Genomic DNA, 58,225 nt, shown 5'->3' with positions numbered 1-58,225 from the left:
TTGCCAACATTATATTGTATATTTGCTTTAACTTTTAATGATACAGTTTTTGATAAATAAATACGAATTGAACCGACTTACATTCTCCGTTCCGGAACGATCAGTCTTTATCATACCACCTCCTTTCCTGAATGGTCAGCCGTTTATGATAACTTTCCAATCAAGTACGACCGATTGACGAGGAAAAAAGTAAATAATTTTTATCAAAATCGCTCCAGTCATATTTTATTTTGTTTTATATTATTATTCAAACAAAAGCAAATCATAATTCCTGTGTGTACACCCCATATATACACCGCAAAAATGTAAATACGTGTATTTCGGTGTTTATCGTAACCTTTTATCTTTTTTTCCTTGTATCGTTACGTGACAGAAGGGACACACAATAAGCAGCATTCAGTTGTAGTGCGAAGGTCATACTCCAATAAAATGCTTTAACCGTAGGCAGTGAACTATAAGAACATTTCTGTTTAAAGTGTCGTATTACTGCGCTGCGATATCAATATTCCAAACCACGTGATTTTGTTTTGTACAGGAACTATTCACTCGGTTTTATTTACTACCGTGATCTACGAGAGGGCTGACTTTGACACAATTTATCATTGAACTATGGACCGGTCTTCGTGCGGGCAGATAGTTGGTACGTAAAAGATGGAGAGTATCAGGATATGAAGCACTGAGAAGACTTTTAGTAGACGGATAATAATTGTCATTGGAATGTGCGGTTGAGCGTCTTTCAATATAGCAACAAGGAAGTGTTTTTAATTTCTACGTTTGCTTCCACATATACTTTGCTAGTAAATGTCCCGTCACACAAGCAGATTACGCGTGTAATAACCGCCCATGTGTACATGTAACAATGGCAGAAACACGGGAGGTTACATATAGACAGTTGAATTGCCCAATATGTTTGGAAATATTCGAATCACCAAAAGTTCTAACGTGTTTACATACGTTTTTTGAGAAGTGTATCTGCAGACATGCCCGGAGTCTCAAAGAGGCGGGGACACAGTCAGATATAATTACGTGTCCCATCTGCAGAAATCCCACCCCTGCACCAGCTACTGACCAGACAGAGAATGAGTGGGCTGCTAAACTTGCTACCAATTCCATCGTTTTGTCGCTTTTGGCGTCAACTCCGTCCGGCAAGGAAGAATCTGTTTATTGCCAGCCATGTTTAACACTTGGAAAACAGAATATCTCTGTGGCATACTGTGTCACGTGTTTTGAGTATCTGTGTAATATTTGTTACAGTTGTCACAAAAGTTTTAAAATGAGCAAGGATCATTCAATCACCGTACATTCGGTGTCTGCACATCAAAATTGCAATTCATCTCAGGACATGTATCGCTGTTCTGTGCATAGGAAACAATACAAATATTTTTGTTCCAGTCACAATGAACTTTGCTGCAGTGACTGCGCCTTCAAAGATCACAGAAAATGCGACGAAGTGTTACTTGTAAAGGATTTATCTGAAAGAACCAAAGAAAGACAAGATTTCAAAGAAGTAACGGAACAATTAGATGAGGCGAAAAAAATGTTTATAACGTTGCTTGAAAGTACATCCAAAATTATTGATTCCATTGAGCAGCAAAAGATTGCAATAACCAAGTCAGTTCAAGATTGGACTATCACCATTAAAGAACTTATTGACAGACTAGAGATTGCAGCTCTTGAAGAATTGAATCAGACGTGTAAGCAAGAAAAGATAAAAGCTTCAGATCAAATTGTGGAATGTAAGAGTGCAATAGCTGCCATTGAAACTTCTGAAGAAATGCTAATGGGAAGTAGAAAATCAGAGGATGATAACAAAATATTTATCACAATGACCAAAGTGTATCGACAAGTTCTTAAGTACTTGGATAAATACAAGACAATGGAAAATAATACGGAAATTGTTGAATTAGAATTCCATTTTGACAGCACTTGTGAAGGAATCACTCAAACCTTGTCATCCTTCGGTAAACTGACAAGAAGGGCGAGCAAGGTTCCTAACTGACTCGTTATTTGCAACGACAAAAATACCAACAATTCAACCCAATTCAAAAATGGTCACATTTAGTGCCACGATTCCCAATGATAACTACAGGTGCAATATCTCTTCGGGTGTGTTCCTGTTTGATGACCGACTTGTGCTTTGTGATGGGGCAAATAGCAAACTAAAACTGTTTGATAGGTATTTTCAGTTTGTGTCACATCTTAAAATGGAATCTAAACCTTGGTATATATGTCTTGTTGATGAAGGTACTGTGGCTGTATCAGCAGATACAGTTATTAAGCTTGTGTCTGTTACTAATAAACTGACACCACTGAGGAGTATATCCGTCAGAAAATTTTATCGTGGAATAGCTTCCTATCAACATAACATTGTTGTACACGTTGAAGACATTGGTATAGACAGTATTGGATATTCATTGCTTACATATGATACTTCAGGCAAAATCATCAGTGAGATTGACTCATATGACTCATTGGGTTTGCATAATACACATTGTGTAAGTCAGGATGGACAAAGGTTATATTACACTATGAATAATGCAGTGGTAACCATGGATATGAAAGGAAATAAACTAAATACATTTGAAAGCAATGATCTGAAAGGAGCGTCAGGGATCATTATAGACAAACAAGAAATCATTTACTGTTGTGGAACGGAGTCTAAAACTGATAATGTTTACTCCAGGAGGGAGGCAACTCGGTATGCTACTATCATTCGAGCATAGACTTGAGAAACCCCGTTGTATATGTCTGAATGACAAGAACGACACGATTCTTGTGTTTGAAAACAACACGAATGTGGTGAAAGTGTTCCAGATATGTTAATACAAAATGGGGATTTCCCTATTTCGGAAATTTCTGCAAATAGCACCATTCATTATTGCTAAAGTTAAATGCGATATGTAGCAAAGCAATTAGTCCTACATCTAAGACCTGACGCTGATATTTATGTTGTGGGCTTCAAGGTCTTACAGCCTAACTAACGGCACTGTGTAGCGTGTTTTGATGTCGACTAATATGGTTTGAAAGTCAAATTTTCAGGAATATTTCAAACAACTGACAACTAAAATAACGACGCTTTTCTACAAAGTAAAAGTCAATGTTTTATTCAGACTTTACTTACTCTGATGTCTTTTCTCTAATAAATTCAAATTCTCACAAAAGGAATGGACCTATTTTCAAGTTTCGTTGGCCTACATTTCAGCTGGCTGGAAAGCGATGAAAACTGGGAATGCCGAAATCGGGTTAAGTTGAAATATTATTCTTTAACGAAACGAATAAAAATATATTATGTCTATTGGAACTTTTAGCAACGGTTCGTTTCGTTCAAGAAACTTGGCCCCAACATGTATATACTTGAACTTAATTCGGCATACCTCGACTACTGTCCCATTGCAAAAATTTCAAATGTATGTCAACGCAACGTGGAAAGCTTCCATTTGCTAATATCATATTTTCATTCCGCCAGGATAAAGACAGCACAGTAAGTATATTAATTACACATAAATTAGTGGAAGAGAGTCGATATAGGCTGCCAAGTGTGTTTGTTGTTCCTGAAACGTTGATTGCTCATTCCGATCTCAACGATATCGGAACATGCTATTCAAGGCCGTCATGTGGATAGCACCTAAACAAAATCAACATGTGCTATGTCTTACATTTTTCTGATCAATTAGACGATATAACACCATCAACAGACGTGTCAAAACATCATTGAAATAGTCATGCGTTTTTATTTCTTTAATCAATTGTTCTACATATTTTTTTGAGAGTATTCGAAAGGTATTGTTAGAAATGACGTCTTAAGTTTTTTTCACTCTTGTGAAATTAGGAAAGTTCCAATCCTTTTCAGTCCTTGTTTTGTCTCTATTCTTATATTCACACATCTTAATTGATACACATCCGCGAATTGCACAATTAACGACTTGCTATAACAAAAATCTGACAGAAATATAAATACCTGAAATGTTTTGGGAAAGTAGATTTTTCAATTTATTTCCTCTGAGTAGGTAATTGAATTTATTTCCAAATGGGTAAATATTCTCAGATAACAGCTTTTTAGTCTTCTGTTGAAATTCATCCCATGTTTTAAATAATACTAAACAAGGAAATTGAAATACCAAAGAGAAAATATATTTTTTAATCAATGAATTAATGTTGTCACTGAAAATTATACGTATTGGGAAACACAATGCTAGTTTTATCCTTTCTTACATGCTTTAGCCAATGTCATCTGTGGGATAAAGTTCATTTTCGCTAGCTATATAATGAACCCTGTAACTATCCACCGAAATAAAGATTGGATTGTTCACATAGCTTTAGCAATTTTTCAGTCATATCGCTACGAAATCTGCAGTGTGGCAGTTTATAGCGATGTCTAGCACTGGAACATCATGAGTAGTGAAGTGGGGCACTATAGGGACAAGGGGACTTTAATGTTAAAACAGGGTATATCCACTCTGGGGACAATGGGAATTTAGCATGGGGAATTTGAACATGGATGGGTTTGTATAGGGACAAGGGGACTTGCCATTACAAACAGGGTATATCCACTATAGGGACAATGAGAATTGAACATGGGGAATTTGAACATGGGCGGGTTTGTATAGGGACAATGGGAAATTGAACATGGATGGGTTTGTCTAGGGACAAAGGGAATTGAGCATGGGAGATGGAGATAACACAGACAACAGACTAAACACTGATAAAACAAATTAAAAGTTTTTTGTTGAAGGGGTTAGGCAAGAAAGTCAATTTCTTTTCGAGACCTATGAATGACCCTGAAAAGGGCCTTTGGCTTTATGTTAGCCTTATTCCTTGTTAACACACAATGCATGGCATTGGTCTTCTTCTTTTCCTCAAACTTTGTCTCACTTCTGGTCCGTAGATCATCACTCTCTTTAAACAACCTTGCCTTTCCACGTAGATTCTTCTTTTCCAAACGCCTGCATCCGTCCTCCTGACAATGACCCACAATGATCGGACATACATCGGTAAGTCCGTACGGAACAGCATTGACGATACGAGAATAGAGGATTCTACGTCGGTCCACATGTTGGTGACGAGAACAGGTGAAGAAATGCAGCGAACTGCGGTTATTTATAGGGGAAGGGAGGATCGAAACGGATTGAGTTAGTTAACCAGTTCAAACATGCGTTACAAAATTCAGTCACCCCACGTACAATCCGAAGAGAGCAGTCTGTGACATTACATTCCCTATATAGAGTCGCTAGCGTTTGTGCGCAGTCAGTCCATACGACACCGTTTTCAATCATGACGGAAACTCAGAAGACGATGAATGGGGGTCATCGGTCGTCGAGACGAGAAGCGATGGAATAGCAACTACTACCCAAGTGAACACGGACCTACTTCCAGAAAAGGCTACTTTTCATTGGGATATTGTGGATTTTCTTACCTCGCAAGAATTTGTTCCGGTACCAGTACCTTTGCCAGTACCTTCTTCTTCTTTACCACTCGCTGATCATATCAAACAAAGACAAAAAGAAGAATTGGAAAAATTTATACAGCAGCAAAAGGAAGCAGAACAAGCTTTTCTTCTTCAACAACAGCGAGAAGAAGAGAAAAGAAGGAAACGACAGGAAGAAGAAGCAGCGAAGAAACAAGGGTGTGACAGTCAATCAATCACGGTACTTTTAGATATTTTAGCAGAGTTAAGAAGTCTGAAACAAATGTATCAGACTTCTTTATTACGACCGAAGAGAATAAGACCTTCCCGAGCTAAACAGACCAACCATGTGACTACGCCTGTCGTACCACCCAAAGTGATTTTTACCCCAACATCATCGACAGGAGGCAAACCACAAGTATGCCTTGATCGTGGCAAAGGCTTAAGGCAGTTAAAGTTAATTTAAACCCACCAAGACCCAAAGACCCTTTTCAGGGCCAACCCGTATCTCTCGAAAAGAGATAGTATTTCAATGCCAACATCAATTCAAACTCAAAAAGCCTTTTTTACCCCTAGGGCATGTGTGAATGTACGAGTGTGTGTGTGTGTGTGTGTGTGTGTGTGTGTGTGTGTGTGTGTGTAGGTTCTTATTCTAGAACCAAGAGTCAATTACGTTTCATGCCAGGTCTATTCTGATCCAATGAGAGTGAAATGAATAGTGGAAGGGCAAGACCATCCCCCCCCCCTTTATATATGCGCTGGTATGTCGTGGCTATAAAATGACCCATGGTGTTACACATGTAGTCATTTGACGTTTTGCAGTCAAGATGAAACGATCACATTCATTCGTGAAGAAAGGAGAAGAAAGTAAGAGGCAGAAACGTGATCTATCGCCTCGTACCATCTCTGAAGTCTTGGCACAAATTCATGCCAGTGATTTTGAAGATGACATGAGTGAACCAGAATCCAGGCCTACAGAGTCTGCACCTAGCCCAAGTTAACCAGTCAACTCTGAAAAGTACAATCACATTCGAGAGACGGAAAAGTGCTCCTCTAGAAAATTTAGAACCATGGCTTACACCTACACGGTGAAGTTGAAAGATTTGAAGTCTGACGTACCGTTGGAGAAAGCAGAATGGTTCATCACCGAGGTGTGGGATTCTTTGCTCACCACACTAAAGCCACAATGTCAACCCAACGAATACGATTTCTTGAGACTATCCATAGATCACGACAGCTTGAAATCCCCTGTTTGGATCGAGTTTAGCAGCCTCACAGAATTGACCCCTTCCAAAGTCATGGACAAGATTCAACAGGTACAACAACCCAATGACCAGTTTCACATCACCGATGGTAAAGCGACACTGTTCATGATCCACCTCTCGCCTCCTCAATGGACTGGACGCAAAAAGGTCTTATTGATGGACGACCTTCGCAGCATTAAGCGTAGCCTCGTCCGAATTCACAACCCTCAAGACCAGATGTGTTTAGCCAGGGCTATCGTGGTGGGACGAACGTAAGCCGACAAGAACGACACGGTAGAATGGAAAAGAGCCTGGGAGAACGTTCGAAAATCGTACCGAGCCAAACAACGAAGTGAAGCAGAACTCCTGTTGCAACAAGCTGGACTGTCCAAAGACACACCCTGTGGCATTCCTGAAATGCAAAAATTGCAAGATGTCCTAGCTCCATGCTACACCTTGAAAATGCACCCTCAACAAATGCGCGGACCTCTGTTGATTCGAGGCCGAGCTTTTAAAGATGGAAAATACATCCACGTCTATCATCACGATGAACATTTCGATACCATTACCAATATCACCTGATTCCTGGGATACAGAAATTATTTAGAGGAAAGTGACTATGGCTATAAGAATCGAGAGCAACACAAAATTTGTGGATCGAAATGCTCAGGATGTTTGGCGTCTCAACCCTGTCTGGACGAAGGACAAGAACGAATGCAAGGTTCACAGAAGAAATGTGTTTGTCAACTGCTGAGATTGTGTCCTACGTGCGCACGGGACATACGTGCCAATAGTATCAAGACACACGTATGTTCAGGAAAGAAAAAATGTCACATTTGTCACCAAATCGTGGACTTGGAACATCAAGGCTACATGCAAAAATATCAACCCCAACAAGAGGAGGAAGATGACAAGAAGAAGAAGAATGGAAATGTCATCTTTTTCGATTTTGAATGCATGCAAGAGACTGGCATTCACATTCCTAATTTCTTTGTGGATCATTGCGCGTGTGAAAAGTGCATTCAAGAACCTATCTTAAATCATTGCTCTCACTGCATCAAGAGTCCTGGAGGACGTGAAAAAATCTTTCGAGGACCGAACACGCTGGCCAAATTTGCACAATGGGTCTTAGACCCCATCGACGAAACATGGAGCCAAGAGGACATCGAACGTTACGGAGATTTTCATCGCCATGCCACGGTGATGGCCCACAATTTCTCGGCATATGATGGACAGTTTCTTTTGAGGTACTATGCGGAACAAGGCACCGAACGTCCTAAAGTCACTTTGAACGGAGCCAAAATCATTTTCATGCAAGTGGGACAAGTGCAGTTTAAAGATTCGATGAGTTACTTGGCCATGCCTTTGAGCCGAATGCCTAAAACGTTTGGAATGACAGAAAGGGTCAAAGGCTACTTTCCACACTTTTTCAATACGGAAGCCAATCAACATGCCGTTCTACCCCATTTGCCTGAGGCTGACGAATACGAACCCGACAACATGCGCACAGAACAACGAGAAGCTTTCTACGCTTGGTACCAGGCCCATGCCTCGGACCCTTTCAACTTTCAGGAAGAAATGTTAAAGTACTGTCGTTCCGACGTGGACATTTTACGGCGTTGCTGTGGAAAATTTCGAGAACTGTTCAAGGAACACGGAGGGGTCGATCCTTTGAAAGAAACTTGCACCATTGCCAAAGCGTGTTCCTTAGTGTACCGACAATGATTCATGCCTGAAAACACCCTAGCTGTCATCAGCACTCAAACGACCGAATATGTCAAACGTCAATACTCGGTCAAAGCCCTACGCTGGTTACATTACTTGTGCGACAAGGAAGACAAATGGATTCAGCATGCCCGCAACGAAGGGGGGCGAAAAGACCATTGGAAAGTATTCGTTGGATGGCTGGGACTTAGAAAACCACAAGATCGTGTACGAGTTTAACGGTTGTTATTTCACGGAGGTCCTGTCTGTTACCCTGATCGTGGCACTAAAAATCTGTTTTTACAACGAACCATGGAAGACGTGTACCAGGCCACTTGTCAGCGACGCCTAAAGTTAGAACAGCAAGGATACCAAGTAGTTTAAATGTGGGAACACGAGTACGATCGCCGTTTGAAAACCGATCCCGAGTTTAAACGCATCGTAGAAAGTTACCAGTTCATGGGCCCCCTGAACCCCAGGGACCGTTTGTACGGAGGAAGGACCACTGCCACCTGTTCTCTGTACCACGTCGACGAAGAGAAAGGAGAAGAAATCAAATACTTGGACGTGTGTTCCCTGTATCCTTTCGTGTGCAAATATTGTAACTTTCCTGAAGGACACCCGCAATTGCTGACTGAACACATTGACCTAGACCACATTCAACAATACGAAGGTTTCATCAAGTGCAAAATTTTGCCTCCCACTGACTTGTACCATCCCGCGTTACCTCACCATTGTCAAGGCAAACTGATGTTTCTCTTGTGCCGTACTTGTACAGAAGCGTGCAACCAAGATCAGCCTTGACAGCACACCCAGGAAGAACGACCCTTGACGGGGACATGGGTTAGCGTGGAATTGTTGAAAGCCTTGGACATGGGATACCAACTGTTAGAAGTGTACGAAATTTGCCACTTTCCCGAGACACAATAGTACCACAAGGGTGACCTCACTCAGAAAGGCATTTTCGCAGACTACGTGGATGCCTTTTCAAAACTGAAGCAAGCGGCCAGTGGCTATCCTTTCTGGTGTCACACTCACGAAGACGAAAAGGCATTCATAGAGAAATACTGGGAACAAGAAGACATCCCTTTGGACCACATCGAAAAAAACGAAGGCAGGCGATCGTTTGCCAAAGTGATGTTAAATTGCTTGTGGGGTAAAATGGCACAACGACCGTGTTTACCCAATGCGGAATATTTGACAGAACCTTCCCGCTACTTCCAGATGATTCACGACAAAACCTAATTCATGAAACACGTGGACGTCGTTCGTGAGGATTTGATCTTAGTCAGTTACAAAGAAGATCTGGACTTTGTAGAAATGTCATCATTGCAGCTTACGTGACAGCCCATGCTCGCATAAAATTGTACGAAGCTTTAGAACTGTTAGGTGATCGCGTCCTGTACTTTGACACGGACAGTTGTATTAATATCCATCGCCCGGGTCAACATCACCCTGACATCGAAGGAAACCGTTAAGGAGCCTTGACAGACGAACATCCCGACGAGAAGATTCTTAGTTTCGCGAGTGGCGGTCCTAAAAATTACGGCTACGAATACCGGGACAAACAAGGAGAAGTGTACACGAAGTGTAAAGTGAAAGGACTGACTCTGAATTATCGTACCAGTCGAATGGTCAACTTTCGGGTATTGAAAGAATCCATGCAGTCTGGAGAGGATGAAAACTTTAAAGTGACCACTCACCAACCGAATAAGATTGTACGTTTACCCACTCATCACATCGTCAGTCGACCCTTGGAAAAAGTCTATCAAATCGTGTACCAGAAGTGAGTGCGACTTCCGAATCACTTCACTTCGCCGTACGGTCACATCGATATTGGTCAGCGGATAAAAAGGGACCCTATGCAAGACCAATAGTAAATGGTCAAGTGGCAGAAAAACACGTCACCGAGGACAACCATTCCCTTCAGGGCAGGACTGTCGTGGGCATTCCTGAAAGGCCAGTTCGGGAGGACACTTGTATGACATTACCCATGTAGAGTCTGTCAGAACAATTCACATTATTCATAAGACATCTTAATTTCCCAACACATGTTGTACAGAAGCTTGTTTTTTTTCCAGGTTGATCGTTTTCATGTGCATTTTATCGTTGTACATAACTATTTGACTTTGATGTATTTTAATATTTCGTGTTTATTTTTGAAACATCAATAAACGTGTCCTGAAGATGTATATAAACTCTTGTCTTGTTGGTCTTCGTGTCACAAGTGACATTCCTGGTACTATGACTAAGTCTGCTGTCTCTGCTCCCTCTTCCTCCACTTTCAAAGTCATTGACGAACACTAAGATCGTGCCAGTTGGGAGGCTTTGTATCTTCGTGATCCCTTTAACATGCTCATTGCTGGACATAGCGGTTCAGGTAAAACCGAATTTGTCAAACGTTTGATCGAACATAAACATCATTTGATCGATCGTCCACATCAACGCATCGTGTGGTGTTACAAAGAGTGGCAATCGGCGTACAGTCTCTTGCGATAAAGTCAAGGCGATTCCATCGTGTTTGTGGAAGGTATTCCTAATGAAGACGACGGAATCGTGTCTGACCCCGTCAAACCCATCTGGTCATTTTCGACGACATGTTAGGAGAAGACGAAGAAGAAATTAAACTGGTTTACGCGCAAAGGGCATCATCGTAATGCCAGTGTCATTTACATCACTCAAAATTTGTTTCAACAAACTAAAGCCCATCGTACCATCAGTCTCAGTGCTCATTACGTGGTCTTGTTTAAAAGCCCTCGAGATAAATCGCAAGTGCAAGGCTTAACCAAACAGTTAGGAACGCCTTGTCTCACTCAGGCGTACGACGATGCCACTCAAACTCCACACGCCTGTTTACTCGTCGATTTGAAACCTACTACCCCCGATGATTTGCGATTTCGTGCCCATTTGTTTCACCACTGGTGTCAAGACTTAGGGCCTGTGCTGTACACGTCTCCGTCCTCGACTTGACCCCAAAAAATCTATAAAAACCTCTGACACTTTTCGTCTGTCTCATACAGCGTCAACATGACATCCCTTCAGTCTCATCTTCCCGGAAAATTGATTCGTGGTTTGTATGGCATCAGTCGTGAAAAAAATCCACAAATACGGGCTCGTGTCTTAGAAGCCAGTCTCAAAGAAGTCTTACGATGGTTTACGGTGACAGCACGTAAATTACTGCAAGGCATCATTCAATTTCCTCATCAAACCAAATGCTTTTTTGATCGAAACAAAGTAGCTTTGATCCAACTGGCCGATCCCCGCATCGACACTCAAACCACAAAGCAAATCATTTTGAAACCTGGAGGGAGCGGTACTCTTGGAGGTGTCATCATTCGCTTCCTCTTAAGATGGGATCCGAATGCTCCCAAAGTTCTCTGGAAGAAAAAGTTAAACGAAGCCCCAAGAAGAAAAAGAGCAACGTTGTCAAGACCAGGTTACCACCGCGGAAAAAGAAAAGCCCAAGAAAAAGAAACAGAAGTTCTCCGAAAAAGAAAAGTCCACAGAAAACAGCCTCTAGTAGCAAGAGAGGCACTTCAGCCAGGATGCAACCTTACATTCGCAAACCACGACCTGCAACGACGGTGACCGCGTCTCCGGTAGCCTCAGGTTGATCCACTTCTCAGTTGATGACCCCATGGACGCCCGTTTCTCCAAGAACTTCACCAGCGGAGGGACCCTCCTCTTTAGTGGCACTGATAGCTGCTCACAAAGTACCTACTCTAAAAATCAAAGTTCAAGAGAGATCGGGCATGTTACAGAGTTTACTGGATTTGTCCAAGCAAGAATTGGCTCAATTTAGTCCGTTGCGAACCCCTGCACGACGTGTGATGCCTGTCCTCAAGCTGATACGACGTAAAGACAATCAATGGCGACGCGTTGCAGTATAAAAACGGTCTGAGACAAAGCAGGGGTATCAGTGTTTTTGGTGCTCCTGAAGACTCAAAGATGTCACCCTCCAGAAAACATCCCTCATCTAAACCCAAAGGAAAGAAAAGGAAAGGACTGCCTCCTCGTTTAGTCAAACATGGGGACATGTTGTCTGTCCTGTCCAAAGCTTCTCCACCCCTGCGAAAAAAAACTCATTCAAACAGCCTCTAAAGAGGTCATCGATACCGTGTGCGAATATTGCTTGAACGTTTTGAAAGGCACGATCCCTTTGTCGCAACACCTGAAACAATGCTTAGGCAAACATCGTAACGTTCCTCGCCAAATGGTTCAAAAGAAAATCCCCATTCGTCAAAAGAAGAAGATGTTGGTCCAACGTGGAGGAATTTTGCCACTCTTGTTGGGCCCTGTGCTAAAAGGAGACTTGGGAACCATGTTGGGGGGACTGGTGGGAGGAAGATAAAAAGGACCTCTGGAGGCCCAAGATTTTAGACGTGACCCTTGACATCCAATGGAGGGACGAAAACTAGCTTTAGTGCCTTACACATGATGGATGGAATACCATCGTTGGCAAGAACAACGGACCCCGCATCTGCCTCCTAATCCTAATTTGAGCGAGATGTCCCAGTTACAACACGAATTGCAGTCATTGATGGATCGCCATCATTTGTCATAAACAGACAAATCGCAAAAGTACGGTCAACCCTTGCAACGACTGCAACTCTTTCACCAGAAAGCTTTAGACGAAACAGCTCTGCCCAGATTTCAAGACCCTAATAAAAAGTCCATCCCTTACACCACCACCATGACCATCACCATCACCAGCACCGCCACCATCCCCAGGGGTCATGAGAGCCGCCACCCCACGAAAGTTTGAGGAAGAAGAGATAGGAGAAGTCTTTCAAGCACCGTCAGCAGCTCCCATTTCTGGTAAGATTGCAGCGTCCTAATTGACCCCTTCCCCCACACCCCAACGAGAAGAAATTAAAACTTGGGTTAAAAAGATGATGTCCACTCCTCCTTCGACAGAAGTGAAATAGAAAGAAGCGAAACCAGAAGTGAAGCAAGAAAAGAAGACCAAAGCCATTCCATTACCACCTCTGTCACTAGCTTCACTACTTCCGTAGCCCATCGGACACGTAAATCCGTTTCCAAGCCACCCTTTCGTCCCGTCCAAAGTAGCATCAGCGAAGAGTGGGTGACTTATTAACATACATGAAAATGGAGAAGGTGTTAGCCAGCATTTGCTACGATCCATCTCATCCTGCAGGTTACGGAGGAGTTAAGAAATTGTAACGTGCTGCCAAAACTCGACTGAAAAGTCTCCGTTTACCTCAAGTACAACGATGGTTACAAAAACAAACTACCTACACTTTGCACAAACCCATTCGGCGCAAGTTTTCCGGAAGTCGCACCCAAGTGGAAGGCATCGATCATCAATGGCAAACCTATTTAGCCGATGTTTTCATTTGGCCAGCTACAATCGTGGCTACAAATATTTGATTTGTGTCATCGACGTCTTTTCAAATTTGCCTGGGTCGTGCCATTGACTTCCAAATCGTACCACGAGTTAGTGCGAGCCAGCAACAGGTGTTGAAACAAAGTGGTCGTCACCCTCTTCGATGGCAAACGGACAAAGGTACCGAATTTCTGAACCAAGCTTTCCAGAAAGAATTGAAGAAACGTGACATTCATTTTTTCACCACCGAGAATCCTGAAACCAAAGCCAGCATCGTGGAACGTTTTCAACGCACTTTGAAAGAACGTATGTAGAATATTTTACGCATCACCACACTCTGAAGTACATCGACATCTTACCACACCTGGTGCAAGCGTACAACCAATCTTACCATCGAAGCATTGGACGTACCCCACAAGAGGTGAATTTGTAATATAGGAATACCTCAGGAAGAGAGACCTGTGGGAGTTTGTAGGGTTGTGATGAGTGTCCAACACCTGTATGTGGATCCGCAAGGGACTGATACGAGGTATATAGGGACACTGATAACCGAAACTAGACAAGTATGATAATGAGGATGCTATGATAACAAACAACAGCCGATGCTCCATACATGCACCGTAGGAAGTGGATATGAAGTATATATGGACATAATAGCAGAGTATATTTAAGTACTGACACAAATTGGGATTCAAAAGCAAAGTTGTGAATGCATGAAACTTAGCAATGGCCCAAACGTAGTTGAGGGAGCGCTGTGACTATGGAACAGTGTGACTGTAACGAAGGCCCCCAATTTGAAATTAATGTAAGGATATATACAGATAATAATGATTGAAATGCATGAAATAGGTTTGTAACTGCATGATATTCCCTATGTGTATAAACGTAGAAATGTTAGATATACGTATTAGATAGCCAATTAGGAATTCACATGTCCACTAATAGATGATACAGCTGAAAGGACAAGGTAGCATAGGGAGAGCAATGAAGTGTCTATGAAGTGTCAGAAAAAGAAAGTAAAGGAAAAATAATTAAAAAATAAAATTGTAGGATGGTCTCACTTAGTAAAGAAACGAATAGTGCATTGATTAACACAAGCGTGAACCAACTAGTGAGACACACTCTGTGACATCTGTCTCTGTGCAAAGCTAATTCTGTCTGGGTGCACTTGAATATGCATTAGAGGACCATCGACCTAAGGTTAGGATACGATTGTCTGGAATTCCAGCCTTAGCAGCACTGGTAGCTGCCCCTATGCGGAAGGAGTGACCATTATAACGATATGAATCATAACCTAACCCGGACAAAACTGCCTTAATGGTAGCGATAAAGAAAGTTCTGCTTAAAGCGCGACCATTGCCCATGAGAAACAGTGGATCACAAGGGCAAGCTCCAGCTAATATCCGAATACAATGGAATTTTTTCATCACACGGTATGGGCATACAAGGACATCATAGTTCATAGCATAAATACTGATACCCACTCCTTGATGGAAAATATCAGCCTTAGATGCCCTTAGATGCAGAATGAATAGGCACTTATCCGTATGGAATATTATATCCGACAGACACAGATTGTTTGTTGCAGAAAAATGAGCTCCACGAATATCAACTTCTCCACACCACAACAAAGCATAAAAGGTCAGTGCACAAGCAGTTTGCAGTAAGAGTTTAGTGTACTCACTCGGTCCATAGTGTTCCAAACTCGGCCATATGTCACATAATATATCACATGTAATAGAAAGTCGGTTCTGTCTATAATCACATTGCACCTTTCTGATACCCTTCAATATATAATGTAGTCTAAGTAAACAACTGATGTTAGTTAATGGAGTGTGGACACCAAGATGCAAGTATGAATGCCGAATACCGGCTAGATAAAGTTGTATAGTTTGATATGTCAGGTGCAGCATCTGCGTTCAATGCACAACAAAGTAAATCAAGGTGGCCTCATTCGCAATGGGGGGAGGGCAAACTAGATCCTGGAATCCACAATCCTACCATTAACAAGAAAGACTTGAAGATTTGGAAGCCTGTTGAATAAGTACATTTGGTGCCAGTGGTCAAAGATGAATTCCACAAGAAATTTACGTAGGCTGAAGGTGAGCAGTAGTCTTGCTGGAAGACGGCACTCGCATGGTTGTTCCTCTGCTGTAGGCGCCAGCTGCCGGAATAGTGCAATCTGTAAACGAAATAATGCATCAGATATAGTATTTTTCTTCCCTGGTATAAGTTTATCATAAAATATGACAAAGTCAGTCATTAGTAGCAGCTGTCAAAGTCAGGCGGCGCATTAGTTTCATAATGTCAGGATTCTAAAATATGCATTTTTTATTGTTGCATCTGTAGTCTCATTGTCACAGTGGAAGAGTATTTTATATTTTGCTGCCATTCCTGACCTCGCCACACTACTGCCACCACTATAGGATACAATTCACAAAAAGCTATAGACAGTTTATGGGCCACTAAAGGACGTAGCTCCTCTATCTATGAATTTGCAAACCAGCGACCATCCTCATAAACCAAAGAAATCCCATTCCACTGATTGAGAAAACCACTCCACATTTGTAAATCTTTCTTGCATTCTATGGCAATATGTAGGTGATGATGTAGCTTCCTAACGGACGTTAATCCTTGCAATAAATAGGAGACGAATGTCCAGCATGGGACATTTACACGACAGCCAAAGTTAAAGTATCAGAGGAGACTTAAGAGTTCCCGTTTAGTTACTGACTTTGTTTTGAGAAATTGAGTCAGAAGGTTTCTAATTCAATTGTTTCCTCTGGTGATTTTCCTTGCATGGTTAAGATATCCAGAAGTACTCCAAACATGTGGCAGAACCAAGAGTTTATGAGAAGCAGGTGGAATTCCCAAACGAGCAAAAAGCATTGTTCTATCAGCCATGTGGTAAAGGTGGTCAAATGTATGGGAGTCGTCCAACAAGTAGAGCAGATTGTCAATGCGATAATTATTCACTGCAATCCAACTGATAGTTTTTGGCAGTTTGGTGAAAATCTTTGGTGAAGACCGAGAACCAAACACGACGTACATAGAAATAATACTGACTGTTCCATTTAATGCCATAATAGGGCCACAGACTAGGGTGGATGGGGATGAGTTTAAATGCATCACAAATGTAGAATTTACATAACCACGCCACTGTACCCGCCTCGCTAATTGTCTTTATGGCATCATCGACCTTGACATATTTCAAGGAAAAGTCATGCTCGTCAATTAAACTATTAAGACTTGAGTGTTCTTGATTATTATGCGGAGCTGAGAGACCAACAATTCGTTTCTATTTCCTTGATCATCGTGCCTATAGTATTTACCCCGTAAATGGGGTAAGGTGAAGAATCAAAAGGTCCTATCAGAAATCCCTTTTGTTTCTCCTGTTCTATAATATCTTGAACTATGTGTGGCTGGGATCTAGCAGACATTAAATTTTTACATTCAAATGTTGCTGAAGGTTCTCACCGAATACCAGTATGAAAACCCTCATGCAAACCATTTATTAAATCTGTTACAAAATATCAGGATGAGCGCGGAGCTCTTGAAGAAACACGTTAATATTTATAGAGGTAGTGGCAGTTGTAGGCATGGTAGAAACATAATTTTCTTGTATCGTGTCTCATGCCACACCAGGAACAGAAGAGAGTCAGTCCTTCTTATTATTTTCTTTAGCATGACTTAGTTTTAACAGGGTTCTCATTCTTGGCTCTCTGATCACATATGGCATGAGGGTGGTCATTCTTGCACAATTTACATATATGTAATAAACTGCAGAAACCCTGCTACAATTGGTCTCATTGAAATTGTTGCATATTTGTTTCCCATTGAATAGAATTACTGGACGGCCACGCCGATCCATTGGAGAATGACTAGCCCAGTTGGAATTCAAATATTTCTCTTAGATTGTTGACTATTAAAAGGTATTGTGAGGTTAGCTGGACAGAAACTACTTGAGTATTGATTATTGTTGCAATGAATGCAAACCTCAGTCTTTCTACCAGAGAAAATAGCTAGAAACAACTCGGTATCCCGGGAAGACCAATCTACAAAAATATTCTGTTCTATTAAATACTTGCGAGAAAAAGCATCATGATACTCATAAAAAACCAGTTCCAATGCATTTCTGATGCAGTTCATCAATAACGTCAGCATAAGAGTCTAATTCAGGCCTCCTAAACAGATAAACCTCACATAGAACATTTTTGTATTTAGAGAAGGTCTTACGAAATTCAGAAATAATTAGTGTGCCGGCCAAACGTGGGCCATTCCATTTCCATACAATGTGTTTGCCACCCTGGTCGATAACATTAGTCTCTGAGCAAGGGTCCATTCCAGGTATCAGCAGTAGGGCAAGATTACCATTGAGTATATCCTTGTGTATATTGGTGGGCACAGTGTCTACCGGAGGGAGTTTGTCAACAGGCATAGCATAATGCATTGTTTGGAAGAATCTCGTATTGTCATCCCTGCGCCCAGCGAGGGCTGATTGAAGGTTAAAGTCACTTTGCGATTGATATGTATCCTCGGCAGCCGGACTCCATGAAGATTGTAAAGCTGTTGGACCTCGCGGTAATATGGTAATCGTTGTGGAAGACTGTGTCAATACGGCGACAGATGTTTGTAATTCGGCTAACTGTTGCTTGATAGATGCCACGTCCGACATGTTGAGATCATGTGGTGTATCAGCTGTTTCCAGGTCACGTGACGATGCTGTTGACAACACATATGAAACACCCTTCTGGTCACGTGATGATGCTATTGAACACAAAGATGAATCACCTGTCTGGTGCTCATTATCTCTGTACAGTTGAAGAAGATGTTTCTTTCCAATTGAAACTGATACCTTGATGTTCTTTTCAGCTAACTGTTCAACCAATTTGGATGCAGTCCAGTTTCCTAGAATATCCTCCCAAGTTGAATTTTGTCGCAGTGATGACGGATTGGTTATGTTCTGAATTGCGAACTCTGGTCAAACGATCACCAATTCGTCTTGATCTACGAGAAGCCATTGTGGGCTGAATAAACGTATGATCCCCCCAAAGACGGAAAATAACATGTGGTATAATTAAACGGAGGAAGGACTGTATCTTCTTTCCGCAGATAATTTTAAGTTAAATGCAGCGTCGACACTGGAAAGCACACATCTCTACAGGCATCCCAGTTGCTGTATGAATGCCTCAAACAACTGACATAGTTTGATCACATACTCTAGCTCAGTCATCTGATTGGTTCAGCGTGCCAACATAACTAAATTCAGTTACTAGCTTATTAACATATACTGGCTGCAATCACATCATGTCTGGGGAGAAGCTATAGTATACAAAGAGGGGTCTAACAAGGGTTCAGAGAAGAATGCACTGTGTATTACTTAAACTATATTTAATCAATTATATTACGATACATACATACATACATACATCCATACATACATACATACATACATACATACATACATGCATACATACATACATGTATGTGTGTGTGTGACCTGCAAATTTAATGATTTGCTATATTTGAAATTAGACAAATTTGTAAACGTTTTACAATAGAAGTGTAAATATTTTACAATATAAATTTGTTTACAAATGTATACGTATTCTAAAATAGCTGCTAGTTATTTTATGTTGGTATTATTGATACACATGAAGATTAAAATAAGAAATAGTTGGTGATCGTATTGTACTGAAAATGTGTTCTTTGGTCACGATTATACGGAATCCTTTCTTGAATTATAAGCAATTGCCAATTAATAAACTTATGTACATACCATTTATTTACCTTTTGGTTTGTTTCCTTCGATGTGGTTCATATATTTTGTACCTCATGATAATTTATATTTTTCAAGTGATATAATGGATATAATAGGGTTTATTTTGATATAAACCAGAGCAAGAATATATTTTTCATGCTTTTTGAGAGCCGTGTGTGATATCCCAAAAAATACCAAAGCTTCCTCCCCCACCTTAACATTTTAAGTTTTGCCATATGAAATTTAAAAGTAAATGTACTTTAAGACACTGTTGGTATTTATCCTTTCTTTCGTACTATTGTTAAAGTCAGCGGTTCCAAAATAAATGTTTTCAGCCAACTCAGTGGAAATGCCTGTTACATTTGAGAGAGAGAGAGAGAGAGAGAGAGAGAGAGAACGTCCCTTAAAGTAACAAATTTCATACGCTATTTCGAAAACCGTTAATTATATACTTTAAGTATCATTGTAGAGTTACAATTTATTGTTTTTATTAACTACCTTTTATAGGTTATTGTGTGAAATAAAAGTGTAACCGTAACTCGCCTTATTTGGGCCATATTAAGTTATAGAGAGCTGAAGTAATTTCGATTAGTTGAAATAGTAATGGGCAGCCGTAAATCAGAGGATGGTACGAAACTATTTATCACAACGACCAAAGTATCCCAACAAGTTCTTAAGTATGTGAAGAAATACAAGACAATGGAAAATAATTCGGAAATGGTTGGATTAGAATTCCATTTTGATTACACTGATGAAGGAATCATTCAAACATTGTCCCCCATCGGTAAACGGACGAGAAAGGTGATCAAGATCCCTAAACTCTCGGCTAACTTGCCATTTGCGAAGACGAAAATCAGGATTCATTGGTCACTTTTGTGCCAAGATTCCCGATAATGAAAACGTGCAATATATAATCGGATGTGTTCTTTTCGATGAACGATATGTGCTTTGCGATCGGGCAAATAAGAAACTAAAAGTGTTTGATAGGTGTTTTCAGTGTGTGTCACATCTTAAAATGGACAATGAAACTTAACATATATGCCGTGTAGATGAAGGTACGGTGGCTGTAACAGTGGATAGAGATGTTAACATTGTGTCTGTTAATAAACTGATACCAGTGAGGAGTGTATCTATCGGCCAATCATGCCTTGGAAATAGCTTCCTCCCAACAGAACATTATTGCAGACATATATATATATATATATATATATATATATATATATATATATATATATATATATATATATATATATATATATATATACATAGGGAAAGAGATTCGTTGTTTACGTCTGATACTTCAGACAAAATTATCAGTAACATTATATCATATGACAACATGGATTTCAATAATACACACTGTGTCAGTCAGGATGGACAAAGGATACACTGCACTACAAAGAGCGAAGTAGTAATTATGGTTACGAAAGGAATTAAACAAAATACATTTGAAAGCAATGATCTGAAAGAAGCGTCAGGGATCATTGTAGACAAACAAAGGGATCATTTACTGCTGTGTAAAGGAGTCTAAAACTAATACTGGCGACTTCAGAAGGGAGACAACTTGGTGTATTACTATGACACGATCATAAACTTGTGAATCCTGGTGGCATATGTTTGAATAACAAGAAGAACACGATTCTTGTGTTTGAAGAAAGATCAAATGGCGTGAAAAAGAGTTCAGAATAAGTTATAAAAAAATGGAGAGTTCCCTATTTCGAAAACTCTGCAAATGAAACATTTTTAATTGCTAAATGTAAATGTGATATCTGGTAAAGTAATCTAGATACATCAATGTGTCAAACTATTATTGGAAGAATCTTGCGTTTTTATTTCTCTGATGAATTGTTCTATAGATTCCTTTGAACATATGCCAAGTTTATTGTTAGAGGTAATGTTTGGAGGATTAAGATAAAACTTTCCAGGATGGCTACTACCAATCATCGGCTACAGCCACCAACTGGGTACAGATAATACCAGACCTGACAAAAGATCAATCTGTAGCTTATGTTTCCTGAACCAGTCATGTTATTTTCTCTTCTGGTATACAAAGTCCCTGTTTCTTGACACAGCAAACAACATCCAGCCAAGACCATTCCATGATGATCTCAGATTCATATATATATATATATATATATATATATATATATATATATATATATATATATATATATATATATATATATATATATATATATATATATATATATAATATAATATAATATAATATAATATAATATAAATGGAACACGAATATATCAACAATCTCGTGTTGCTCAGTATCTGACTTGAGGAAATATTATTGACCAGCAGTGGACAGGTCCATCCCTTGCCTTGGTTACAGCATAACATAGTACATGCTATTTCAACACCCAATCCTCAGACTCTCTTTAAGTCCTAGACTGTCATTGCTAAACATGTAGCAGAATGTAGGCTACACTACCACAGGTCCTTGGGTTCAGGGCAGGAATTTTCTAAGATAAAAAGAAACACACATGGTTTCCGGGTATTGGATGTTTTATTTTATTTTAAATTAACATGGAAAAAATTCAAAGAAATTAAAATATCTACCGATGAACAAGCAAACTAAGAACCAAAAATACCTTTTAGTATATCAGTATTCAGTTACTTAGTGCATCTCTGCATTTTGAAATACACTTGTACAAATTACATTTTTCAGGATTTGATACAATAAAGCATTGCAATGACTTGCAATCTCTTGAATTGACGGCCAGTACTAGTCACTGGAACCAACCACTAACTGGCTACAAACCATACCAGACCTTTCACATCCTCAACCTCAGTTTTCTGGACCACTCATGGTGATCTATTTTCCTGTCATACAGAATCCATGTTCCTTGACACAGCACCCAATGTAAAGCCATGACCATTCCAGTCTGAACTCAGATTCAAATGTCTAGTATGGCATTGGAAAGTGAGGCATGATCTATGTTATTAAGCACAAATGCCATATAAAACATGGGTTCTCAAGCACGAGTCAGTGGAGCTTTCAGTTAAAGTGTTTACGCTGTGTTCGGAGTGCTGACAAAAAGCTTTCTAAGCCTAGTTGAACATACATCATATCACTGCAACATTCCAAATTAAGTGTTAAGTGTCGAGTACGAATTTCCAGTCCATGCACAAAGATGAAGATTCTGACATTTTTTGCTCACAACACCAATGTAGACAACTGGACTTTAATGTGAAAAAATGGTTTGCATATCAGATATAACGATGGGTTGAAATTTAATGGAAGTCACTGATGTCAATTGACCCATTTTCACTTCAGTCCTGAGTCTGTCTTCCAAAGCAGTTTAGTATATCAACAACTTGACCAGACTGGCGTCGTTTTCTCAATGATGCTTGAGATATCTAACAGACTGACACATGTGGCAACTGTACAAGAGACCGTTGATAGATTAGGCGAATGAAGACAAGACTGTTGTGACAAGAGCTGAAAGTCTTGGTTGATGCATGAAAGGCAGAGTCTTTTCTAGACATCTTGGTTTTAGAAAGGAGGATACTATCTGTGAGCATGAATATTCAAACACAGAAGAGTGATACAGAAGCCTCCTGTATTGTGTCCAGCAACTAAGGAGGTGAAGCAGCTAGTGTGGGATGGTGAACATTGCTGGCCATGTTGGGTCATTATCTCCAGGCAGTCGCATTTTATAAATTCAATGTAGATAAACCATTATTGCCCTATTTTTGTATTTAATTATGTGCATACTCCAGGTTTAACCTCATGTATGCAACTGTTTTACCTGTCTTACTGACATTAAAGATGAAACTCTTGTCATAATAGGTCAAGTGGTCAGTCACCCATAAACATCCCCAAGAAACTGGTTGGTTGGCTCTAAGATACAGATCACAAAATATAAATTTTTGTAGGGACAGGTTAGTTCTGCCCATGCTTACTCATATGTACGCTAATTCTATATATAACAACTGAAACATCATTGGAAATTAGGAAGACATTAGAGGTACAGTGCATTATTTTAGACTTATTTACAGTATTTAGGTTCATGATGTTAGATGCCTGTGTATTCTCTGAGGATATAATGTTTTATTGTATTGTATTATAATAGTATAGCCAGTGATAGTTCAAACTCTTCAATAAGTATTTACTATATATTATCTATAAGTTAATTATAAACCAACCTGTATAGTACTGTTGTTTCCAATTTCATAGTTCAAGAGATTGCAGTTCATTACAGACTTAGAGGTCATACATAAAGTAATTTGTATATGTGTATTTCAAATACATGGGATAAATACACTAAAACACTGAATACTGGTATACTAAAAATAGTGTGTTTCCTGTTTGCTTGTTTATCTGTATTCCTGTTCAGTTGTTTGAATTTGCTCCTTTTAATGATGGTCTATGTTAATTGCTACATATATCTTCACATAGATAAATCATCAGAAAACAGAGGCATGCAGCTGCTTGCAGTATATTAACCAGTTCCATCAACAGGGCAACGATATTTTATAATTACATCGTGCTCAAGTAATTTGTCATATTGCTTTATTAATGAATGGTCACAAGTTGCTCGGTTCAGCATTTGAATATTATTTTTTAAAATTAGGATATAATAAAGCTTTTGAATGTAAAGATATGTTTAATACCAACGACTGAATTTTTGGATGTTTGATTTGGTGTCTACCATGCCTATCATGAAGTGCAGTTGTAATAATAAAATTATGCCATATTCATGTTCTCTAAATGTAACCAAAATTTGGTTTGATTACATGTGATATATATTTTGTCATTTAGTAAATAAAATATATGTATATATGTGAAGTAATATGTTTTAGAATATCGATACTAATACATATTCATGAAACTTTGTAGATAAATACTTGGAAAGAAAAGGCACACTTACAAATTATGAATCAAACCAATTGGCTGAAAAAAAATACACTGAAAAGATAGAAGACTATCAGATCGATGATGGCTGATTCAGACCGTAGCTGATTCGGCCCAAATGTCAGACTGATTCGGGCCATTTGGAATATTACCAGAAAAACAATGGAACATTCATATCTGATTTAATATTTATTATTGTTTTCTCTAGCATAGTAAGAGAATGTAAAAGTCTGATTTGCATCTTTCGGATATACTTAATGATATTTTATTAATTTTACTTTATGCACAACTTGATGAACTTGACTTACTTTATGTATATATTGCCAGTTTTGCAAAGGGTTTTGTCATGATAATGACTATTAAAGGAGGAATTGGTTGTGTGGTAAGCTGATGTGATGTCGAATTCAGTGCCGGATTAAACCCTGTGGAGGCTCTTAGGCAGTCGAAATCTTGCCCCCACCCCTTCGCAAATTATCTGACAGAAGATGAGCTTTTAAGAGACAAACTGTAATGTGAACCTGATGTCTATGGTTTATATAATTTAAGTTGTTAATGGTACATTACATTAATAGGGTATTTTCTCTAAGGAGTCTTTAACATAAAGTTTTCATTTCTTTGATTAATTTTTTTCTATCTTTTGGAAACAATTTAAGAAAGCTTGATTGTAATTTTCTTTGAAGATCAAATCAATATTATTTTGATCCGTTGTCGCGGGATCCTTCAAAGGCCTGGGGTCCATAGGCAGGTGCCTACTCTGCCTATTTGGTAATCCGGCGCTGGTCAAATTATACGGCTTAGCCATTGGCTAACACTTGTATAGGGGGAGGATTGTACATGTACGTTGAAACTGAGAGGCAAACAGGGAATTGTGCAAGAAGCTATTATTAGCCTCTTCACTTGTTGCTTACATGGGGTGCTGGAGGATCACATGTGCTGTGCATGATTAGAATAGTAGTATATAGGGATACCCTAGCGACAATGGGAATTAGCATTACAGACCCCCCCGGGACTGTTTAGCGACTATGCAAATTTAACATGGAGAAAAATCGTGGGACTGTTTAGCGACAAGGGAAATTAACATGGGAAATAGATTTTGGGACTGTTGAGCGAAAAGGGGAATTGAACATGGGAATATGGGACTGTATAGCGTCAAGGGAATTTAAACAGGGTGGGACTGTATAGCGTCAAGGGAAATTGAACATGGGAAAAATTGCTGGGTCACTCTAAGGACAAATGGAATTGAACATATGGAAATTGAACATGGTGGGTCTGTATAGCGTCAAGGGGAATTGAACATGGTGGGATTGTCTAGGGACAATGATGGTAGAGGGTCAAACTCAACAGAGACAGAAACATACATACACTAGTACAAGCGTGAGATTTATATATAAAGCATTACCAAGACCTGAAATCTTGCTGGGGTGTTCAAAAATTTGCATAATTGTAATGATGCTATAAATAGCTATAATCAAGGAAATGCTCAACGACAAAATGGATGTGACTAAAAGTAACGCTAAAATGACGAAATTGTCCCAGAATTTAAAGGAAAATAAACATATCCCCGAAAATTAAGTTACAATGGTTTAGACTAAAATGGATAAAATTAGTAACTACTTACAATATCAACTTGTGTGACGATCGTGGATAAACACCCATGTATCTATTTATAGCTATAATCAGCTAAAATTCATATGAAATCCCACTATCTATTTATACTACAACTTGTGGGTTATTCCTTTGGAAAACCCAACTATCTTTTTATAGCCTCAGCTTGAGTGACGTTCCTGTTTATGAACTCTAGTACATATGTATAGCTACAACCTGTGGAAAACCCCAAATCCATATTTATAGTATCAAAATTTCCAGCGTCAGTGACGTCACTGTACTGGAAACTAGGGGATAAATGGCAACAGTGTTGCAAGTGGCTGACCTGAATACGCGCTACTGTAGGTAGGTAGGTAGAATGTATTTGATAGGGATAAAGGGAGTTTTATAGGGACAAACAGAGACCAATACACACACACACAACGTACGCGCGCAGACATACGCACACACACACACACACAGAGGGAAGAGGAAAAAACAAACCCAAAATATACTATTCACACAGGGAAGAGGAAAAAACACAACAAATATACTATCCAGACGTTCTTACACTAACACACACACACACACACAACGTACGCGCGCAGACATACGCACACACACACACAGACACACACACACACACACAGGGAAGAGGAAAAAAACAAACCCCAAATCTACTATCAACACAGAAGGGAGATAATACAAACCCCAAATAAACTATCCACACAAACGTACGCGAACGCATACAAACCCCAAATATACTATCCATACAAACGTACCCGAACGCATACAATTCCCAAAGATACTATCCACGCAACGTCGCTAACGCGGACAAACCCCAAATATACCATCTACACTCGGGAGGAAGAAGAAAAAACAACCCAATATACGATTTACATAACGTACGCGAATACACACACACAGACAGACACACACACACACACACACACACACACACACACACACACAGGGAAGAGGAAAAAATAAACCCCAAATATACTATCCACACAGAAGGGAGATAATAATAACCCCAAATATACTATCATCACATGGAAGAGGAAGAATACAAATCCCATACCTACTATCCACACGGAGGTGAGATGTAAAAAAAATAAACCCCATATCTACAATCTACGCAGAGGGAAGAAGAAATAAATAACCCAATATACGCTATCCTCAAAGAGGGAAGAGGACAAAAGCCATAATATACTAACCACACAGAGGGAAGAAGAAAAGCATTATACACTATCCACACTGAGTGAAGAAATAACCCTTTATATATACTATCAACATAGAATGAAGAAAATAACCCATTATATTCCATTAACACAGAGTGAAGAAGAAAACGTATTTTGAAAGCACCTAAACCCTCACCTGCAATGACCAACTCTGCCAAGCACCTACACCCCACCCCCAACACTACAAAAACCCATTTAACCCGTTATTTTATGGCATCAGTGTGTGATTTAGGAAACATCAAGACACAAAATGATGGATAAATAGACTGACTATTGTTTACCGACTTGCATGCCTAAAGAGCGTGCGTGAAGGAAAACATCCTTTCATTTCAATTCTAATTGAAACATGTTCCAGAGGGATAGAGATAGGTGAAGGAGCACAATTTCATAAAGTGTGAGTAAAAAACAAAACACGTCATCCTTATTATAGAATGTCAAGACTAAGAGACACTTACGTTTTCTTTCTGGTCTATTCTCTTTTAGAAGGTAGTGTGAAATTTCACATCAGGGCCAACGCATCGGCTCACATTGTCAATTTTTCCATTTCCATGTCTTTACTGGCACAAGTTCTTCATCACCAGTTGACTGAGGGGGTATCCAGTGTAGGCTTGTCTGTAGAATTGGGGAAGAACTCTGACCTCTAATCCCCATTGAGAAGGTCTTGGTTTAAAGGTGTCTAGAGATTTGTAGGCAACGTATTGTATGGCTCTAATAAACTGCCCTGCTTTGTTGACGTCATACAATGCTCGATCTAGCCCCATTTCGGTGTACTTCTCAACGAGGGTCAGCGTCCCCCTCGTCCTCCTCAACCGCCTCAATTTCCTCTTCTGGTTCTGATACTAATTCTTCAGTTGACGTAGATAGTTTCAAATCCGCTGCTATGGTGTCTGTCGCTGTTATTGTTGTTGTGGTTGTTCTTTCAGCTGAGATTGCCTGTAGTATCGGAGTGAGAAAAGAACGTAGTGCCTCCGATAATTACATTTGAGTTTGCCATACCGTTTGTCTAACATAATTAGCCCTTTGTTTTGCCACCACTCTTTCCGGAACGGGTTGTTTGTTAGGTATAGTCGGGTGTTGACTAGATGTTATTTGTGTTCTCGAGGTGGGTGGAGTGCTAACTGGCTAGGTCTGCATTTCTTGCTCCCGCTGCTGTTGCGTATATTTCTTCCCTCCACACCGAGTTCTGGGCCTAATTCTTTTAATTTCGTTGTACCCGAACTTACATTATCCATATTATCACCAACAAAAAAAAACGCACAGACCTAAAAGAAACACTCACTCGCTTTTTACAGAACATTACTATTTTTAAAATTTTGATAAGCGACGGAAACGAACAACTTAGAGTCACACTTTCTAACCAAGATAAACAAATCATGTGCTGATAGACTCACTTCTGTATTTTTTCTTCTAACTGACTAACATATCATAGGCAATGGAATGTTATTTCTTTTCGAGAGTATGGGGTAGCCCTGAAATTTTTTTTTGGGAACTTGAAGCTATGGCGTTTGCTTAGGTTATAAGATGGCGGCCTCCTCTGACGACAGGCTTATCCACAGGATAAGGTCTGCTTCTTCGGAAAGAGAAGAAGAACTCTTTGGTATCGATACCACTGAATACAAAGCCTCTCTCAGGTTCATGCTGATGCTGTTGCTGCTCTCTCTGCTGTTTATGAAGTCTGTACTTCTCCGTCCATTCTTCTTTCTCCTTCTTGAATTCCTCCTTGAAGAGCTCTTCTATCAGGTCTTCAGTGACTTTTAGCATTCTCACATTCTCTATCTCTTCTGGCTTCGGTATCAGACTGTGTCTGACCCTGTGCAAATTCACGTAGGCTTCGTTTAGCTTAGCTAGTTTGGAGCACATCTTCGTAGGAGGATGAGTCGACAATGGATGGTTAGACTGGAGGCTACTCCGGCTTTAAAGTCAAAGCGCGGACGTGAAGGAAAACATCCCTACACGGTTTTCGAGCCGAACCGTTCAAATAGTGTTATGGGAGGGATAGAGAGAAGTCAAAGAACATGAATCAGGATACCTATAGTTAAACAAACCACAAAGGCAGTTTGTCTTCAAAACACAACATTTTTTTATTCAAAATCACTTAACACTAACAAACAACTCTAACATTTTTAACAATAATCTAACAATATAACATCAAACATTTTTTTTTCTTCAAATCACAAACATTTTTTTTCAACTCCCACTCTACTTTAAACAGGGCTGACAACGTTGTGAATGAAATTGTGATTTCCACTGTTGTATGTCATTAGGCCATTGATGGACACTACGTTTCCTAGCTTGAGACGAAAGATAAGCATAATGGTCACAACACCATTGATCTATTTTCACATCGTTTCTAGAAGAAGAACGAGGATCAAAATAAGTCACTAAATGTTCTAAAGAATAGCCCAGACTACGATGATGCAGAAAATATACACAGTACTGTCCACACACCAAGGAATATGTGCCTTGTTATTTCACATTATTGAATCGGGTGGTCTGAGCATTTCTTCTCATAAAGTCGATGATATCGTCTTCCAAAGGGGGCAATCCATACGAATCGAAATATTCCACACATCCTTCTTGAGGAAAGTAGACGGCTACCCAGTGGGTTCCTGGGAGATGACTGTCGTCCGTGTTGATCACATAAGCTAGATGGTTTTGAGGTTTGCGATGAGGGAGTTCATCTTTAGCACAGACGACAGGATTCCAAGAAGCAGTGTACGAACTGTGGTTCAAAAGGTAATAAAGTTCCCAGGTATCCCTGTTTTGTGTGGGGTTTTTTTTCTTCACAGGTAATGATAAGTGATCAATTCGATCCTGACTTTTTGCTTGAAAATGTCTGACAAGTAACCGTTTCTTCGCCTTGTCTCCCCACTCTGATCCAAGAGAGCTTCGATGCGATGGATCTCTTGAGTGGTTAATGGAGGACAATAATGTTCACGCAAGCCTTTATACCACTGTTGTAACACGTCTTCTTCCGAGATGAGACTCCAAGCTTCGTCCAGATATTCGTCCAATTTTTCTTCTTGACTCAGCATCAGGCATTTATCGTGTTGAATTTGACTGGGATGATCGTTATGACATCCATAGCAATCTTTCTTGATCGATTCCTTAATTTTTGTCTGTCAAGACTATAGCATAACAGGAAACTAAATGTGATTCTTGTTCTGGCCATCTAGACTTCATCATGATGACTTCTTCGTCTTTGTCTTGGGGTTCTCCTTCCTCATGATCTTCACATTCCATGTCCAAAGAATCCCTACTATATAAACATTGATAAAAGTCTTCCATGACTTCTAATAGTCTAGAATGACTTCTCTCAAACTGTTGGTTTATATCGTATTGTCCAATTCAGCATACAGGATGACATTCACCGTATTATCTGCGCGTAGATGTCCTGCAAACTGAAATTCCACACGCATCTGGCCGGATTTTATAGGGTGAAAATGTCATTCGTCGCTGTCTTGACTTACAATTCGTTAGAGAACCGTTTTCGAAAATGGAGTTTCACTGTAACTTTCCCTTTGGAGAATGGAATATTTTGTCCCAGATCTCCTTTTATAGCAATGTTGTCAGTGTCTAAATACGACTTACTGACGGGCAAATAGTGAGGATGTACAAATTCACAGTGTACGTGATAGGTGTTTGCACCTTCCTGGTCATTGTTTGTGGTACTATCCACTTTGAAAAGGAATGACACGCAGTAACGGCACAGAGGTGTGTCCCAACACGTTGTACTCCACCACATCGAAATACACAAAGATCAAATTAAGTCCTCGGTTCAGTTCTACCGGGTTTCCAAAAGCTCTGTAAAAATCCATATTACTGTTGATCTTGGGGCTCAAATTGTTTGCGACCATTTCTGCATGTCTACCCAAAATTTCAAACAAACTACCATTGAACCTGAGGGACAATGTGTCCGTATTTTGAAATTTGACCATGAGACGATGAGCCACTTTATGGTACTCAATCTTCACACTTTTTTTTTTTGGCTCTGTTCAGTGCTTTGCCAAAGGCTAAGTTGAACCTGTCCGCAATAGTGTCCACCAAATGTTCACCACTAAAATAATAACCTGAAGGAATTGTCAAGGTGTAGATAATGAAGGCTGGATTGCTGGCTGGTCTTGTGTCCCCTAAAAACCCGATTTTATTGATTTCTTCCTCCAATTGGGCATTCAGGATTTCCACCTCGTTAGTGTTTTGCTTTTCGGTGATGTTTTTGATTTGTGTTGGGTGAATGATTTCCACTAAAGCCACTTCCCAATGGGCTTCGTGATCTAACTGGATGGTCTGAGGTAATTTGATCGTGTAACAGCACAACGTGTTTTTGGGAAACACCTCCATGGAACTGTCACTGGGTAAGGTTAAGTAAAATTGGTTGTTATTGCTCATAATTCCAGAGTTTTGTGGCTCTCCGAGGTGTTACTGGAAGTCAGAGGAGTGTCTCCGCCCAAAATGGAGTTGTTGTTGTTATTGGAGTGGTGACTGGCACTGACACTGGACACAAGGTTCCCGTTGTTCCCGTTCGAGGAGAATTTCAGGGAGGGATTGGGAAGCAGGTAACCGATGCAACTGCTCAGTAAAATGGTCCACAGTTGTTTGTCTCCTTGTTGCAAACTCAAATTGGCAATGGCTGCCCCGATGACACAATACACCACGAAGATTTGGCAGAAAAAGACGATCTGCGTTTTAGGCACACGTTCTCCACACCACACCCACAAGGGTTGTTTTTGTAAATCTTGCAGAGAAGAATTGGGTGAAGGTGTGATCGCAGTAGCTGAATCTGTGTGAAAGGGCATGATGGTCACTTCTTTTTATAGTCGATGACGTGCGAAGCGTCGATCCAAGAATCAAAACTGGGCGGATATCCTTTCCAACGTACTTTGACTTCTTTGACACGTCGTTTGCCCACTTTACGGTTTCTGCGTTTGACAATGCCTTTGATGTCGTACACGTCGTCTTTTTTGGTGACACGACTTGATTTGAAATAAGTACGGGCTAGCGTTTTGGTGAGTACTTAACATCCATGGCTGTCTTGCTGAGCACCTTTTTCCTCCTTTACCACGCTCGGACAGAAAAATGAGTGTGTGGTGAGACAATTCCCTCTCATGTTTAAAGCCTTTCAATCAGGTTGTTAAGGACTAGTTAGTCCTACACCTGAGTGGCTAAATTTAAAAATAGTCTGTGAGTACATAAAAGCCTGGGGGATGAGGCTCTCTTTCCTTCCCCAGGAGTAATTAAAAATCACGCGGTGCGTTATTAAACCAGTGATACATGCTCCACTGGAGCGAAAATCACTTTAATTCAAGTAAGCAAGCAAGCAAGTTCGGGTACCGTCTCTAGCACTCTTGAGGACACCAACTGTCTGGGTTATTTTCTTTCTTGCAAGCCCCCTATGTTCCACTTCTGTTTGTGATAATAACTTGTGATACTTCACATTTTCTAAAGTGGAAATCTTTACAAGCCGTGCAAAATACAAAACTTATATGACTTTGGCTTTTGACACTTGCACAGACTCTTCACTTTATAAGTGTCACGAGAAAATTGTATATCCAATTTTTACCATTTTCAAAAACACGCACACAATTGCAGCTTGACCAGAAATATGTACATCTTGTTTTGTGGATAAGTCACAGACAAGTCCAAGCATATATAGGTGGTTATGAACGTTAGGAATATCCCCTCATTTTTTCAGAAATATCAAAGCTTGTATGTGCATTTTCCCTTTTCCACTCTATATTAGTGCTTAGATTTTTTCCAAAAATAAGAAAAAAGAAACGAAACAATTTTGAAGAAAAAAAAAACTGAATTTTGAATTCAGGTTTCTCTCTGTTTATAATTTTTTTCAAGTTGATGGTGCATGACAGAGTACATTCGCCTACCTTTCCAAAAGTGAGAGGCATTTCTTCACATGTTAGTGCCTTTGTTAAATTCGGTTTCATTGGTTAGTTATCGTTAATCTTTAATTTTTTTGATGCATTTCTTTTTGATAGAAGATTTAAGGCTTTCTATTGTTGTAACGGTATTTATGTTGTTTAGTCTGTTGATGAAATTATCTATAGCAAAGTGCTTAAGATTTTTTCAGGTTTTTTATTATTTCAAGCCCTACAAAAGGAGACCAAGTTTGTCTTCAAAGACGATTGAAACTCTAAATTACACGGTCGTGAAGGAAAACATCGTTGTGTTTAATCTAATCATGCTTGCCGTATCTCTTTGTATTTTAGAGGTCATATTTCTTCTTAAGTAAATACACGCATCAATAGACAGACAGATTGGGTCATCATCCTTGAGTTTCACTGTACTTTCGGTTCTTTACTTCATACAAACCCCAAATTTATTAGTTTGAAAAAAAAAAAAGATAACATGCCCCTCAATACTGTAACACGTCTGTTCTGACTCTACCGATGTGAGTGTGAGTGTTTATGTTAAAATGTTTAAGTGAGATATAAAAAAAAATGGTCAGCTTGAAAACGCGAACCAATTCTGTGACACTCAGTATTTTGATGTGGTAAGAGGAAATGGTACAACACACACAAAGAGGGCTTGTAAGTTCACATTTCAGTCTGTCTGCACTGTAATGGTAATAACGCAAGAACATAGGGATTATTATGCCACACAGCCCTAGAACAAAACAATGCATCACCCATTGTAAGCCATTTCATTGGCTATACTTATTTTCTTACCGCGTTCGCTTCGAATTGACTTGAGTAGCTATTCAGACAGTGACGAGAATGGCCATGCTTTACTGAGTCTATTCTATAGGCGATTTATACAAAAAAAAATATTTTAAAAAATTAAACTAATGCACGAACAATCGTACCATGGGCGATCCCATGGAAATTGTGTCCGTCTTATTGCAAAATACATCAACATTTAATTTAACCGTGCAGATCGCTAGAACAAACCTCTGATCATATACATTTTGAAAAGTGTTGTGTGACACGGAACGCCATTGTCGCTTGGTGTCTGCTTTCTTGTTCGAAAAGAGATCGTTTCGTCTTGACTATAAAAATTGAATTTGACTAAGTTTTACGCACTACTTGAACTCATACATTTACGTTGTAGGTGTAAGTCGTCGTTCTCAGTTTTCTGGAAGTTCGTTTTTGCGTTTCTCAGATGTGATACTATATTTTACGGACTGAACGAAATTTCTTTTGGCGTGAAACAGGACTCGTGGTTTTGTGGCATATGTGGAGAACATTGATGAAAGCTCAGTTATGTCGTCTTCGAAATCGCTGACACGGATTTGAGCTAACACTTCAACTCTTGTGTGAGGCGACACGGCACGTCATTGCCTTTTACTTTATCAATGAAATCGTTTCATCTTATTGCAAAATTACATTTGACTAGGCTTCATACGCAGCAGGTCCCTGTACATAAGGAGAGTGTCTTAGCGTCAGAGTATTCATTCCACTCTCAAACGATCAAGAAGATGGAAGAGTCAGCACAGATCGACCTGCTGGTCAAATATTTGCTAAAAGTCATACGAAAGCATAATTCACATGCGAAAGTGGCAACAAAACTTACTCTTTTGGTCGTTGATTTGATGAGAGTCATACGAAAGTATGTAAGTGCTGATGAAGTTTGCTATATCTGCAAAGGTAAATGGGTATTTGTCTCCAGAATACCTGCTTCGTCTAAGAAAGAGAGACAAAAGTCAATATGCCTAATATCGCTGTCAGGAGAAAGGACACTGGGATTCAGAGTGCCCTACGAGTAAAGAGAAGAAACAGAAACAAAACGAAACAGAGAAGAGGGATTCAGAAGAAGAAGAAATTGAAGATGATGAAGAACTTGTGCCAGTAAAGACATGGAAATGGAAAAATTGACAATGTGAGCCGATGCGTTGGCCCTGATGTGAAATTTCACACTACCTTCTAAAAGAGAATAGACCAAAAAGAAAACGTAAGTATCTCTTAGTCTTGACATTCTATAATAAGGATGACGTGTTTTGTTTTTTACTCACACTTTATGAAATTGTGCTCCTTCACCTATCTCTATCCCTCTGGAACATGTTTCAGTTAGAAATGAAAGGATGTTTTCCTTCACGCACGCTCTTTAGGCATGCAAGTCGGTAAACAATAGTCAGTCTATTCATCCATTATTTTGTGTCTTGATGTTTCCTAAATCACACACTGATGCCATAAAATAACGGGTTAAATGGGTTTTGTAGTGTTGGGGGTGGGGTGTAGGTGCTTGGCAGAGTTGGTCATTGCAGGTGAGGGTTTAGGTGCTTTCAAAAAACGTTTTCTTCTTCACTCTGTGTTAATGGAATATAATGGGTTATTTTCTTCATTCTATGTTGATAGTATATATAAAGGGTTATTTCTTCACTCAGTGTGGATAGTGTATAATGCTTTTCTTCTTCCCTCTGTGTGGTTAGTATATTATGGCTTTTGTCCTCTTCCCTCTTTGAGGATAGCGTATATTGGGTTATTTATTTCTTCTTCCCTCTGCGTAGATTGTAGATATGGGGTTTATTTTTTTACATCTCACCTCCGTGTGGATAGTAGGTATGGGATTTGTATTCTTCCTCTTCCATGTGTAGATAGTATATTTGGGGTTAGTATTATTTCCCTTCTGTGTGGATAGTATATTTGGGGTTTATTTTTTTCCTCTTCCCTGTGTGTGTGTGTGTGTGTGTGTGTGTGTGTGTTTGTGTGTGTGTGTGTCTGTCTGTCTGTGTGTGTGTATTCGCGTACGTTATGTAAATCGTGTATTGGGTTGTTTTTTTCTTCTTCCTCCCGAGTGTAGATGGTATATTTGGGGTTTGTCCGCGTTAGCGACGTTGCGTGGATAGTATATTTGGGAATTGTATGCGTTCGGGTACGTTTGTATGGATAGTATATTTGGGGTTTGTATGCGTTCGCGTACGTTTGTGTGGATAGTTTATTTGGGGTTTGTATTATCTCCCTTCTGTGTTGATAGTAGATTTGGGGTTTGTTTTTTTCCTCTTCCCTGTGTGTGTGTGTGTGTGTCTGTGTGTGTGTGTGCGTATGTCTGCGCGCGTACGTTGTGTGTGTGTGTGTGTGTGTTAGTGTAAGAACGTCTGGATAGTATATTTGTTGTGTTTTTTCCTCTTCCCTGTGTGAATAGTATATTTTGGGTTTGTTTTTTCCTCTTCCCTCTGTGTGTGTGTGTGTGTGTGCGTATGTCTGCGCGCGTACGTTGTGTGTGTGTGTATTGGTCTCTGTTTGTCCCTATAAAACTCCCTTTATCCCTATCAAATACATTCTACCTACCTACCTACAGTAGCGTGTATTCAGGTCAGCCACTTGCAACACTGTTGCCATTTATCCCCTAGTTTCCAGTACAGTGACGTCACTGACGCTGGAAATTTTGATACTATAAATATGGATTTGGGGTTTTCCACAGGTTGTAGCTATACATATGTACTAGAGTTCATAAACAGGAACGTCACTCAAGCTGAGGCTATAAAAAGATAGTTGGGTTTTCCAAAGGAATAACCCACAAGTTGTAGTATAAATAGATAGTGGGATTTCATATGAATTTTAGCTGATTATAGCTATAAATAGATACATGGGTGTTTATCCACGATCGTCACACAAGTTGATATTGTAAGTAGTTACTAATTTTATCCATTTTAGTCTAAACCATTGTAACTTAATTTTCGGGGATATGTTTATTTTCCTTTAAATTCTGGGACAATTTCGTCATTTTAGCGTTACTTTTAGTCACATCCATTTTGTCGTTGAGCATTTCCTTGATTATAGCTATTTATAGCATCATTACAATTATGCAAATTTTTGAACACCCCAGCAAGATTTCAGGTCTTGGTAATGCTTTATATATAAATCTCACGCTTGTACTAGTGTATGTATGTTTCTGTCTCTGTTGTGTTTGACCCTCTACCATCATTGTCCCTAGACAATCCCACCATGTTCAATTCCCCTTGACGCTATACAGACCCACCATGTTCAATTTCCATATGTTCAATTCCCCTTGTCCCTAGAGTGACCCAGCAATTTTTCCCATGTTCAATTTCCCTTGACGCTATACAGTCCCACCCTGTTTAAATTCCCTTGACGCTATACAGTCCCATATTCCCATGTTCAATTCCCCTTTTCGCTCAACAGTCCCAAAATCTATTTCCCATATTAATTTCCCTTGTCGCTAAACAGTCCCACGATTTTTCTCCATGTTAAATTTACATAGTCGCTAAACAGTCCCGGGGGGGGGGGGTCTGTAATGCTAATTCCCATTGTCGCTAGGGTATCCCTATATACTACTTAGAAATCTTCCTATTAGTTGGCATTGGCAGCTAAATTATAAGAGCCAACCAAAGTAGATAACCTTTATGTAACATCGCATGATCATGTAGAGTACCTCGAGATCAGTCACTTCTCTGGCTTTTCGAAGGTATCGATGATGGATTTGGAGTCTCAGCATCCAGCGCTTGAACTCACAAACTGAATGTTCTGTTATTTCAGAACAACGAAATTTAGCTCCTGGGACGTCATTATGCTTTAACGTTTTCGAATACATCTTCTCAGCCGCTGTCATTGTTTGTCCTACATTTTCACTTTTGTGTGTCACATGATACCCATAACACATTTACATGACGTTTCGTCGATCTCTGCTATGGGGGCAGAGGCCAGTTTTTATATACAAATTTATTGCCGCAATCAGCAACCTAGTATAAAAAAATCATAAAAAAATCCAACACACAAGTGAGGTCAAAAAGGTCCATATTTTTAGATACCTATATTAAAACAAAGCACAAGAATATTATTCACTTGACCAGAGAAATCAATGGCAATTCATAGCAGAAGTTTATGCACCCAAACCCCTATTTTATACATGCATTTTTCACATCCAAAGGCCATTTTTGACAGCATGCGGTGCTAACAGTGCAAACGCAAGCCCTTACCCTGGATTAAAATTTTGAAAAACATTGTCTACTAAGTAGTTTGATGCAGTTCAGAATAGTTGTCATCCAAGCCGTTTTTGAGATACTCTACTTGTCTTGAACCAACGTGTCTACTGATATGGGAGGTTAGCTCTTCTTCCTAGCCGACTATTGGTATTTCACTATCAACATACTGCAGAACAACTATGGAAGGTGTACATGCCTTACATCAATTTCAAGAACAACACAAGCCCGAAACACCTAGTTCACAAATATATCCATATCTATAAATAGTAAACAATAATAGCTGCAAAAGTCACACAATAGCCTTAAGAAATTTGCCAGGGGCCAATTTACGAAACTGGACCCTACCACCTACATGTATATGGATTTGTGCTGTCCCGCCAGCACCCCAATCGCAACCAATTGGTGCTTACATAGTGGGTTATGCCATTTTATTGTCGATGCCTATGTTTCAGTACTTTTTCACGGGGCTGTCATGGACTAGGTACATTTTCTCCAATTGGATACTCGTATACTATTCGAATATCATAAAGGCCATGCCTGTTTAATACATTTCTTTACAGTTTAAATAGGAAAAAAATAAGAATATTGTAGCCTTATGGACAGCGAGTCTAGCCTCTAATTAAAAAAAAAAACAGTTACAAATTATGTTCATTCATCGTAAAGCTTTCGTTGGTAAAACAGCGTGAGCGGTAGTACTAATACTAGTGCCTCTACTTCATAGACGGGGTTACGACATCACAGCTAGGTGGGTGGGTGTTGTCAACATTGACGGACAATATTAATTTATTCATTAATACCTACTATTATTCAATCCCAAACGACAATTGGTACGATTCTCGGGTATATTTCATATTCCCATATAAACTGATAATAAATTATCCATTTAACTCTTTAATTTGACGATGTTATGTCGGGAATGCATGTATAACCACAGGAGTCTGACGTTTTATCAATAAAGCACGGCGAACAACATGAAATCTAACAACATGAAATCACCTTATCGGTAATATAAATGGTGATAAATCGGTTAATTCGCCGGATTGGATTCATGCGATGTTCGTCCGAAAGTTATTTGTCTGTCTTTTGAATGTATATGTGTAGTTTTTTTAGTCTTCTTGCGATTCTAAAGCGATAAAAGAAGCGTGAGAAAAGTAGAATCAAGCGGAGAGTTGTGGTCACGCTTGCACTCCTTGTGCTCATTTATATTACCGATAAGGTGATTTCATTTTGTCTGAGATTTCGCCGTACTTTATTGATAAAAGGTCAGACTCCTGTGGTATAACTTTCCTAGGTATTAACCTCGTTTCCAGTTTATGGTACATTTGGAAGGATCAAGGTCAGAACGGACCGGTACCAAAAAGGCCCACGACCGAAACGGGCTATTGCTTAAAATGCCCGGTCCGAAAAGGCCCGACCCAAAAGGGCCCATTTATGTATCAATTACCAATTACTGGTATCATGACTACTAAAAGTAACTAATATGTAAATATCAAATCCTTGTTTTACTGTGAAATATCTATAAATAATGTGCAGTAAAGAATCATTTGTGCGGTGTCACATGAAAATATTAGAAAACGTAAAATAAGGAAAGTTCACTAAAAGAATATGTAAAATGAACAAAAAAGAAAATAACGCAATTTACTGAATGTGAGAAAATTAAAAGAAGGCAAATAATAATTGTATAAGAAAACATCGGAAGTAAAGCGAATCAATAATATCTTTGTTATAACATATCAAGACTGAATACGAACTGTGTCACCCACGTGTGGTTTGTGCATGCCAACTTTGTCGTGATAATGCCTTAATTAAGTAATGACGATTTCATTAATGATGTATGAATATTTTCATTTGCGAAGACTATTGACTCTTCCTGTTTCACATACATTCAATATCGTTAATATGTGTGCATGCGTAGTTTATTTTTCTTGATTATAATTTATGCTTTAAATAGACATTTGCTCTATTCTGTGCCTTGTAGGAACCGTTATTGCGTTGTGGTTGCAATGAAAGTCAAGTCAAAATTGGAAGAGAATTAAGAGGTTATTTATAAAAAAATAACAACCAAAAATTGGTATGGTGGGATAGAAAGAGAAAAAGAAGAAAAGATGTAAGGTCTAACTAGTATAAGCAACAAAAGACAAACAAACGCTAATGCCATTTCAGATTTATAAATTTGTTTATAACAACAAGAATTATTGCTAATACATGAATATTAAAATCTAATATCAAGTACTACAACAATATTGCACATAATGGCTGTCAAATAAATTTAACATCAAAATATAGTAAACAATTCTACAATAACAGCAACAAATAATCATCGAACTATAAAAACATGCATACATAGATATTCACTTTTCAATAATAAAAAAAAACTTACAACACACCACAATTGCACACAGTGTCTGTCAGTGTTAATTCATAATTTCCAAGCCATTGTTTTCCTAGTGTAGATCACAGAACGTAAAAAAGCTGGGTAGAAAATAATGTTGAAACACGGTGTTACATCTAGAGATCAAATATGTGGCTATCAGGAAGTTTCATAAGAACCGATGATTTTATTGGACTTTCAAGAAAAGAAAACAATCTCATACAAAATCGTAAATACATGCTTAAAGAAAAGAAAGTTCATTTATGGAACTGTACGTGTGACGCAAAATTCAAGCATTTTGATTTAATACTACATATAGGGTCAAATTTTGATTTCAAGTTACTGCAATATTGTATCGACAACTTTTACTGAAATGTAAGACGCAATTGAACATTTGTAAGAAAATTACATGAAAGCAATCTAGCATATCTCCATTGTGGGTCCAAAAACTATAATGTGAGATCTATGAATATTGCACATTCATACATTTTCTCTTTTTCAAACACAATGACAATGATTTCATTATATAAGTACGTAATCCATGGTCAGTAGCTTCAAAATCTTAATCGTTAGATAGACACAGTAATTTTGAAAGATACATAAATTATTCATGTTGAAGATATTGAAAATATCAGAAAACGTAAAATAAGGAAAGTTCACGAAAAGATATATGTAATGGAAAAAAGTAGAAATGACGATAAATAAAATGTTATGAGTGAAGAGACGAAAGAGACACAAGTACCATACACCTGAAGTTTATAGATAATCGCCTGGGGTAGTTCAGTCAGCAGTGTCTCACTAATCGCTACAAAAACTGTTAAAATCGTATGACACATCAAGCTCTGTTGAGACTGGAGGCATGGGAAAGAGTTGTGATTGTAGAGACTTGTATTCGCGTTTTAACTGCGATTATCAAAGATTCCTAACATATTTAAAAAATCTGAGATAGAAAACAAGTAAAGGAAGTGTGAAAAGTACAATGCTATCGCGATTCTTTCCTGGTACTACAATCTGTGTAATCTGTAAAGTTCTGCTGTTTGTTATCAGTGCTTTATTTCAGTCTTGGTCTTCATCATCACTGACCAGTGCTTTAGTTTTTGCAGCTCAGTGTTTTAGCAATATATGTAAAAATGTAATTGACTTAGAAGTGAATAGATATGTGTATTGTAGAAAAGCTGTCTCCTTCTTCTTCTTATTTGTATTATTAATATTTTTATTATTAATCAATCTTTTAACCCTGGCCTTTTACGTCCAGGTCCTTTCTGACCCGTTACTGGCCTTTCTGGACCGGGCCTTTTTAACCCGGCCTTTTTCTGTACCGTTCCTTTCTGACCCGTTACCAGCTGGAACACTATCGTCCTTATCTGGAATCGGGGCACAATTAATACTTCCAGTTCAGTACCCACGAATGTAGTTCTAGTCTATTTTAAAATATTTTTTCCTCTTTCATTTTGGTGGTGATAGAAGAGTTTTATTTATGTATTTTTGGTAGGGATTTAAAGGTAACTGTTTATTCTTGATAATATGAGCTCAGGGTGTTGTTGTCGTTGTGTATTTCGGCGACAGTGCAGTGAGAAATAATAATAATAATGAGGACTTTGTATAGCGCCTAATCTTTAGAAGCTCTAAGAGCTTTACAACATTAGACAACACCTATAAGATAAAAAACATATAATAATATTATTACAAAAACAAACACCATGAAATTAGACAAACATTAAAAAATAAAAAACATGCTGAGAATATATAAGGTAGGAAACATTATTAGGTCTTTAAGTTGGTTCTTGCAGTCGAAATAAGTGAGTTTTGAGAGCACTCTTGAATGTGATCACTGTGTCTTTGTGTCTAAGTTCAGTGGGCAATTCATTCCACGTTTCTGGGCCCTGGTATGCAAACGAACGCTGTCCATATGAATTTATTTTCATAGTGGGAATAATGAATATATGATTGTCAGAAGAGGAGCTTAAGTATCTTGCTGGTGTGGGTGAGATCGGATAGGTATGTTGGACTAGAGTCCGACAGTGAAACGTAGCACAGAGAACAAATTTTGTGTTTGATTCCGGATCGAATGGATAGCCAGTGTAGGGTACAGAGCAGCGGGGAGGTGTGCTCTGATCGTGGTACACTAAGTATGATCCGAGCAGCTGTGTTTTGAACTTTTTGAAGTTTCTGGAGTAGATATTGAGATGAACCAGACAGAATTGAGTTACAATAGTCCAGTCTTGAAAGTACTGATGAACACACAAGTAATTTATTGGCATCAACTGCTGAAGACGGTGAAGTAATATATCATGGTCTATTGTGTCAATGCTGCAGACAAATCAAGGAGGGTGAGAACTGTAATCTTTCAGCTATCCAACGCAGAGAGATTGTCATTAACTACTTTTAGAAGAGTAGTTTCAATACTGTGGCAAGGGCGATATGCAGATTGTACATTGCTAAAAAGACTGTCTGAATTTAGATGAGATACAAGCTGGGATAGAACAACCTTTTCTAAGATTTTTATATGAATGGGAGATTAGAAACTGGACAGTAGTTCTTTAATTCGTTATGGACTAGTGTTGGTTTCTTCAGCAGAGGCTTTACAATGACAGTTTTACAATAAAGCCCTGGTGATGATCCGGAAGTGAAATCTGTGTTCTGTTTACATGCTGCTATGTTGACACTCCAGCATCTCAAAAAAGAGCAGGTCAACTTTTGACGAGAACTTCACCGTGAAGCCATCTTTGAAGGTATTTTAGATTAACATATGATTTGAATTGATTGTTACACGGTGGAAAGGTCAGTACTGAGAAACAAATGTAGAGAACATATAGTAAAATTAATTGTGTTCTATGTCCTGTCCCGCCTAATATTGTCTGGTCTCTTACGGCATCACTCATTTTAAAACTAAAACATTTATTCATATCGCAAATTTTGGCTATTGAGAAATAAATTCGTTGTATTCACACTTAGCTAACCCTCTGGGTTATATGGGATTTCAATTACAATTTTTAATTAGTTTTGTTGCTATCGGTAGCAATGTACTGTTGCCCTTTCTAGCGCGTGCTTGCAGAATTTTTCTCTGCGGTTGCTACCCAGCGAACCGCATAATTTTCCTTGCCAAGCGCAGAATTCTGCAGAGTTCCGCGGGACGTATAGAAGGCTTGTCCGCGTCTCTACTGGCACCTGTTCGGGTTTCCGAGGGTCACGTTAAGAGCTCCGTACTTACAGACCGTGGGAAAATCTTTTACTATTATCTTACTACGAATACCATATAAGGAAGTGCGCAAAGAAAAGGTAACTCTTTTGTTTATTATTTTCCGCGAATCAGAATTCATAGTTATTTCACGATATCTAAATAAAAAAAATGCAAATAAAATAATATTTCTTTTATAGTAAATTTTTGGAAAGATCTAAAACTAAGTTTCGAAATCTACATCTGTGTACTAAAACCTTTGTGAATATTTAATCATTCATTGTTATGTTTTAAATCAGCAACTTCATCTTGAATATCTGCTTGATCAGTTAAATAAAATTCAGACAATATTTTCATGATCCTGTGAGGTCAAGTCAAGTGTTTCTTGCAGACCTTGTTCAAATAATGATATTTATTTACAATTCAATAGAAATAGTAAATAATGATAATAATAATAATAATAATAATAATAACAATATGTGCAGGTTTGAATATAGAGCAACTGAGTGTTTCTCAAGCTCTTTACAATAATTATTTGTTATATTGAAAAGCTGTTGAGTGTTTATCAAGGCTTTGTACATATGCTGTTAGTTATTATTGTTACAGCCACTGAGTGTTTCTGAAGGCTTTGTTTAATATTAGCCTATATGAATTTAATGAAAAGTTAGCCAATGTTTCAAAGTCTATTACTAAACAATAATTTTAATATAACATCTGAACATTAAACTTTGACATTGATACATGTTAATATCAACTTCTATCATAAAAACTGTTACTTAATTTACATGTTTGTCCAACTGCACACTACCACTGTGTTATACAATCAATGAGTTATTATTTGGAAGCGATGCTCCTGTTAGTTGAGTCTTGAAATTTTAATACCATACAAGTTTGTGACTGTTAATAAACCAGATGAAACTTAAATTTGAATCTGCGTTTCATCCCTTGTCCCATTCTTATTGTTAGGATTCCCCACTTCATCAGAGAATCACAGAGACCTCTTGTAGTTAAGGCCTAAGTTTAAATGTTATTTAACTCTAATGAGAGTTTATCAGCCACAGAGAACATAGCGTGTCATTGAATTGTTACCAGAGGTTTAACTCCAACGCTACACCGTAACAATACTTTTTTCATGATGGGATCAGCTTAGTTCTACTCCACTAATCTGGGATCAACCGAGAATACACTCTTATGAGGGGATCAGCCTAGCATAGATTTAGGTAAGATGGGATCAGCCCATATACTAGTATGCTGGGATCAACCTAGCACATAGCCTACTGAAGCTGGGATCAGCCCAGAATACACATGAAAGCTGGGAACAGCTTAACAGGTTTTCGATCTAGCTGGAGGCAGCCTAAAACAAGTTACTGAAGCAGGGATCAGCACAGAATTCACTTTAATGCTGGGATCAGCCTAGCATCAATTATACTTGAGCTGGGATCAGCCCAGAATATGCAATAGTGCTGGGATCAGCCTAGCAAGAATTTACTGAAGATGGGATCAGCCCAGAATAAACTATTATGCTCGGATTAGCCTAAATCACAGCGTACTTAAGTTGGAGCCAGCCCAGAATACACTCGAATGCTTAGATCAGCATAGCACAGATTTTACTTGAGCTGGAATCAGCCTTGGACCGATTCTATTTGAGCCCAGATTACACCGTAGTGCTGGAATCAGCCTAGCACCGACTGGGAATCATTACAGTCTTGTTAATTCAGATCATATCCCGTGAGTAGCCCCCACAGAGAGAGCCAAGTATTTTAAGTATTGATGTTATTGAAGGGATGCATTTTAATGTTGTAGAATATTGGTAAAAATAAAGAGAGAGAGAGAGAGAGAGAGAGAGAGAGAGAGAGAGAGAATGAATGCATATACTCGTGTAACCTTTCTTTTTTTTACAAAGCAACTTTCCTGTTATTTATTGCGTATAAAAGATATTTATTAGCAAGTTTCTAACCGAAATCAGAACGAAATAAACATGAGCTATCCTGGCTGTCCATCTGGATATTTGGTTGTTAGAAAAAACAGAAATGGTGTAAGTAGTTTAATAAAATATGCAAGGGATTGTTATTCTTTAGCTATATTTATAAAAGGGGATCCTTGCGAGATCGATTCTATTTTTAGCAAGAAGAAATCAGACCCTAATGTACAAGCTGAACATTGTGAACATGACGATGAACATAGCTCAGGGCAAGCAGAACAAGTGATTAATTCAGCAAGACTCTCGCTAGCGGAAATCAAGAGTGATTGCGGTCATCTACAACAAACTGTCGTTTCACTCAGAGAAGAGATTATATCTCTGAAGGCAACCCAAATCACATTGGTGAATATGAATGACCTTAATGCATTCCGTGCTGATGTAAACAATAAGGTACAGACACAATCTCAAACAATAGAACTGCTCCGTAATGAGATTACGTCACTGAAAACTACTCAAAGCGTGTTGATGAAAGAAAATGAAACTCTCCACACCATCACCGAGCAACTTAGAGTTAAGCTGATGAAATCTTTGAGTAAACCCATGTCTTATGCGGATGTCGTTCGCACGAATAGTCCAGCTGTAAGTAACCTATCATGTAGTCCCAATGGATGTGGTGATAGCTCTCCATCAGTTGCTGCTCAGAACAAGATTCATGTGTCTAACTGTTCATCTTCCGTCTTGATTGACTCTAACAAAACTGGTTGCGATACACACTGCCGCCTATCAAGTGAATCTCAGAACAGAACTGCAGTGTCCAACTGTTTGTCTCCCGTGTTGGTTGAGGCTGACGACTCTACACCAGGTACAACGGCAGTGGAGTCACGAACCGGTGTAACGGCCCAAACAACTATGGAAAAGAGTGGGGTCAGTGCTCTGCAAACTCTGGTTTCAAAAAGTTCGGATATAATTTCACAGACTTTCGTTAGAAGACATATCGCCCCCTTCGATGGAAATATCCCACAGATTTATAAAGCCAGTGTTCATCCTGATGTGACAAATGTTGTGCGCACACCCATTCAGAATCAAAATAAACTGTTAACTTCGACTTCGACCAGGATAGAGAACGCTAGGCATCCGATTACTAGCAACAGTAATGTGAAAGGTATAGACTTGAAAACCCCTCCTAGCAAGATACCTACCGTTATTGGGGGTCAGGTAGAAAGACCTAGATCATTTGGTAAATCAGGTTTAGAAATAGGTTCAGAGAGTATTGTTGGACATGAGGATGTTGATGACAAAAATGAGAATGTTGTATTTGAAGGTGTAGTTAGACGTAGAACAAGGCGCTTTTATGTGGGTGGCATTGGCGTCAAATCTACTGCTGAAGGCCTCGGTAAATTCTTGAAAGAATACGATATAGATCCGTCATCCATAAAGTTTATCCACAGTAGACGTAATTGTCTATCGGCCAAGCTGACTGTATATAATTCAGACTGCGACACTGTTGAAAATGATGTAACATGGCCAAAAGGTGTTTATGTAAGAAGGTGGTATGGGAATCAATCTTGGCGAGACAGGTTTAGCAATCGCGATCAGGAGGCAAATGAAGGTGCAGGATGCGATATTCTGTGACTAGGGTGACAGTTAATTGTTCATAAATTTGCCATTATGTTCTGTCGTAAGTTAATGTGTTTTGTCATCTTTGTCATTTTAGTCCTGCTTTCACGATGCATAAGTATTAATATGCCTATATTGCAAGTTAATATGAATCTTAATATACTGACCTGGAATGTTAGAGGAATTATGTCCTCTGCTCTTAGCTTTAGTGCAATGCTGGATAAATAAAATGTTGACGTAGCTTGCGTAACTGAACATAAACTATTACAGCACATACTTCCATTTTGCGATACTATTCGTTCTGATTATAAATGCACTGCTAAGGCAGAGGATATTTCCTCTAATTGTATGTTAATAAAATGTGGTAAAGGAGGAGTTGCAATCTTCTGCAAAACTTCTCTCATGAGATATGCTAACTTTATAGATGAAGTTAATAGTGACAGAGTTGTTGGCATAGAATTCAAATTTCCTGATATGCAAAATGTATATATTTTTTGTGTATATATGCCGACCCTATTATATGGCATAGATTGTTACAAAGCGCAAATTGAGTTGATTCAAAATCTCTATGATCAGTACTCACAGCTGGGGGACGTGTATTTTACTGGTGATTTCAATGCAGTAGCTGAACCAGCCACTTTCAGAGATTACAAAGATAGAGTATTTCATGAGTTCTTGCGATATAATAATCTAGTGAGTGCTGGACATTTAATAATATGCACTGGTTCCCGCTATACGTTCACCCCAGCAAGAACGATGATTGATCATTTTGTACTGTCGGATCAATGCATAGGTAGATTACGAAGTGTGCACATTGTTTCAGATCACGAAGAGCACGCGATATCTGACCACCTCCCTATCCTTACTTCCCTTCGTACAGTGACCTGTGGGAGAGACTTCAGACAGTCTATGAAGAGAAACAACATAGCCTGGAATAAATTAAACGCTGATATCTTGAAAAACTATCAATCTGAGCTGGACCTTCGCCTGAAAACTTTAGATATAGATACTATTTCGGACAATGTTGATAGCTTTTACCAGCACATTGTTAATGCAATACAGCAGTCAAGCGACATCGCGCTTCCAAAGTCTAAATTCAATTATCATGCCAAACCATATTGGTCAAATGAACTCAAAGAAGCACATAAACTTCAAAGACAAGCTAGGTATACTTGGATAAATGAGGGAAGACCGAGGGGTAGTCAATTTAATTCTTACAGAGAATATAAAGATAAGAAGAGAGACTTTAGAAACGTTCAAAAACTGGCTGTGGAAAAATATATGGGGGAGGTGTATGAAGAAATTGAAAAAGCACATGAATGCGATGTAAGACACTTTTGGAAAATGATCAACATTAAGAGAGGGAACAATACAAATTTTTGTCAGGAACTATCAACTGATGGAGTTTGTGTCCGTGATGATGATTCCATCGCAAATGGCTTTGCTAGATACTATGAGGACATTCACACGCCGAATTTAAACCATAGTTTTGACGGAAACTTTTATGAATTTATAGAGAGAGAATTAAATCGGGGTCTACAGGACGAAGTAAGCCATATCGAGGCCTTACAGACCAGTATCAGTTTAAATGAAGTAAGAGAAATCATTAAAGGTCTAAAGAAATCAAAAGCATCGGGCCATGATCAAATTTGCAATGAACATTTGATCTATGGCAGCGACTACCTCATCGAGTGTATGACAATTTTATTTACTCGGATGATTGATCAATCTTACATACCTGTAGATTGCAAAAAAGGGTTAGTAATACCACTGTACAAAGGTAACAGAAAATCAAAGAACTCCCTCGAAAGTTACAGGCCTGTTACTTTACTGCCTGTTATCTACAAAACCTTTGAGAAAATTATTCATGAACGTTTGGTAACTTGGCTCAAAGATACTAATTCTAGTATACCCAGTTCACAACAGCATGGTTACCAAAAAGGTTTAGGCTGCACAACAGCGAGTTTTGTGCTGTTGCAATCAGTACAATATAATGTAAACATGGGTTCACGGGTTTTTGCTGCTTTTCTTGATACAAAAAAGGCATTTGATACCGTGTGGCACGAAGGACTGCTTTTTAAATTATTCACGTTGGGAATTACGGGTAAATCCCTTTTGATATTTTTTAACATGTATACAAATTTACAGAGTAAAGTTCTTGTAAATGGGCAATTTTCAGATTGGTTCTCAATTGGCCAAGGAGTGAGACAAGGGGGTGTTTTGTCAACCCTGATGTACACAATATTTATAAATGACTTGCTGCTACAGTTAGAAAATAGTGGATTTGGAGCAAAGATTGGATCCTTAGCTGTGGGAAATCCAACCCTAGCTGATGATATTTCACTTTTGGCTATATATCCTAGCAATCTACAAAAGCTGTTAGATATAGCATACGACTACAGTAATAAGTGGCGATTCGAGCTTAGTGTTACAAAGTCATACATTATCATTTTCGGACCCCAATACAAGAATTTTATCAATATGAAATGGTATCTTGGCCCGTCATGTTTGCCGGTCACCGATTCGGCAACACACCTGGGTCACCGGATTAACTCAAATCTGACGTCGCATGACGCAATACTCGATGCATGCAAGAAAGGGAAAAAATCTTTTCACGGTCTGTTTGGTATTGGCATTAAACCGAATGGTTTAAATCCTTTGGTTGCTGCAAATGTAATTAAAAAGGTAATTTTCCCTTCAATGTTTTATGGAAGTGAATTATGGTGTAACATTTCAAAAAGTGACCTCGCTTTATTGGATAAAACTCTGAGGTATTTTGCCAAACATTTACAAGGTTTTCCAATACATACAAGATCAGACATTGCCCTGGGAATGCTAGGATGGACATCAGCGCAGTCCGAAATTGATAGAAGAAAATTGATGTTTTTACACAGATTGTGTTTGATGCCTAACAATGTACATACTAAACGTGTGTTTAACGTTGCGTTATTTCACTTCATTCTGAGCGGATGCATGTCAAGCTGCGGGTTAATTTCAAATTTATATTATACCTCAAAGAAGTTTGACTTGCTCGGGTATCTAACTGATTATTTACATCATTCTGAAATTCCAGATAAACATAATTGGAAAGAAATTGTAAGGTCAAAAATTGTTGGTCTTGAAAATAGCCTCTGGAGAGTTCGTATGTCTAATCAAGCAGATTTTGATAGATTCTCTTCGATACACGAATACTTACGACCTGCCTCAGTGTGGCAGTCGGCTAAAACTAGACAACACACTAAGGTATTTACATATGTAGCTAAACTATGGGCTGCTGTTCCACAAACACAGCTTTATATGTGTATTAGATGTGGGAATGTTTATACAGACTTGATACTTCATTGTTGTGTTAGTTGTCCTTATATGTCGAACTTTCGAAATTCTTTCTGGGATTTCCTTACTGATAAATTTCCCCTGAGCCTGCACATTACGTTATTTGATGCAGAAGATGAGCTGCAACTACAATATCTTTTAGGTAAAAGGTTACCATCAGGAGTAATCGACAAAGAAAACTCCAAGCTATTCGTCCTGTATGCAGCATACTTTGTCATGCAGTGTGCAGCTATCTTCTGTAAATAAGGTACTGAAACTTGCAACTTATGAGTTGACGAACACTTTGTTGATTGATATTGTGTAAGAATTTGTATTCCAATATAGAATATTTTTTTTTTTTTTTTTTTTTTTTTTTTTTTTTTATATTTATTGATTGTATTCAGATGATTTATTCTTATATCATGTAATCTTCCATGGAAGGAAATAAAGATGATGATGATGATGATGATGAGGTATTTATATTCAAAGCAATTTTCAAATCTTTTAGTAAAGCAAATGTAAAGTTAACTTAAGATAAAACAGACTAGTATTCACACTATCAAACGGTAATTCATATAATTTGACTCAATGTAATATATTTATTGATTTTTGATGCTTTCTTCGCATTATGTTGACAAAAATGTTTAAAGATTAATTGATGAGTACAACAATAGCATAACGTACTGTTATCATTAATTTTATATCTACTTTTGTCGTTGAATTGTTGTCTTTTGAGTAAAATCTCGAACAAGTAAACCAACTCAGACTAAAAGAATGATGGGAAAGAACAGCATTTAGATCTAGATAGATATCTGTTGTTTTGATTTTTGGATTCACTGTGATATGGCGTTTACATTTTAAATTAAGATGGGGATATTGTCGTTTGGGTTGCTGGATCAATGGGGGCATTCCGGTTAAGAATTTTTGAAGCCAACTATTGGGGCGAAAATGGTTGAAAAAAGCAGAAACGAAGTAACCAGAAAGGCTACCTGCTATGCAATGTGGCACAAACCAACAACTACGAATTTATAAGAAATCAGTTCCTTATCGCTCCATATTGGCAACATTCACTAGGAACATACAATGGCCACACTACTTTGGAAAGTGATTTTTAAAACAAATTTCATGTACAATAATGCATTCATAATGGAATGTACTATTAATCATACCTTACCTCATAACTAATATCAGAATCCAGAAAAGGTGTTAATTGAACCATCTTTGTAACATTTAAAAGTCTATTTTCATAACCTTGTCCAATCACTGACTTTCCTGTACATGTAGTTAGGTAAAATCAATAAAACTAATTTATCTAAGTCACAAAGTGAAAATTTAAGAAGAACCGACAGCATTGTGAACAGAATTGTGAACTAAATCCAAACTAATCCTAAAAGTTATATCACAAATCGAAAAGTGTAAAACGTTTCGAATTAATTCCATGTCTTGAACGTAGCTGTTAAAATAGGAATGAATAATTTTGTTTATAAAAACATAAGACACAATAAGATGATCATAATGTGGGTCATACGTTCTTTTCCAGAATATTCCAGATAAAAAGGCCATGTCAAAATGTTTACAAATTAACATTATCTTAAAGTACAATCAACAGTCTTGACGAAAACTTAGCTATCTAAACAGGCTGTTTACAAATGATCATTTGCTTAAACTACAACCTACAATACTGGATAAAAGCCAACACACATCATTGAGGTACATAACATAGTTTACTTCTTTCTTATTGCTACCTTGCAATCATATTTAAATTATTACAACACCATAGCCTTATTAAAGTTATGGCCCGTACTCCTCCATCTTTATCTTTATTATTTCGGTGCTGCAGCAAGATGACAGTATTGCACCTCGCAGAGTCAAAACTAAAAAACGAAAAAACACTAATTTAGACTAAATGTTACAAGCTGATTGTGTAACAGGTATCACCATGGTTTTCCGAAGGTTCAGCAATTGTGAATATTAATTGTGGTGAAAACTTTGCAGTCTTTGATGGTTCTTGTGAAAATATAAATTTATAATTATCCAATTCTTTTCTAGTTCCTTTATGTTTTATCAAAATGTACCAAGATATTTGGTATCAGTTTTAAGTACTTGTAAAATGCATATGTCTATATTTTAACGTACGTTTATCTAAGGGCTTCCAAGACTTCATTTGATACTGAGGTCCTATTTCTTGGTATGTAGTCTTAACTGGATGTAACAGATCTGGAATCTAGATTTGGGGATGTTTTCAAGCCCATCCTGTAATGCATTAGAGTGGTGATATCAAAATTTTACAAACATGTTTTAAGATAGGTCTAACTAAGCTTTAGAAAGCGAGTGTTAAGGTTATGTTGATTGAGTATACGTCAAAAAATGGAATGGATGAGCGAAAATCATTTTTTTTAAATAAAAAAGTACACTCGAATCGAAATTGTTTCGAAGATACATATAAAAAAAGAATATAGCTTTAATATTTGATAAATCCCATGTGACTTTAATTATTAATATTAATATTTTTATCATTGTTATTATTATTATTATTATTAAAGACTCTTTCACGATACGTTCATTAAACAAAAACTACACAGAGGCGGAGCCTATGTTCCTCAGCCATATCAAACAAGTTCTTTCCCCGGACTTGGAACGTATGTAGTTTTTTATTTATTACATATCTTCTTTTTCTTCATACATTCCTTTGACAAATTTTTAATTTATACCTTTTAAGAAAATTAATTAGGCATTTGTCGTTTTATGAAAGATATTGTACAAGCTTTAACATGTGCATGTACGTATCCAGGGCTTATCCTATGTATACTATGCAGCTGCATCATCGATCTGTCTGCATTGCAGATATATATTTTTACTCTTCAGCATTGAATTTTAACAATGTTGTATGGAACATATGAATGGGTTTAATCTGTAGTAGGCAAGTTAATTTTTTCCTTACTTCTTAAATGGGGGCCCGGAGTGGCCGAGTGGTCTAAAGCGCTCACCGTTACGGATCATTGCCATCTCACCTCTGTCTGCGTCGGTTCGAGTCTCGGATTCGGCTAATGTGGTTTTGTGAGAAAGCTTGCCAGTAGCTTCTCGTGGGTCGGTGGTTCTTTACGTGTTTTTTCCGGGTTCTTCCTCCACCATTAATACTGGCTGCCATGTATGGCCTATCTTGTGCTGAAAAATGGCGTTAAACCCAACAGCAACAACAACAACAACAACTTCTTAAATGAAACATAGGTTTTGGATCATTATTTGACCTTTTTCTTACACTCTACTAACTAAATAGACACGCAGTGAACTATATTTGCATTTGTACCTAATGTGTCACATGACTGCGATATGATATCGATATTCCAGACCACGTGATTTTGTTTTGTATAGAGAGCTACGCACTCATTTTATCTTTCACCATAGTTTACCAAGAGGGCAGACGTTTACATGGTCCATCTTTGGACCTTGGACCTCGATATTCAATACGTAAAAGAGGTAAAGTAGAAGAATATGAAGGATTTAGGAAACTTCAATGAAACTGTGAATAATTGTCATTCCAAGGTATTGTGAAACTTTCCTTCAGTATCTCAACAAGGAAGTGATTTAATTCATATTTTTACTTCCTTGCTAGTCAACGTCCCGTCACACAAGCAACTTATGCATTAAACAACAATCAGTGTGTACAGGTTAAATGGCAGAAACCCAAGAGGCTACTTATAAACAGTTGATTTGCCCAATATGTTTGGAAATATTCGACTCACCGAAAGTTCTAACGTGCTTACATACATTTTGCGAGAAGTGCATCTGTAGACATGCCCGTAGTCTCAAAGAGGCGGCGACAAAGTCAGAGATAATTACGTGTCCCATCTGCAGAAATCCCAGTCCATCTCCCGCTGTCGACCAGACACCAGATGAGTGGGCAGCTAAACTTTCTAACAATGCCATCGTTTTGTCGCTTTGGGCGTCAAGTCAGGACAACAAAAGTGACTCTGTTTATTGCCAGCCATGTTTAATTCTTGGAAAACGGAATATCTCTGTGGCATATTGTGTCACATGTTCAGAGTATCTCTGTAATAATTGTTACAGTTGTCACAAAAGTTTTAAAATAAGCAAGGATCATTCAATCACCGTACAGTCTGTGTCTGCAAAGCAAAACAGGATTTCTTCTCAGCAAGATATGTATCGCTGTACAATACATGGAAAACAATACAAATATTTTTGTTCCAATCACAAAGAACTTTCCTGTTGTGACTGCGCATTCAAAGATCACAGAAAATGCGATGAACTCTTGCTTGTAAAAGATTTATCTAAAGGACCCAAAGAAGGACAAGAATTCAAACAAGTATCGGAACAATTAGATGCAGCGAAAAAGATGTTTGCCACATTGCTTGAAAGTACATCCACAACTTTAGATTCCATTGAGCAGCAAAAGATTGCAATAACCAAGTCAGTTCAAGATTGGTCCATCACCATTAAAGAACTTATTGATAGACTAGAGACTGCAGTTCTTGAAGAATTGAACCAGATTTGTAAACAAGAAAAGATAAAAGCATCAGATCAAATTGTGGAATGTAAGAGCGCAATAGCTGCCATTGAAACGTCTGAAGAAATGCTAATGGGGAGTAGAAAATTGGAGGATGATACGAAAATATTTATCACAACGGCCAAAGTGTCCCGACAAGTTCTTAAATATGTTGAAAAATACAAGACAATGGAAAATAATTTGGAAATTATTAAATTAGAATTCCATTTTGATAGCACTTGTGAAGGAATCACTCAATCCTTGTCGTCCATCGGTAAACTGACAAGAAGGGTGATCAAGCTTCCTAAACTGTCAGCTGATTCGTCATTTGTGAAGACGAAAATTCCAACAATTCAACAAGATTCAATGGTCACTTTTAGTGCCAAGATTCCCGATGATGAAAAAATATGCAGTATATATTCGGGTGTTTTCCTGTTTGATGACCGACTTGTGCTTTGTGATGAGGCAAATAAGAAACTAAAACTGTTTGATAGGTATTTTCAGTTTGTGTCACATCTTGAAATGGACAATGTACCTAGGTATGTATGCCGTGTAGATGAAGGTGTTGTGGCTGTAACTGTATATACAGATATTAAGCTTGTGTCTGTTACTAATACATTGGGACATCTGAGGAGTATATCTGTCAGCAGTCATTGCTATGGAATAGTCTCCTACCAACAGAACATTATTGTAGACATTCATGGAGATTCGTTGCTTACTTATGATACTTCAGACAAAATCATCAATAGGATTACGTCATATGACACATTGGGTTTTCATAATACACACTGTGTCAGCCAGGATGGACAGAGAATATATTACACTAAAAAGAATGCAGTAGCAACCATGGATATGAAAGGAAATAAACTAAATAAATTTGAAAGTAATGATCTGAAAGGAGCGTCAGGGATCGTGGTAGACAAACAAGGGATCATTTACTGCTGTGGAACCGAGTCTAAAACTGTGATACAGCTTACTCGAGAAGGGAGACAGCTCGGTGTATTACTAACACACGATCATAGACTTGAGAATCCTCTTGGTATATGTTTGAATGACAAGAATGACACAATTCTTGTGTTTCAAAGAAGATCAAATGACGTGAAAATGTTTAAAATAAGTTAGTAAAAAATGGGGATTTCCTAAATTCGGAAACTCAACAAATGGCCTTTTTGTTATTACTAATGTGATATGTGGCAAATCAATCTACCTTTGCCTGATCAATTAGACGATAACATTGTCAACATATGTTTCAAGCCATTATTGAAATAATTATGCATTTTCATTTCTTTAATGACTTGTTCTACATAATTCTTTGAGAGTATGTCAAACCGATTGTTAAAGGTGATGTCGTAAGCATTTGTCACTCTTTTGAAATTAGCAAAGTTCCAATCTTTCTCAGTCCTTGAATTTTTCCTTTCTTATATTCACACACCTTAATTGATGTACATCCGCAAATTGCACAATTAACGACTTTGCCATAAGAGAAATCAGACAAAGATATAAATGCATAAAAAAAATTTCGGAAGGCATGTTTTTGAATTTGTTTCCACAGTGATTTGGTATTTGAATTTATTTCCAAATGATTATACATTCTCAGATAACTGTTGTTTATTCTTCTGGTGAAATTCATCCCATATTTCAAATAATACATATTATAGAGTTTTCTAAGCAAGAGAATCAAAATTACCAATAGAAAATATATTTTTTGAATCAATCAGTTGATGCTATCATTTAATATTGTACGCATTGGTTACATAATGTTAGCTTTTATCTGTTCTTACATGCTTTAGACAAAGTCAGCTGTTGGGAAAAGTTTCTTTTCTCTAACTAATTAATGAAAACTGTTACTGCCCACCGAAATAAAAGGTCTACTATAGAATAATAACATTGAGAGAGAGAGAGAGAGTCTAATTAAATGAGAGGAAATATATTCATTGCTTACTAACGATACTTCAGACAAATTCATCAATAGAATTAAGTCAAATGACAATTTGGGCTGGCGTAATAAATACTAGGTCAGTCAGGATGGTCAAAGGATATATTACACTGCATGAGATACCATGGTAACCGTGGATATTAAGCGGAATACATTGAATACTTCGGAAAGGAGCGTCAGGGATTACTGTTCACAAACAGAAGATCTTTTATTGCTGTTAGAATGAGTCTCAAACTGATACAGGTTACTCCGGAAGGGATACAACTTGGTGTATTACACGATCGTAGACTTCAAAATGTTGAAGGTGTCTTTTTTAATGACATAAACACGATTCTTGTGTTTGAAGAAAGATCGACTGTCATGAAAATAATCAAAATAATTTAATCCAAAACTTGGCCTGCCTACTTCGGATACTCTGCAAACGTCACTTTTAAAGCATTTTTTGTGTGATTCTTAACGTGATGGTGGTAATGCAATCTAGTTATATCAGACCATTTAGAAAATAGGACATAATAGACAGCTAAATCACGATATTAGTGAAGTAATCATTAATTTCTTTGATGAAAGTTAGTCAGATCCTTTATGAATGTGGCTAATATGTTTTTCAAAATGGAAATTTGGAAAGTAAAGTCTTTTTAACTTGTTGATACTTTCTTGTTGGTACATTTAAACATTTGAATGGATATTTAGACAAAACTGCATATGTGTTTTGTTCCGAGCGGGCGGAAAGAACGAGTTTGATACGGCGAAAGGAATGTCTAGGCCATCATGCCCAGGCCATGTTCATACACCGTTTCAAACGAATTCTTTCCAATGACTCGGAAAAAATCATTTATATAGTTTTATATTTACTACATAACCCAGTGCGGTCCAACCCGCGGCCCGCGGGCTGATTTTAAATGGCCCGCCAAAGCTCGAGCAGCTATATAGTCGTTGTTTTTCAGTTTTCTGCTGCGGCCCTCGGCTTCAAGAAAAACATTTTTCAGTGGCCCATGGTGTCAAAAAGGTTGGACAGCACTGACATAACCCATTTTAGTCACACATTCTTTTAAGAAATATTTAATGTATAGTTTTAAAAAATGAATTAGGCAGTTGGCGTTTTTTAAAGATATTGTACAGCCCTCAACATGTGCATGTACATAGCCGTAGCTAAAGTAAAAGTCAGATAGGTCATGTATGCATGTATTCGCAATAACTCACCTTAAATCAAATATAAATTGTTGTTTGAAAATTAAATACTAGTTAATTTGTTTAACTGAAGTATCATCAGTCCTGATTACTGAATGCTGTACCTTAACTGTCGTCAAAAAACATCTAGATGAAAATTATCCATTGCT

General features: G+C 38.2%; 1 protein-coding gene across 1 annotated transcript; it reads left to right on the top strand.

Moving 5' to 3' along the window:
• The first annotated feature begins 586 nt into the window (after positions 1 to 586).
• LOC149799632 (E3 ubiquitin-protein ligase TRIM56-like) lies at positions 587 to 56,345 on the top strand. The gene is made up of 2 exons (XM_089958227.1): positions 587 to 1,996; positions 54,122 to 56,345. The coding sequence occupies exons 1-2, from the start codon at positions 860 to 862 to the stop codon at positions 56,072 to 56,074; spliced, it is 3,090 nt and encodes a 1,029-aa protein (XP_089814353.1). The 5' UTR covers positions 587 to 859; the 3' UTR covers positions 56,075 to 56,345.
• Positions 56,346 to 58,225: the final 1,880 nt, after the last annotated feature.

The sequence above is a fragment of the Sinohyriopsis cumingii genome, chromosome 5 (genome assembly GCF_028554795.1).
Source record: "Sinohyriopsis cumingii isolate HCF-2022 chromosome 5, ASM2855479v2, whole genome shotgun sequence".
Classification (NCBI taxonomy): domain Eukaryota; kingdom Metazoa; phylum Mollusca; class Bivalvia; order Unionida; family Unionidae; genus Sinohyriopsis; species Sinohyriopsis cumingii.
The sequence above is the reverse complement of the archived record's forward strand: the minus strand, read 5'-3'. Positions and strand labels throughout refer to the sequence as shown.

Excerpts from the sequence above, each read along its gene's own strand:
- LOC149799632 (XM_089958227.1), top strand. The coding sequence starts at position 860 with ATGGCAGAAACACGGGAGGTTACATATAGACAGTTGAATTGCCCAATA. Across the intron at positions 1,997-54,121 it reads GGGCGAGCAAGGTTCCTAAC|ATGGCAGAAACCCAAGAGGC; the intron begins TGACTCGTTATT and ends TGTACAGGTTAA.